Here is a 72,089-nt window from a genome sequence, read left to right as displayed (position 1 = left end):
TATATTCTGTGTGTCCATCAGTGTGTCAGAGCAACCAGCACAGCGATGGAGGGGAGCTGGCCAGAACTGGGAGGGCAAAAGAAAAGTGCTTATCCTTGAGCCATAGAACCTTTGATGTCAGTTACCCAGCTAGCTAGTAACTCACAGGGGCTCGCTAACTTGCCTCCAGAGGAGGGAAGTTGTTACAGTGAGATCAGGAAGGAAAGAAAAAGCCTTCAAAGCAGTTACTCTGTACACAAAGATGAAGTGATGGTCCAAGTTTTCCACCTTTTAATTGCTCTTCTTGGCACAGTATAGATCCCATCATAAAGAAATGGAATTTTTTTCTATGGATTGATCATATTAAAAATCACTTAAAAATGTATTCTCGGTGATTTTTATTGCAACTTCCTTAAAAGCAGGGAATTTCAGCAAGCATAACATTGAGAATATTTTCAGGTTTATATCTGTAAACTGTTGGAGGTAGGAATATTACCCATTATTTCATACAATAGAATCCCCTTTTTTGCAGGTTATATGTTCCAAGACCCCCAGTGGAAGCCTGAAACCACACTTAGAACCAAACCCTATATATACTGTTTTTTTCTTAAGTATATGTATACTTAAAATAAAGCTTAATTCGTAAATTGGGCACAGTAAGCAACTACCAACAATAACTAATAACAAAATAGAACAATTCTAACAATATGCTGTAATAAAAATTCTGTGAATGTGGTTGCCCTCACAAAATACCTTACTGGGCTGTATTCACCCTTCTTGTGATGAAGTCAGATGATAAAATGCCTACGTGATGACATGAAGTGAGGTGAATGACAAAAATATGAGGATGTAGAATTGGCTTACTATTGGCCTTCACACAACTGATCAGGAAGAGGCTCATCTTCCAAACGAGGGCTGAGCACAGTCAACCATGGGTAACTGAAATCATGAAAAGTAAAGCCATGGATAAGATTTATATATATATATACATATATATATATATAATTTTTTTTTTTTTAGTAAAAGTTGTATAACACAGATAGTAATACATAGGGCTCAGCAAGACTTTTTCTAAAGGTGGAGGGGATAGTAAATATTTTCTGCCTTTCCGCCCATAGGATCTTGGTAGCAATGACTCAACTCTGCCCTTGTAGCCCCAAAGCAGCTGGAGACAATATGTAAGAAATGGGAGAGGCTGTGTTTCAGCAAAACTCTATTTACCAAACAGGCAGCAAGTTGGATTGTTTGCTGACCCCTGATCTAAATGGAATTCCATACTTTGTTTTTCTCTCGTCACAATATATCTGAGAGTGAATTCTGTATCAGGACATTAAAGAGATCTCATTTTTAATAGAATATATTACAAGCTACTCTATGGATGTATCATCATTTATTTGGCCTATCTCATACTGATAGACATGTTGCTTGTTTTTTGCTGCTTATAGATCATTGCCATAGTGAATTATATATTACATACTTCTTTGCATGCATGCAAATATATATATGTTGGATAAATTCCTAGAGAAGGAAGCACGCAGTTTAAATGGAGATGGCCAAATTGCCCTCCAATTTTGCACTCCACCAAGAGCATATGAGACAGAATGTCTTAGTTTCACATGGCATTATATTGATACAGAAATAAATTGGAATCCAGCTTTATTATTTTCCAACTCTACGGACGTGTGCCCAGTTGGCCCAAGATGATTTATGAACTACATCATTTTTACCCACTAATTTGAAACGTTATCTTATTAAAGGCTTCTTCCATTAATAGCAACCAAGAAAAATGCTTCCTACCAATATATGAAACAAAGATTTTAAAATCTGAATGTCATTTTTATGAAAGCTGCCTTCTCTTTCACCCCATAAATCTAAAAGTAAGCAATTTTATCTTGATGCTGTGATGCATCATGCTATAAAAGGAACATGAAGATCAATTTTGATAATCATGTTATCCATGATCAAATTCTGAAAACATCCCAACTAGCTGTTAATACCAGAAGCATGAGAAGTAAGTGTTTCTGTGTATGTTGTTGTTGTTGTTTTAAGATTTTATTTATTTACTTGACAGAGAGAGAGAGAGAGAGAGATCACAAGGAGGCAGAGAGGTAGGCAGAGAGAGAGGGAGAAGCAGGCTCCCTGCCAAGCAGAGAGCCCAATGCGGGGCTTGATTCCAGGCCCGAGATCATGACCTGAGCCGAAGGCAGAGGCTTAACCCACTGAGCCACCCAGGCACCCCTGTGTGTATGTTTTTATTAAAGTACTACTATATCATCTTGTCCCTCTCCAAATTTCTACAGTTCTTTGAATGAATTACGTAAGAATCTGCACTCACAACCCTGAGATTATGTCAAAGTCCAGTCTGGTGGGAGAAGAAACCCTTCTTTGGGACATTTGTCCTTTGGCAGCTGGGTTTAAGTAATGCAAAACATAAAGACAGGTTACCAAGGGTCATTCTAGATCTGTACTGTCCAGCACACCCACTGTATTGAGAGTATTGGGCCAAATGGTAACCCCTAGCTATATGTCGCTTTTGAGCACTTTTCTGCATCAAGATCTATGATTCTGATCAAGGTCTGTAACTAGATATAAGAAAAACTTATCTCATAAATTTATAAACCACATTTTTGCACATAATTTACTATGAGCATTTTCTCTCAACATTTAAAATATTTCCCTAGTGTCTAAAACATCCAATTCTATAATCAATGGTGAACTAAAGAGAGAGATAAAATCATGTATTTATGTACTCTGTTTTGACAGTTTTATTTTGAGGTACATAGATTTTTTTTCATTTATTTATTTAATACTTATGAGTATAAGACAAGATGCTATAAAGGAAACAAAAATCCATAAGCATAGTCCCTGTTCCCAAGTAACTTATCTCTGTGAAGCTTTCCCAACCTCCCTAGCCAGAGTTAATCCTAAAGTAGATTTAATTATTCCACTATCACAGCACACTGTCCTTTTTCTGTTTACATTTATGTTTCCCTCCTAGACTGTACTATTCTTTTTTTTTTAAGATTTTATTTATTCATTTGACAGACAGAGATCACAAGTAGGCAGAGAGGCAAGCAGAGAGAGAGAGGAGGAAGCAGGCTCCCCGCCGAGCAGACACGCCTATGCGGGGCTCGATCCCAGGATCCTGGGATCATGACCAGAGCTGAAGGCAGAGGCTTTAACCCACTGAGCCACCCAGGCGCCCCTAGACTGTACTATTCTTGACAGAAGAATTATCTTATTCATCTTTGAACCCAATACTTAACCTATAAGAGATGCACTCTGAAGACTTGGAAGATGACCATTATCATAACCAATAAGGAAGAGATGAACATGGGCCCCTGATGTAATACTCTGAGAAGAACACACCATCTACAATGTTGTAGATTTGCCAACAATGCATAACCTTAATCTTTTATGAGGAAACATCGGACAAGCACAAAATAATGAACATTCCACTAAGAATGTGGGATATGGGGGGATTACACTCTCACAAAATGTCAATGTCATAAAAGACAAAGAAAGGCTGTGGAAATGTTCCACATTAAAGAAGGTTAAAGAGACATGTCAATTAAATGCAATATCTTACCCTAGACTAGATCTTTTATTGGAGTGGAAAAATAATGCTATCAAGGACATTATTAGGTCAATGAACAAAATTGGAATATGATTGATAAAGTGTTATATCAATATTAATTTATGAAGTTGATAACTTCATGTGGTTCCATAAAAAGAGTATCCTTATTCTTAGGAAATATATGTGGAAATATTTAAGAATAAAGGACTCTCATATATGTAACTTCAAAAATTATGCATACACACACATGCAAACCTACACAAAGAAAGCAGATAACAAAGAAATGGAATCAAATGTTAGCAACAGATGAATCTGGGTAAAGAGTATCATATGTTCCTTGGACTGTTTCTGTATTTCCAGCTTTAAAACTATTTCTAAATGAAAGATTTTTTTAATAGATGAAAAATATGTATTTAAAAAGATGCTCAACTTCACTACTATTGAAAGGAATGCAAATTAAAACAATGTGAAAGCATTATTCACTATTGTCAAAAATTTTAAGACAAGAGTGTGTAAAGAAACTAATACTGTCTCTCACTTTTTTTTAAAGATTTTATTTATTTATTTGACAGAGAGTTAGAAAGGACAAGTAAGCAGAGCAGAAGGAGAAAGAGAAGCAGGCTCTCCACTAAGCAAGGAGCCTGACACAGGGCTCGATCCCAGGACCCTGGAATCATGACCTGAGCTGAAGGCAGCCACTTAACCAAATGAAACAACCAGGCGCCCCTGTCTCTCACATTTTTAACTAAAACATTAATTTATGTCACTGTATATTTTCCTACTAATAAGAAATCTATGGGTATTTCTTTTCTGTTGGCTAGAGTTTTAGATGGTGTAAATACCATCATATATATATATACACACATATATACATACATACATACATACATACATACATACATGGATATGGATATGGATATGGATATGGATATATGGGACTTTTAAAAAGCTCCTTAAAAGGGGAATAAACCTTTAGGGAAAGATTTTTGCCCTTCAGCCTTTCCAAAAGTTGTTGAAAGCCAGAAATCTGTATATAATGACTTACTACAAAGAAAGAAGTCTATGTTCCAGATAACTTAATTTATCTTCCAGACAAGCCATGGGCTGCCTACCATGATACTTCTTTTATGTGAGAGAAAAATTAATTTCTATCTTGCACAAGTCACCCTCACCCCTGTTGCCTGCTGCTTAATGCAATTTCCAAAGCAAATTGCTAACATGTATATATTTTTTAATTGAAACTGTTTTCACAGGGCAGACTTGGCAACACAGAGCTAGCTGAGAGTTCAAACGTGGGCTCAAAGCTCAATGATTGTCCCCACTGTTCTGGGCAAATTCAACATTTCTGGAGCAAAATGTGCAAACACAAAGAGCAGGGACAGGGTCAAGAATACTTTTGTGTGATTTAGAATTCTCCTTCCATGCCTAGACACATATTTTAGAGAAGCTTCGTTGAGACCAAAAAGAGGAAAAGAAATACATGGAGCCCCAAATTATCAGAGAAGTCAGGTATTATTAAATCAACAATACTGGGGAAAATGGCCATTAGATATATCAAACATGCTGGTCATTTAACACTGTTTCCTCAAAACTTAGAATTAAATAAATTCTTAAAGGATTCAAAGTTAAATACATAAGGTGAAACCTTTTAAAAGCTATGAAGAAGAAAAGGTGAATATTTAATTGATCTCAAATTGGGAAAGGGCTTTCAAAATATAAAAGCAAAGTACAATGATAAGTACTAATAAAATGGACCACATAGATGTACATATCCATTTGTTTTAAACCACAAACTTAAGTTATGAATTAGTGAAAAATATCTTTAGCAAATATAATTTGTTCAACAAAAATTTATTGACTATTACATGTAAGACACTATTCTAGTTCCTGGGCACTCACTGGTGAATGATGTAGCAGGTGTCTGAACACATGTAGTCTAAATGCTAGCAGGACAGACAGACACAAATTGGACTCATTATCCAAGCAAGGCCATACTTAATAATTGTGATCAGTGCTACAGAGGAGAAGTATGGGTTATCAAATAGAGAAGTGATTAATGGTGGTTCTGCATCTTGCAGGCTATCTAAAAAGAAAAAAAAAGTATTGTAACTTTTATAATAACAAAGCAATAAATATGTAAGAACTTTTAAAGAAAATAAAAATTTGAGGTACCCTCTTTTTTAATAATCAAATATATATTTTTCTGTAATGTTATCTAAATAAAAAGGAAATGTTTCTGAAAGTTATTTCAATGCTTCAGTTACTTTTGGAATACAGATCTGGACATAATCTAATAAATGACTGAACTTTTCACTCCATGGTATTTGTCATAGAAACACTGTATTCATTAGATCCTGCTCACCATCAGAATGAAAAGTATTTCCAAAAATTGGTGATCTGAAGACACATTACTCTTTCTTCCCATTAGGCTGAGCCTTTGAGTATGTTAAACTACACAAAATTTTCTTTGATGCAAATACAGTCTCAAACAGACTATTTTTAAAATTTGCTTCTGTGGGTTGAAAGTATAAAAGCACAATGAGCTATGATATAACACAGATTTTGACTGTGACATTCTTTGTTAAAAAGATAAACATATTGTTTCAGTGACCATTACAGCTAATAGTCAAAAGAGATGCTCCCAACTCTTTGCTCAGCAGGCTAACTATTCCCAAAACAATCTCAAGAAAATGCTTCAATGAGAAATTTGGAGTTTTCAGTTTCAAGTGGTCTAGCTAGCTGTTCCCTGGAGAACAGGCTGATTCCAAGTCTTGAGAAGAGTAGGCACAAGGTGAGTCTGGGACATCTTGTGCCAAAACCTAAGACACATTTAAGAGTGAGAGCACGTCAAACGCAGCAGCCAGCTGGAAGGGCTCCCACTGGCCAACTCCTGGGTAACTGGAACATCAAAAAGAATAATGGCTGCAATCACTTGTAATACCTTGACTAAGCAAAATCCAACTGCTCACTAAAAATATCTGTGAAGACTCAGAGAAGCCAGTATCAACAATGAAAACAAAGAAAAAAATTCATATGGATAGAACTATGATGCTAATATGTGAAATACAACTGGTTGCTAACACATGCTTTTAAAGTTCAGAAAGATAATCTTTCAGTCCAAAGGACGAAAAAGAAAAGTTATAAAGTATGCCCAAAATATAGTAGTTTGAAAATTTTAAAATTTCTGTCAGAAAAAAAAAAATGGTCATTTATATTTAGTTTGATCCTTTTAAAAAGTTACTAGGACCAAGACATGAAATTAATGGGCCATGAATAGAATATAACTATTGTCTTCATATTCATAGGTGATATTTATTTAATCATTTTAAAGATCTTATTTATTTATTTGTCAGAAAGAGAGACTGAGAGAGAGAGAGAGCACAAGCAGGAGGACTGGCATGCAGAGGGAGAAGCAGGCTTCCTGCTGAGCAAGGAGCCCAATGTGGTCCTCGATCCCAGAGCAGAAGGCAGACCACTTAACCAACTGAGCCACCAGGCATTCCTCATGGGTGATATTTAATGTAGAGCAATTATTATTAGTTAGCAGTCATTGAATACTTGTGGTTTTCTAGGCATTGTACAAATGTCTCACGTTTTCATTTAATCTCCACAGCAACATATGAGGTGGACACCAATATTGTCACCTTTGTGCAGATGAGAAGCTTAAGAATCTGTAAAATGAGGACACCTATAACTACAGTTCTAATAGTAGTAGTAGTTGTTGCAGCATCTACTTTACGATAATTTCTATCATGCGTCCAGAGTTGAGCACCACTACATTGTGAAGACTGGAGAAAGTAGTATAATACAATAAAAAATGTAAGGACTTCCATGTAAAGATAATAGAATAAAGCTGGATCACAGAATCCTTTCCCTCGGATATCTGACAAAATAAGCAAATAAATAAAGATCACAACAAACTAGCAAAAAAATTACAAGCAAAAGTAAAACACAGTAAAAGATACTAAATCATGTCATAAACCTTGAAAAGTTTCAGCCATGACTGGATCATAATTCCATATCTTCTTCCAATGGATAGTTATAAGGTTTAACTTATAAAAGTATAAGGGGAAATAGTGACTTGAACTAAGTCCTGGGAATTCTCCCTTTTATCCCCAAATTTTTAGAGAAGTGAGAAAAGAGAGCAAATAGGCAGCTCAGAGAAGCATCAAGGAAAATCAATGACAGTAGAAATTTTTACTTTTCATTCAAGATTTCCCCAGGGCCTGCAACCTAATTCACATTAGAATCACCTGGGAAGCTTTTTAAAATTACCAATTCCAGGCTGCATTCCAGATAAATTATTATTTTTATTGTTAGGACACAGGCATTGGTATATCTTAAAGCCCTTCAGGTATTTCTATTGTGCATCCAGAGTTGAGCACCACTACACTAGAAGAATCTCTTGAAGTAACTGCATCCCATGGGCACATGCTTAATTGGAGCTAGCAGATATCCCCCACCATAAGCATAGGATCTACTGCAATTACATGGAGAAAGCCCTGACAAAGGATATTAACAAAGACATCAAAATATAATAGGACCCAGGTCTTCCAACAGAGGAAATATAAAACATATCAAAAAACCAACTAGCAAATGGTTGATTTTAATATTACTATATAAATTACTACATTAAATGTAAATGGTTTAAACAAATCAATTAAAGACAGAGGCTATTCAGTGGATTAATAAAAATCTAACTATATAAGAAACCCATTTTAAATATAAAGACATAGATAAGTTAAAAGTAAAAGTAAGGGAAGGGTTATACCATGCTAACACTAACGAAAAGTATATTAATATCAAACAAAATAGTCTTCACATTAAGGAATAGTACCAGAGATAAAGAACAGTATTATACAATCATCAAATTGTATACACTTATGCAATCAATTCATCAAGAAAATGTATCAATATATTAGATAACATATATATATATATATATATATATATATATATATATATATATAACTAACAACACAGATTCAAAATGAATGAACAAAACCTGATGGAACTGAAAGGAGAAAAAGAAAAATCTATATAATTACACCTGGAGATTTCAACATTCTTATTTCAATAAACTGCAGAGCAAGTAAAAAGAAATTCAGTAAGGTTATAGAAAATCTGTAATGCAATTCTACCAATAACTTGACCAAATTAGCATTTATATAACATTCAACTCAACAGCAGAGTACAAATTCTTTTCAAAAGCATATGAAACATTCACCAAAATAATATTCTTTTTTTAATTTTAATTTTGTTTTTAAAATTTATTTTTAATTTAAATTCAATTAATTAACATATAATGTATAATTTGTTTCAGGGGAACAGGTCTGTGATCCAAAAGTCTTACATAATACCCAGTGCTCATTACAGCATATACCCTCCCCAATGTCCACCACCAGTTACTCCATCCCCTGTCACCCCTCCAGCAACCCTCAGTTCATTCCTAAGATTAAGAGTCTCTTATGGTTTGTCTCCCTCTCTGGTTTCATCTTGTTTCAGTTCTCTCTCCTCCCCTACGATCCTCTGCTTTGTTTCTTAAATTCCGCATATCAGTGAGATCATATGATAATTGTCTTTCTCTGATTGACTTATTTCATTTAGCATAATATCCTCTAGTTCCATACATGTTGCAGAAAGCAAGATTTCGTCTTTTGATGGCTGCATGATATCTCTCTCTCTCTCTCTCTCCCTCTCTCTCTCTCTCTCTATATATATATGCCACATCTTTATCCATTCATCTGTTGATGGACATCTAGGCTCTTGCCATAGTTTGGCTATTGTGGACATTGCTGCTATAAATATTGGGGTGCATGTGCCCCTTCAGATCACTACCTTTGTATCCTTGGGGTAAATACCCAGTAGTGCACTTGCTGGGTCATAGTGCAGCTCTATTTTCAACTTTTTGAGGAACCTCCATACTATTTTCCAGAGTGGCTGCATCAACTTGCATTTCCACTAACAATGTAGAAGTGCTCCCCTTTCTCTGCATCCTCAACAACATCTGTCATTTCCTGACTTGTTAATTTTAGCTATTCTGACTGGTGTGAGGTGGTAAAATATATAAATTTCTGAGCCATTAAAAAATCCTTCAGGTGTGCTTGGCTGGCTCAGTCAGTAAAGCATGTGGCTCTTAATCTTAGGGTCATGAGTTCAAGCCCCACGTTGGGCACAGAGACAGAGATTACTTTGAAAAAAAAAATCCTTCAACAAATTTGAAGGAATAAAAATCATAAGATGTATATTCTCTGATCATAACAGAATTAAACTAAAAAAATCAGTAACAAATAGATCTGTAAAATTTGAAAATTAAGCAGTATACCTCTAAATAACCCAGGAGTCAAAGAGGGATCCCCAGGGAAATTTAAAAATATTTTTAATTAAATGAAAAGAAAAACACAACATATTCAAATTTGTGAATGCAGCAAAGGGAGTACTTGAGGAAACTGCATAGCATTTATATATTATTAAATCATATATTAGGAAAGAACAAAGGTTTAAATACCATGATATAAGCCTCTATCTTAAACTAGGAAAAAGGGGTGCCCGGGTAACTCAGTTGTTAATCAACCACCTTCGACTCAGGTCATAATCCCAGGGTCCTGGGATCCAGCCCTGCATTGGGCTCCCTGCTTAACTGGCAGTTTGCTTCTCCCTCTCCCACTCCCCCTGCTTGTGTTCCCTCTCTTGCTGTGTCTCTCTCTGTCAAATAAATAAATAAAATCTGAGAGAAAAAGAAAGGAAGAAACAAACAAACAAACAAACTAGGGGAAAAAAGAAGAACAAATTAATCCTATAACAAGCAGGAGGTAGAAAAGTAAAAGAAAGGGAGAGGGAAAGGTAGAACGAGAAAAGAAACCAAATTGGACCAAAAGCTTGTTCTTTGAAAAGATCATTAGAATTGATAAACCTCTAGCCAGACTAATATAGAAAAAAAAAAGAGATAGAGAGAGAGAAGACATAAATTACAAATCTCATAAGTGAAAGAAGGACCATCATTACTTGTCCCACAGACATTAAAATACTAATGATGGAATATGACATATAATTGTGAACTTATAAAGTCAATAACTAGGTGAAATGGACTGATAGGGAGCATTGAGTCAATGTAAAAGTACAACTGAGACTAAACCACTGTATGGCTTTCAGTTTCAAATATATTGTTAGTAAAGTTGATAATATAAAAAATAGTATTATTAATAAAAACAAAATGTGGGCGCCTGGGTGGCTCAGTGGTTAAGCCGCTGCCTTCAGCTCAGGTCATGATCTCAGGGTCCTGGGATCGAGTCCCGAATCGGGCTCTCTGCTCAGTGGGGAGCCTGCTTCCTCCTCTCTCTGTCTGCCTCTCTGCCTACTTGTGATCTCTCTCTGTCAAATAAATAAATAAAATCTTTAAAAAAAAATGTGAGGAAAGGGAAGTGATAGAAAGTATAAAGATGCTAATTTCTTTATTCTTCATAGCAGAGTTCATCATAGAACCTGAAACTGAACTACATGCTTATAAAATACAAAACCTTCACGGGCACCTGGGTGGCTCAGTGGGTTAAAGCCTTTGCCTTTGGCTTAGGTCATGATCCCAGGGTCCTGGGATCAAGCCCCGCATTGGGCTCTCTGCTCAGCAGGGAGCCTGCTTCCTCCTCTCTTTCTGCTTGCCTCTCTGCCTACCTGTGATCTCTGTCACTCAAATAAATAAATAAAATCTTAAAAAAAAAAAAACTTCAATTCTTAATGACTTCTGTAATATCTCCTTTTTTAAACCTTAGATCTTCTAAAAGCTAACATCTTGTGGGATGACAAATTTATTTTCTGAATTTTAAAATATCCTTATGCTCTATTTTTTCCTCTCTCATTAAATTCAATAAAATTTGTTATTTTAATTAGAAACCATTTCTAAAAAGTATCCTATTTTCCCCCAATTTCTAAACCTACAACCACAAAACTTACTACAAAATTATAGTAATCAAGACAGCCTAGTACTGGCATAGAGATTAGGGTATAAATCATATAAATCAACATAAAAATAAATGGAAAAGAGCTAAGATCCAGAAATAAACCCTTATACTAATAATGGCCAGTTGATTTTCAACACTGAAATGTCAAAATATTTCAGTGAGAGAAAAAAATAGTCTCTTCTACGATGTTCTCAGATGACTAGATATTCACATGCAAAACAGCAATTTTTTAATTTGAAAAATTAAAATTTAAAATTTGAAAAATTGAAAAAATTTCAACTCCTTCCCCATACATAAAAAGTAACTCAAAATTGACCATAGACAGAAATGAGGTATCAAAACTAGAAAACTCTTAGAAGAAAATAAAGGAGTGATTCTTTATGACCTCAGGTTAAACAAAGCCATCTATGTCTAAAAAACAAAGGTAACAAAAGAAAAATCAGATAAATTGGATTTCGTCAATATTAAAGAATTTTGTCCTTCAAAAGATGCCTCCAAGAAAGTGAAAACACAATTCATATAATGGGAGAAAATATTTGCAAATCATGTATCTGATAAGGAACTTGTATCTAGAGTATATAAAGAACTTTCATGCCCAGCATGAAATTTTTCAATTTATTTCATAACCCAGAAATAAAAAGACTAATAGCCAATTTTTAAAATAGGCAAAGGATCTACATAGACATTTCTTCAAAGAAAATATACAAATGGCCTATTGGGGTTAATATCCAAAATATATGAAGGACTTATACAACTCAATGCCCAAACAAACAAACAAAACAACAGAAAAAAAAAATAATCCAATTAAAAATGGGCAGAAGACCTGAAAAAATTTTTCCAAAGAAGATACACAAATGGCCAAGAGATCCATGAAAAATGCTCAATAGCGCTAATCATCAGGGAAATGTAAATCAAAACCACAATGAGATATTACCTCACATCTGTCGGAATGGCTAGTAACAAAAAGACAAGAAATAACAAGTGTTGGTGAGGATGTAGAGAAAAAGGCACGCTTGTGCACTCTTGGTAGGAATGCAAATTGGGGCAACCACTGTGGAAAACAGTATGGAGATTCTCCTAAATATTAAAAATAGAATTACCATAGGATCCAGTAACTCCACTACTGGGTATCTAACCCCCCAAAATGAAAACGCTTATTCAAAAAGATATACACACCCTTGTGTTTATTGCAATATATTTATAACAACCAAGCTATGGAAGCAGCCCACTTATCCATTCATAAGTAAATGGATAAAGATGTGATAAAAAAGAATTGTGATATAGCCATTTCTAACAACATGGATGAACCCAGAGGGTATTAACACTAAGTGAAATAAGTCAGACAGACAAAGACAAATACCATATGATTTCACTCATATGTGGAATTTAAGAGACAAAACAAATGAACAAAGGAAAAAAAGACAAGCAAACAAACAAACAAAAAACCAGATTTAAATACAGAGAACAAACTGGTGGTTGCCAGGAGGAAGTGGATGGAGAAATGAGTGAAACAGATAAGGGGAATTGAGAGTACAGTTCTTGTGATGAGCATTGAGTAATATATGGAATTTTTGAATCATTACATTGTACACCTGAAACTAATATAACACTATATGTTAATTATACTTCAATTTTTAAAAATAAAGAAAAAAAGACAAATAGCCACTAAGAACATGAAAAAATGCTTATTATTAGCCATCAGGCAAATGGAAATCAAAACCACTATGAGCTATAATTTTTTCCCCACTAGGCTAGCTATAATCAATAAAGTCAGAAAATAACAAATGTTGTGGAGCACCTGGGTGGCTCAGCTGGTTAAGCAGCTGCCTTTGGCTCACGTCATAAACCCAAGGTCCTGGGACCAACTGAGGGAGCAGGGAGCTTGCTTTTTCCCCTGCCCCTACGTCTCTCAAATAAATGAATAAAAATCTTAAAATGAAAATAACAAATGTTGCAAAGGATGTGGAGATACTGGAGCCCTAATACACTGTTAGTGGGAATGTAAAATGGTGCAGCCACTTTGCAAAATAGTCCAGAAGTTCATCAAAAGGTTAAACAAACTGTTACCATATGATCCAGCAATTCAACTCCTAGGTATATACTCAAGAAAAATACAAACATATGTCTACACAAAAACTTGTACAGAAATGTTTATAGCAGTAATATTCATAATAACCAAAAAGTAGAAATAACCCAAATGTCTATCAATCGATGAATGAGTAAATCCAATTGGCAGATCCATACAATGGACTGTTACTCAGCAATAAAAAGAATAAACAACTAATACAGGTTACAACATGAATGAAACTTGAAAACATTATCCTGGGGGGTGGAAGGGTAGGGAGAGGGTGGTTGGGTTATGGACACTGGGGAGGGTATGTGATATGGTGAGTGCTGTGAAATGTGTAAGCCTGATGATTCACAGACCTGTACCCCTGGGGCAAATAATACATTATATGTTAATAAAAAAAGAAAAGAAAACATTATCCTAAGTGAAAGGTCAATCACAAAAGACCACAGGTTATATTCTATTTACAGGGCATACTGAGAAGAGGCAAGTCTATAGAGACAGAAAGTAGATTACCGATTGCCTAGGGCTGCGGGAATTGAGAAGAAAGGGATAGTGACTGCTAATGTGTATGTTTCTTTTTGGGGTAATAAAAATGCCCTAGATTGATTGTGGTAACGGTTGCACAAATCTGTGAATATTCTAAAAATGACTGACTTGCCCACTTTAAATAGGTGAATTATGTGGTATGTAAATTATATCTCAATAAAACTATCTTAAAAAGGAGGTTTAGGAAAATAAATTGTAGTCATATCCATTAAAAATGTTTTTTCACATTAATGCCAACTTGATTTGTCTTACATATCTATAGGCAAGTTTCTCTTGGTTTCAAGTAATTTGATCCACTCAAAATATCCCTAGTTAAAATGGTTTAGAATTGGCCCAGCTGTAACCAAATAGGCTCTCTGCTCTGCAGCGAGCCTGCTTCCCTTCCACTCTCTCTGCCTCTCTCTCTCTGCCTACTTGTGATCTCTGTCTGTCAAATAAATAATAAAATCTTTAAAAAAAAAAAAAAAAAAAAGAAAAGAATCTGTTTAAAGAAAGAAAGAAAGAAAGGCCAAACTATGTATGGGAACTTGACACGTGACACATAAAAATCAGCTGGGATGGGGGAGGGGATGAATAATTCAATAAATTAATCTGGTACAACTAGTTATCCATATGGAAGAAAACAAAATTAGACCCTTCCCTTCTAGTACATACAAAAAAAGATTCCAACTAGATTAAAGTCTAATATTAAAAACTTGTTCTGCAAAAGTTATTACAAACATGAAAAGATAAGCCATCTCTTATAGACACTCTAGAGAAAATAAAGTGCATATACATTGCAGCATACTTTATAACATAAAAAACTGGAAACAACCAATATTCATCAGAAGAATACAAACACTATTTATACAATAGAAATCTACACAGCACTAAATAAACCTCTAAAACATAATATGTTAAAAAGTAAATTTCAGGGATGTCTGGATGGCTCAGTGGGTTAAGCCTCTGCCTTCAGCTTGGGTCATGATCTCAGGGTCCTGGGATGGAGCTCTCTGCTCAGCAGGGAGCCTGCTTCCCCCCCCTCTCTCTGCTTGCCTCTCTGCCTACCTGTGATCTCTCTCTTTCTGTCAAATAAATAAACAAATAAATAATCTTTTTAAAAAAGTAAATTTCAAAAAGGTATGTAAGTATTATACCAATTATAAAAAGTTTAAAAACATAAAAAATTCCATATCATTGATGAAAACATACATATAAGAGAGAAGTGTATAAACAGACATGTAAAGAATATGTACCACTTTGAGGATAGTGATTATTTTAAGAAAAATGGAATGAGGGAACAAGATGAAGGGGTAGGTAGGGTTTTAACTTAGCTGGAACTCTTGTTTGTTAAAAAAAATTTGAAGCAAATATGGTAAATCTATCTTGTGATTATAAAGTGGTAAGTTAATTATTTTCTATATGTTTGACATATTTCATAATGTAAAAAACATTAAATAATGCCCAAAATAAAAATTTAAGACACACACAAAAATCCTATTTTTATAAGATTGCCTTCATGTTTCCCATATGTATGTAAGTGTATATGTGGATACATATAAATGCTCTACCTCTACCTAACAGATAGCTAGATATCTAACAGATATCTAACAGATAGCTAGATAAATCATTCTAGAAAAATAGATACATAGATAGACTAGAAGACATTCATCCAATATTAACATAAAATTTTATCACATAATGCTGGCAATTTTTCTTTATTAAACTTCTCGAGTTTTGATGGACCTTCTAATAATGAATACATAATCATTTTTTCTAAAAGTCAAAGAACTTTGCTTTATTTTTTCCCATATTTTATTCAGATTTCCTTAGTTTTTACTTTTTACCTAATGTCCATTTCCTATTCCAAGATCCAATCCAGGAAACCACATTACATTTAGTTGTCCTATTTCCTTAAGCTCCTCCTAACTGTGACAGTTTCTCAGACTCACCTATTTTTGATGACCTTGACAGTTTTGAGTACCAGTCAGATATTTTATAAATTGTCCCTGTATTTGGATTCATCTGATGTGCTTCTCACAATCACCCTGGGGTTAAGGATTTCGAGGAGGAGGCCCACAAGTATAAGTTACCATTATCATTACATCCCATAAAAGGTACATACTTGTAACTTATCACTGTTGATATCGACCTTAATCACCTTGTTGAGGGGGCGTTTGTCATGTTTCTTCACTGTAAAGTTATTCTTTTTCTCCCTTTCTTCAGAAAGAAGTCACTATGTGCTGCCTACATTTAAGAAGTGGTAGTTAACGCTTTTTGAGGCCAGAGAACCTGCATAAATTATTTGGTATTCTCTGCACGGGACATCTGTCCCCCTTCCCCTTCCTTATTTATTCTTTCCTTCATTCATTCAATCGTTGATCTCAACGCGGACTCAGGGACCTTTGTTTTTCACCTCAGGTTATAATCCATCACTATTGTATTTTATTGCTCATATTTTTCCAGCTTTGGCCACTGGAAGCTCTTTCAGTAGGTCATTGTGTTCATCTGACATACCGCCCTTCAGTGTGTGGTTTTTTTTTTTTTTGTTATCAAATTTTCAAAGCAGTATGCAAAAAGGTAAAGATATTAATAATGAGAGAGATGTTAATAGATCTACTACTAGTGCTTAGTACTGGGGCGCCTGAGCGGCTCCGTTAAGCATCTGCCTTCGGCTCAGGTCATGATCTCATGCAGATCCCTGCATCGGGCTCTGATCTGCAGAAGAACCCCATCTCCCTTTGCCTGCCTCTCCCCCTGCTTGTGCACTTGCTCTCTTACTCTCTCAAATAAATAAATAAATAAAATCTAAAAAAAAAAAAGGCGCTTAGTACCATATGAGCACAAAGACCTTAATCAAAAGAAAAATTACTGATACAACTTAACAATATTAGCTCAACAATTTTATTTAAAAAATCCTATCTTATTTTTTGAATTTTCCAAATTAGAAACCACTGGCTGGTCTATGATATTAATGGGAGCTAACCTTTGTGGACTCACCATGTCAAATATCCTGCTAAGCACTTCGCATCTACTGCCTCATTAACCCTCACAACAACCCCGTGGCTAACCCTTGAGGAACGTAAGGCTGAGTTTCATCGCTCTAGGAGTTAAGGATCGCGCTTCTCAAAGTATGATTTTGAAAGAGGACTTTACTTTCATTTTTTCCTTATGATTTAAGTTCCAACTGATTTAAGTTTCCAACTGATTTAAGTTCCTCCCGACTTAACTTTGAACTGAGGCAGAAGACCCAGCTGGCAAAGCATCCCTTGATGGGAATCAAACTCTCCCCTGCCCCCGAGCAACAAGGACTGCCCAGATGCCACCAAGACTCCCCATGATCAACTCCAAGACAATGACTGACCTGACCAGTTTTGCCCACCTACATGGACTCACCAACCTTTGTCACCCATTTTCCTTACATAAACCTACCAGTATTTTCAGCACTTTGGAGACAGTCTTTGTGATATTAGTCTGCTGTCTTCTCAGTGTCCATCTCAGGGATAAATCCCTTTCTTGTTTCACCACCTTGTCTCTCTGCCTCTGGATGTTGATAGAGGTGAGTGGCTGAACCTGGTCTGCTTGGGACCCCTGGAGCCAGCTGCTCCTGCCTCCTCAGGCCCTGGCTACAGTCCCTGGACAGCGGCATCAGTATCTCCTGAGAATTTGTTTATGAATGTATATTCTTGGTTCTCACTGCAGACTTCCAAATAAGAAACGCAGGCTGGGGCCTAGAAGGTTGTGTCTTCACAGGCCCTCTAGATGACTCATGCACATCAACCCTCTAGAAAGTGATTAAGCTGGGCTTTAAATTTAGGGATGAGACCTTACAGCCCATCAAAGCCCATGTGCTTAATCACTTAATGATACTCCCACCTTAATATACTAAGAAAGACAGTTGTAGGTGAGTTCTCAAAAACTCAAAAACTGATCATAAAAAAATGGGAGTCTGGGGTGGCACAGTTTCATCCTTTGCCCTTGGCTTGCTGCGCTTGACCAAATAATGTCAAGTACTACATTTACCACTAGAGGGAGTCCTTATATCCCCTCAAATAGTGAATCATCAAAGTAAAAATAAACAAAATCAAACAAATAAACAAAACCATTCGCTAGAGAGGTTTTGTTTGTTTGTTTTTGTTTGTTTGTTTAACCTGTGTATCAGCATTAAAACAATTTGCTAAAACTATCTGCAACTGCCCCTCGGAACAATGTATTACTTAAACTATAACCCCTACATGATTTTACGAGTTACCAAGCACATTTAGATACCGCCTTAAGAAAAACATACACTGGCAACAGGTCTTTGGGGGAAAGGACAATATACGACCTTGAAGCTGAGCAGCTGGGGATGCCGGGCTAGCTCAGGCCCGAATGCCGCCTGCTTCCCTTTTCCGTTGTCTCTCCTTTCTCCTCCCAAAAGCGCCTGTTGTTAGTCAGATGTGTCCTTTGAATGTGCTTGTTTTACTATAAACTTTACCCCACTTCTTGTTTGTCCACAAGACCTGTGACTAATGTTTGAGCTTCATCGACTCTTGCTCTTGCGTTGGTTATGGTTTCTATCTAATAAAAGTGAGACTGAGGAGTTGCTTGGTGCAGCAGTCGTTTCGATTGTTGTCTCCTGCTCCCTTTCTCTTGCAGCTGACTTGTTTGTGCCTAATTCTTCCCCTGTTCGCTGATTGGAAGCAGCAAGTGGCGCCCTAAAAGGGACCAGAAACAAAACAGGAGAAGCAGCCCCAACGTGATGAGTTTTTGCACGGTCGTGCCTTTTTCCCTGCTGGTGAGTTGTGGGTACTTATCGCAGGGTATGGGTCATCTAGAGAGCACAAATGATTATCACCCTCACGTTTGCTTACTGAGATGGCTCCTAAAGGCGGGAGGAGCAAAAGTCAGCGAGGGCCAACTTATGGAGCTTTTAAAGGTAATTAAAGAACATTGCTCCTCGTTCTCTATATTAGGGACTTTAGATTGACAAATACGCGAAAAAGTAGGTCATGAATTAGAGTTAAAACTTTCGTATACTAAAGGAAAACCAATCCCAATGACTATATGGCCTACTTGGACCCTCATTCGCTTCATTTTTGAGCCTTTACAAACCCCTAATTCGGAGAGTGATAATGAATGTTCAGGAGAAACTAAAAAAGAGGAACCTGAACATGCCATTCAAGAGGAGAAAGAAAATACTAAGGTTATCAGAAAGGAAATAAAGGAGGAATCTCCTCCTCCTCCAATAACAGAACAAAAGTTGCAAATGGCACTTCGGCCATTGGCTCCACCCTTTTATAAGAAGGCACCATTTAATGAAAAAGATGAAAAATACATGCTATTGGCCATTGAAAAAGGCCTCCTTGAAGCACAGTGAGCGGGAGACCTAGATCCCTTACATTTTAATTTCCCAGTTATTATTACAGAACATGCCCTTCCAGGACATGATCCTAATAACCCTAATGGTATCTATGAGGCCAAACACGAGCCATTTCCCTTCAAATTATTGAAGGAACTAAAACAAGCAGTACAAAACTATGGAGCTAATTCTCCATTTACAACGGGAATCATTGAAGGCATCACAGAAAGCAATTGACCTACTCCGATTGATTGGTCATTGCTAGCAAAAACAGTTCTATCTCCAAGTGAGTTATTACAATTTAAAACATGGTGGCAAGATCACGTAGAAACAGCAGCTGCCCATAACAGAGTTCGTAATGTTCCTATTTCCATGGAACAGCTCATGGGCATTGGGCCATGGACTCAGGTGCAAGATCAGGTACTAATGAATGAACAAGCTATTGAGCAGCTCTGGCATTGCTGTTTAAGAGCCTGGTAATACTGGATTAGATATCCCCATTCCCAAAGATTATCTTTTTTTTTTTTTTTAAGATTTTATTTATTTGACAGACAGAGATCACAAGTAGGCAGAAAGGCAGGCAGAGAGAGAGGAGGAAGCAGGCTCCCCACTGAGGAGAGCCCGATGCGGGGCTCGATCCCAGGACCCCAGGACCACGACCCGAACGGAAGGCAGAGGCTTTAACCCACTGAGCCATCCAGGCGGCCCCCAAAGATTATCTTTTAATGCCTACCAAGCTTCCCATTAAAATTCCAACTAATATTTATGGCCCTTTACCAAAGGGAACCACTGGGTTACTTTTGGGGAGATCTAGCCTTACTTCAAAGGGAGTACTAGTTCACACTGGCATTATTGATTCAGATTATACTGGTGAAATTTCAGTGGCTCCACACCATTTTCCAAAAAGGAGACTGCATTGCCCAGATGTTAACTTTTACCCTATCTCCAGGGTCAATCTAAAACAAAGAAACTCCAATGGGTTTGGAAGTACTGGAAAAACTGGAGCATAATTTAACTGAGAGAATTTATCAAGATAGACTGATTTGTCATCTTAAAATACAAGGAAAGGAATTTTCAGATCTAATTGATACTGGAGCTGATGTCTCTATCATAAGCTCATTACATTGGCCTAAAAAGTGGCCATATGATTCTTCTTCTGTTACTGTTACTGGATTAGAAAAGGCTGGCAATGTGTGTCAAAGCTCCAATATTCTTTTCTGTGAAGGACCTGAGGGTCAAAAGGGTTATTTACAGCCATATATTGTAGACTTACCCATTAACCTTTGGGGTTGAGATTTACTAAGTCAATGGGAAGCCTCTCTGGTCATACCTTCCCCTAAGGAGGATTCCCAGATTTTTCACTGAGGGCCACTGCTCCTGAACCCATTAAGTTAAATTGGAAGAATGACAAACCCATTTGGGTGGAGCAGTGGCCCTTAACACAAGAGAAATTACTTATTTTGCAGCCTTAGTAGAGGAACAGATTAAAAAAGGACATATTGAAGAATCTCACAGTCCTTGGAATTGGCCAGTTTTTGTTATTAAGAAAAAATCAGGAAAATGGAGACTTTTAACAGACCTGTGTGCGGTTAATTCTGCTATCCAACCCATGGGGTGTCTCCAACCTGCATTGCCTTCGCCTAATCTAGTCCCACATGGATGGCCAATAATTATCATAGATTTACAAGATTGCTTTTATACTATACCACTTGTCCCCATTTTGTTTTCACTATTCCCAGTGTAAATTTAAAAGAACCAGCCAAACGATATCAATGGAAAGTTCTTCTACAAGGAATGTTGAATAGCCCCACTATCTGTCAGGAGTGTGGGGCAAAAGTTAACACAGCCAGTTAGAAATCAATTCCCACAAATTTATCTTACCCATTATATGGAGGATATATTAATGTGCAGCCTCTGACAACATGCAATTGCAGGATACATTCAGAATGCTCCAATTGCAATTTGAAAAATACAAACTAATTATAGCTCCAGAAAAAATTCAAGTCACCACACCTTTCTCATATTTGGGGTTATTATGGACAGGGCCTCAGTTAAACCACAAAAAGTTCAAATCCGTAGAGATAAAATTACAACCTGGAACGATTTGCAAAAATGATTGGGAGACATTAATTGGATAAGACCTAAAATTGGAATTCCCACTTAGGCTTTACAGCACCTATTTGCCTCTTTAAAGGGAGATCCTAATTTAAACAGCCCTAGGACCCTATCAAAAGAGGCCTTAAAAGAATTACAATTTGTTGAAAGCCAGATTCATTCAATGCAAACGGATAGAGTCCAACCTGAAATACCGTTAGATCTTCTCATTTTTCATACCCCACATACACCCACTGGGTTATTCAGAAAAAATTAATTATAGAATGGATTTTTCTCCCAAATAATACTGTTAAAACACTCTCTACTTATATAGACCATCTTGGCAGTATTATTCAATTAGGAAGAAAAAGAATTCGGAAAATACAGCGGTATGATCCGCAGGTTATTGTTCTGCCTTTAAATAAGACACAAATTGAAATGGCATTCCAAAATAGTTTAAATTGGCAAATTGCCCTTAGTGGCTTTACTGGAAACACTTCTCATTATCCTTCTTTACCTGTTGTTTCCTTTTTAAAACATACTCCTTTTGTCCTTCCTAAAATTTCTTCTAAAAATCCATTAACAGATGCCCTACTTACTTTTCTGATGGCTCTGTCAAAGGTAAAGCTTGTTATTATGGTCCTACTTCGAAGGTCCTATCTACTACCGGTCTCTCAGCACAAAAATCAGAATTAATGGTGGTTATCGCATTGTTTCAAGATGTACGTTCTGCATTTGATCTGTTATCTGATTCTTTGTATACAGTATATGTTTTACAGCATATTGAAACTGTTACTATTTCTACTTCTGATGTCTCCCTCCATTCATTATTTCATCATTTACAATCCCTCATTCATCAGTGTTCTGTTCCTTTCTATGCTATTCATATCCGAAGTCACACTGGCCTTCCTGGGCCATTAACTAGAGGTAACAGAATAGCTAATTCTCTTATTTTCTCAGCTTTTCAGGAAGCCTCCGATTTTCACTCTCTTGCACATTTTAACCAAAAAGGACTTCAGCACAAATTTTTCTATTACTAAGGAGCAAGCAAATTCTGTTGTTCACTCCTGCCCTTCATGTGCATCTGCCTACACAGCCAGCAGGTATCAACCCACGAGGCATAACAGCCAATGAGATATGACAGGTGGATGTTACTTACTCACATCCCTTCATTTGGGAAACAACCTTTTGTTCATGTCACTATAGACACACATTCTTGCTTCATTTGGGCTACAGCTCAAACAGGAGAAACTGCTGCGCATGTTACCAGACATCTCCACTCTGCTTGTAACAGTTATGAGAATGCCTAAAGCCATAAAATCTGATAATGCACCTGCTTATGTTTCCAGTAAGTTACAATCCTTTTTTAATTTATGGAATATTAAACATTTCACTGGCATCCCATATAATCTTCAAGGTCCAAGAATTGTAGAATGGGCTAATCAAATATTAAAATTACAGCTTCATAAAAAAAATACAAGGTCCTCCTCAAGAGGTATTAGCACAACTTTTATTTACTCTTGATTTTTTGAATCGTGATGATAAGAACACTGCAGCGACAGACATTTTAGTAAACAAAAACCAGACAAAATGTATCCTCCAATCTGGTGGAGAAATATTACTTCTAATCAATGGCCCCCTGGTAACTTAATTACCTGGGGAAAGGGATATGCGTGTGTACTACCCAACGAGGCCATCGAGTCAGTATGGGTGCCCTCTAATTTCGTAAAGGTTCATCATGAGTGAGAGGAAAAAATTTGCATTCAAACAGGTCCCACCACCAATCATCAGCTTCAAGGATCTCACCTTAAAGAACACTCGAGTCCTGATACCTGGGATAGACAGAGCAAAGATCCCAACTTGGGGCCAGATAAAGAAGCTGACCAAGAAAGCAGAGGAAGTTCTGGAGAATGAGCAGGGTCCTTTCACGCCTAACAACATGGCAGTAACTATGATGGCTCTCATAATGGTAGCTGTAAGTCTTCCTGGATGTGATGCACAAATACATAACTTTACTTACTGGCTTACATACCCAATCCTCCTCTGCCCCATCCAGTAGAGTGGGGAGAAGATATAATACCAATTTATTTAAATGCCTCAAAATGGGTACCTGGAATTCTGGATCCTAGATTGCCTCTATTGCCCTTAGAGGAGGGTACAAATAATTAATCTTACCTTAGGATATCAAAATAGACCAAGATGTATCAGCAATCATTCCAGTTGTCTTATCCCTGATGATCAGAGATGGTTGGTTGGTGGACTTTCCTACTGATACTTATCTGACTAAAGTTCAGTTACATTTACTCTCTACTAAAGGATTCCTAGCCAATGAATATCGGGGTCCTAGCTATAACACAGCAGCACCCTCTATTCCCAAATGCAAACTAACACAAATATGGTCTGATGATGGAATTTGTCCTTTATGGGAGGATTGTCGAGCTTCTCACTCCAGTATTGTTATTAATGATTCCTATGGAATTGTATGGGACTGTTCCCCTAAGGGAATGGCAGTCACCAATTGCACTGGGAGACTCTGCTCCTCTCATTGAAATTTAAAATGGCAAGTTTTTGATGATCTCCTCTTACCACAAACCTTAACCTCAGGAGATACACCTCTGTTCTGGCTTGGGCAAGGACTTTCTATGCCTTCCCCTTTTGTTAATTAAAAAGACAAAAGAATTTATGGAAGGTCACCACTGCTTTAAATCCCATAAGAGTTTGGAACTGCTCTTATGATCATCATCTAATGGCTATGCATTTTCTCTTTTCCTAATGGATAAAGAATGAGTAAAAGCTTGTGTTAGAGATTCCTATGGTTTTGTTATTGGAAAAATGACTTTTTATCATCGCAATAGAGAAATAAACTCTCTCAAATGTAAAATGTTCACCTGTGTAGATGTGAATGTTTATACAGACAATTCTATCATTCTCATAGCTAGAAGAATAGGCATTTGGTTACTGGTGAAAGAAACACCAACGTGTTTGGGGAAAGCTCTCCAGATATACATACACTTTTAACAGTTTTGAAGGACTGGGTCCATAGAATGAAAAGATTTCTTGGGTTGCTTGTAACAGCTACTTTAGGAATCATAGGCATTACTGCTACAGCTACCACTGCGGGAATAGCCTTGCATCAAACTGTACAGACTACACAATTTGTACAGAAGTGGCACAAGAATGCTAGCAAGGCTTGGAATCAACAAATGGTCATAGATCAAAAATTAGATGAAAGTATCTCTGATTTAGGAACAGCCATGATCTATATGAGATTATCTTAAAAATATAAAGCTTAGACTTCATATGTTATGTGACTGGAATGTTGTTTCTTTCTGTGTTACTCCCCATGCCTATAATGAATCAAATATCTTGGAGCAAAATTCGCCGGCATATTACTAACCATTATGGTGATAATCTAACTTTAGATATTAGACAACTTCAAGATACTATTCTAAGTATTACTCACTCATAATTACAATCAGTTCCAAGAGTGAGTTTTACTCAAAGGATTAACGATACTCTGTCTGATTTAAACCCTTTCACTGGGATCGAACAAACTGGTCTCGCATTACAGGTGGAATGATGATTCTTACCGTGATAATCTTTTTATGCTTAGTCCTTAGATGCATGCGAAAATCCCTCCGATAACTGAAGAATCAAGAAGCTGCAAAACTAACTTTTCTACTTCTTCACAAACAGAAAGGGGGAGATGTAACTGCCCCTCAGAACAATGTATTACTTAAACTATAACCCCTGGATGATTTTACTAGTCACCAAGCACATTTAGATACGGCCTTAAGAAAAACATACACTGGCAACAGGTCTTTGGGGGAAAGGACGATATATGACCTTGAAGCTGCGCAGCTGGGGATGCCCGGCTAGCTCAGCGCAGAATGTCGCCTGCTTCCCTTTTCCATTGTCTCTCCTTTCTCCTCCCCAAAGCACCTGTTAGTTAGATGTGTCCTTTGAAAATATGCTTGTTTAACTATAAACTTTACCCCCACTTCTTGTTTGTCCACAAGACATGTGACTAATGTTTGAGCTTCATCGACTCTTCTGTTGGTTATGGTTTCTATCTAATAAAAGCGAGACTGAGGAGTTGCTTGGTGCAGCAGTCGTTTCGATTGTTGTCTCCTGCTCCCTTTCTCTTGCAGCTGACTTCTTTGTGCCTAATTCTTCTCCCGTTCAGTGACTGGAAGCGGCACTATCTAATACAGAACAACTATATCTGAAGTTACATTGTTTTTGGCATAAACAATGGCCTATAAATGCACTACATTATGGTTATTCACTTAATATTTCTAAAATGCAACAAAGCGGAAAGAGCTAAGATTAAGAAAAGAATAAGATGCCTACCTAGGTGGCTCAGTCGGTTAAGTGTCTGTCTTTGGTTTGGGCCATGATCCCAGGGTCCTGGGATGTCCTGCATCAGGTTCCTTGTCAGCGGGGAGCTTACCTCCTCCTGCTGCTCCCCCTGCTTGTGCGCTCTCTCTCACTCCCTGACAAATATATTTTATTAAAAGTGAATGCTCACATTAAAAAATGACATATAAAATAATCTAATTCAAACTGTATTATCACCTCAATAACAGATCCAGTTACGTGTCTAGCTGTCTCCTTCCACCTTACACAGGGCACTTGGGTTGAAGAATGGTAAATCCTGGTACATGACAAGTTCTCAGCAAACAGTGCTGAATAAATGAAGTTAATGTAACTCTTTGCCTCCACTGGACCTTTCTTTAACCCACTGAGCCACCCAGGGGCCCCTCCACTGGACCTTTCTTAGAGCAACCTCAATAAACTGGCATTCATTCAATGTTATGCAAACTAAGATTGTGCTATTTTCACTATGAAGATACATATATGTAATAGTCTAAGAAAAGTCAGTGAAAAGGCAGGTTATACTTCTTGTAGCTTGAAACAGTAATTCCAGAGATTTTGGAATGTTATACCTCTGACGTACTAATCACTGACATACACCCTCCTTATTCCATATATGGAATGTCGTTCATTGGCTACTTAAACTAATTGATGTAATGTTTCCATTTAAGAACTTTGAAAAAAAAAAAAAAAAGAACTTTGAAAAAAAAGTGTGTGTGTGAAAGATCGATTTCTAGAGAGACCAATCTTGGCACAGTGGAAAGAATGCTGGAAAGAGAAGACAAAGGACTTAATTCCAGCTTCTCTACGATTTTATTTTTTTCTTTACAATTTTATTATGTAACTATGGCCAAAGCCCTTGGTCTTCTCAGGCCCCCAGCTTCTCTTCTATAGCATGATGTGTACCAGGAGAAAGTATAGCCTATTCAAAAGTGCCTCCAAGTAGTGAAAAGATTTAAAAACAATTATGTTGATACATGTTTTGAAATGTCTGTTAACAAGAAAGTGAGACCAAAGGGCCTGGAGCTCAGGAGAAGGGTTCCTAGAACATAGTTATTCCATATGCTGGGTGGAGGCTGAACATATACATATTTGTTAAAAAATTTTACATGAGGCATTTGCTAAATGATTTAAAAGTTACCTAATGAATAAACAGTGGTTGCTATAACATATAAATACCTTTACATCAATGCTAAGATAAGGACTGTGATCCTTAATTTGCCTCAACTTGACTGGGCCACAGGATGCCCAGACTTTTGGCCAAACATTATGCTGGGCATGTTTTTGAGGACAGTTCAGAATGAGATTAACATTTGAATTGATAGACTGAGTAAAACAGATTGTCCTCCTGAATGTAGATAAGCCTCATCCAATCAATCAAAGACCTGACTAGGAACAAACAAGCTGAGAAGGAGTATTTCCCACTTGGCTGCTTAAACTGGTATATGGCTTTTTTTCCAGCCTTTTGACTCAGCTAGAAATATACCAGCTCTTCTTGGAGTTTCCTGTCTAACAGCTTTTGGATTGGAATTCATACCATCAGCCCTCTGGGGTCTCCAGCTTGCTGACTGCATATCTTGGGACTTAGCCTCCATTATCACATGCGCCATTTCCTTACAGTAAACCATACAGATAGATAATAAAAACACATATTTAGGGGCGCCTGGGTGGCTCAGTGGGTTAAGCCGCTGCCTTCGGCTCAGGTCATGATCTCAGGGTCCTGGGATCGAGTCCGGCATCGGGCTCTCTGCTCAGCAGGGAGCCTGCTTCCTCCTCTCTCTCTCTCTGCCTGCCTCTCTGCCTGCTTGTGATTTCTCTGTCAAATAAATAAATAAAATCTTAAAAAAAAAACCACATATTTATACACACACTATATTTAGAATATATATACCTATACACTATTGGTTCTGTTTCTCTGAAGCAAGGATGAAATCCTTAGCATGGCTAAAAATGCCTTACGTGAGCTGACCTCTCCCTACCTCTCCAACAACATCACATATCTTGATCCCACCACCTCCACTCCAGCTTCATTGATTTTATTCCATTTCCTCAAACACACCATGCTCTTGCTGTTGGGGGGTTTCACTCATTTTTTTCATCGGTAAATTCAACGAATTACTGAGCTCCTACTGTGAATAAAGGACTTTGGTACTGTGGAGAATACAATGTGAACAAGATAGCAAAGTGCCTATTTTCATGCAGAATATATTCTAGTCACGGAGACAAAAATAGCCTATAAACAAACAGGTTAACTTCAGGGAGTGACATGTGCTTCAAAGGAAACAAAACAGAGTGATATGCTATAACAGAGTGACCAGAGAAAACCTCACTCCATGCCTACAGAATCCATGTGGTAAGAAGGGGACAGCCATGTGAAGATCGGAGGGAAGAGTGTTCTCGGCAGAGAAAATAACAAACACAAAACTGGTTCTAAAATGAGCTTAAGGGTGCCTGGGTGGCTCAGTGGGTTGAGCATCTGCCTTCAGCTCAGGTCATGATCCCATGGCCCGATCGAGTCCCGCACAGGGCTCCGTGCTTAGCAGGGAGCCTGCTTCCTTCTCTTCACCGGACTCGTTGCTATCTCTGTCACTATCTCTGTGTCTCTCAAATAAATAAATAAAATCCAAAAAGAAAGAAAGAAAGAAAGAAAGAAAGAAAGAGCTGGATATGCTAGGAACAGAAAGATATTGTACCTCTAACAGTGGGGCAGTGAAAGATGATGTGTAGGCAAGAGTGAGATAAAGGCTTTATAGCCAGAGTAAAGATTTAAAATTTGATTTTAAGCATAGTGGGAGTCTGTCTTAATCTATTTAAGCTGCTATAGCAAAGAAAACAAAACAAAAAAACACAAAACACTATTGTAAACTGGGTAGCTTATAAAAACAAACCAATCCATAACTTTTTACTTCTCACAGTTTTGAAGGCGCTAGCTGATTCGGTGTCCGGTGAGAGCCTGTTCCCTCCTGATAGCCTTTGTCTCAGTTAACAAGGCAAAAAGAGCTATGGAGCTCTCTGGAGTCTCTTTTGTAAAGAGCACTAATAAAGTACCCCTAAGGCCCCAACTCGTAATATTGTCACATTAGCGGCTAGGCTTTCAACATATGAATTTTGGGGAGACGTAAACATTCAGGTGATTCAGCAGAGGCTTTGAAAGGTTGACAGGATCTGATCTACATTTTTTATTTTGCATTGCCAGGTGTAACTGTGGCTGTGGAGAGACCAACAAGAGGGCTGCAGTAAAAGGGAATGGTGATAGTAGCTTGGATTACCGTGATGCCGAAGAAAAGAAAAAGGATGATTCAGGATATGTTTGGGAGGTGGAATAGATGGAAATTGTCAGTGTGCCTGGGGAAAGGAAAGGGTGATTCCTAGGTTTTTGACTTGAATAATCAGTGGGACGGTAGTTCTGTTTTCCAAGACACGGAAATTAGGGTAGATGGGTATGGGTTGGGGGTGGGAGGGAAGGAATCTGCCTATACTGTCCCTCTCTCTGGACTGGGTTTCCAACCTTCTTCACCTAGTTAACCCCTCCCCAATCTTTGGATCTCAGTTCCAATGTCACTTTCTCCATGAAGTACTTTCCCAACTAGCTCAAACCAGACTTCTCTATTAAGTATATGCTATCTTGGCACCATGCACTTCTCCTTACTGTGTTGTACTGCAAAAGTAGTCACTGACATGTTGCCTCTGTTGCCCTTCCTGATGGCCTTCTCACCCCTTCTCATCTCTAGTGAAACCATCCTTGCTCATCCAGTCACCGGCTGACCCACAGATGACCAGAAAGATATAAAAGAGCCCACTTGAGCCAACCAAAATACAAGAACCACCCAGCCCACTCACAGAAGGCTGATGAGTTAGCTAAAGAACTGCTGTAAGCCACTAGGTTTTGCCATGGTTTGTTACATAGCAAAAGTAGGTACAGGAGCACATACCTCAATTGTAATTTTACATCTATGTGTTTGATTAGTGTCCGTCCCTCTGAGGAGACCGTGAGCTCTAAAAGAGCAAACAAACACTGTTTTGAGTTTACCACTCCACGATCAGAGCCCAGCATAGTATCTGGAATATAACAGGCATTCAGCAGGCACCTTGCTGAATGAATGCAAGGGCGAGAAGAGAGGAATACATTGTAACTTAAGAGAATAAGGGGAGTTTCCTGAGCGGAAACAAAGGTCGGGAGACATCCATTTGTCCAAAGCAAAACTTTTTATCAGCAAAAGGCACTGGGGAATGTAAGACCAAAATTACATTTCCTCTGCTTCCAAGAGCTCTGTCTAGACTAGAGGAGGCAGTACAAAATCAAGAAAATATACTACCAAGGAGGAGACCCCTAACCCTGTCAGGAAGACAGAAATGTCATGGTTGTCAGGAGAGGGTTCTTGAGAGACAGAAAGTTCGAATGCAGTACTAACAGTATTTTCTTGGAAGAACAGCCCAAGGAAAGGCCAAAAGAGCCCAAAGAACACGGGTGTTCAAAGGCAAAAGAAAGTCTCCAGCTCGTTATATATCTCAGGGTGTGTTGTTCAACCATTTAAGCGGCTGTCACCTCATCGAACTCTAAGGTCCTTCAGAATGAGGGTCTCTTCTCATCTGTTAGTCCAGTGTCTAACGCGATCTTTTCCAGAAAACAGGAACTCAACAGATACCTGCTGAAAAAAAAAAGAAAGAAAGAAAAGTTAAAGATGAGACGTAAGCATTGCTCCTACCAAAGGCAGCTTTCCAAAGAGCCCACATTTTCAGATTCAACACAGGGAAGCGGACACTCCGAGCAGATGTTCTCAGGCTAAATGGCGCAGAAGCAGTAACTGGGCCCCATTGGCGTTTAGTTTTACGTCTCCGTCCTAGTTACTGGTTATTGGCTTTTTCCCTCCGTGGCTCACAATCCAGGCTGGAAGGACTGCCCGGAGGCGGTGTCTGGTAAGCGGCTCTCCGCCAGGATCAAAGGCCTGGCAGCAGGCACCGGCCTCCGCGGCGCACCCAGACACACGCGGCGGGAGGGAGCGCGCCAGGCGAACGCGCCGGCGGGTCTCGGGGTGGGCGCCGCGGCCCCCGGCCCTCCCTCGCCGCGCTCCCGCCGACTCCGGCCCTGAGCGCGGGGACGCGCCGCGTTGCCGTAGGAACGCCGGGGCCGGCGCGGCGGCGCGCGGGGCGGGCTCTTAGGCTCCGGGAGGTGGCGGCTCGCGCCCCGGCGCACGTTTGGGCGCCTCCGAGCCCAGGTCGTTGGGCCCAGCCGGGTTCCCCGGCGGTGCGCAAGCCAAGATGTTGAGGCGCAGCTTGGAAAACCGGTAACAGTCCCGGGGCCTCCGCTGGCCAGGGCCCCCCCACACGCGAGGGCTCGGGTGGGGGAAGTGGCGCCTCTCTCCGGGGGGCCTCCGCGCCGAATTCGACCCCCGGGCGGGGTCTAGACCGAGACCTTTGCGCTCTGGGGCCTACCTCCCCGGGCCGCAGCGAGCCCCGCAGGCCAAGGGTGGGATGGGCGATCGGGGCGTCACGCTCCCGGGGCCCCGCACTGCCGCGGGCTGTGCAGACGGCTGGGAGGCAGTCGGGCGTCCAGGCCTCGCGGAGCAGCCGGAGCCGCCGCCACCCCGGCGCGGCTGGCCAGAGCCAGGCCTCTTGGTGCGCCTGTACTGTCCGGATATTAAAGCCAGGCCCCGAAGGGAGACCTAGAGGATCAGAATCCAATCCCCAGAGATGGTCTGTGCCTTCGAAGCTGAAAAATGCCCCGGGAATGTTTGCATATCAAATTAACGGATATGAAGCCGTCTCATCTCGAATGAGAATGATTGGCGTTTTGTGTCCTCTTTTCCCTAGGGACTCTCAAACCAGACAACTGCAAGATGCTGTCACAAATGTGGAGAAGCATTTCGGAGAGCTGTGCCAAATCTTTGCTGCTTATGTAAGGAAAACTGCCAGACTGCGAGACAAAGCAGACCTACTGGTGAATGAAATAAACGTGTATGCCTCTACAGAGACCCCAAATTTAAAGCAGGGCCTGAAAAACTTTGCCGATGAGTTTGCCAAACTTCAGGATTATCGACAAGCAGAGGTATGGAGGTCTCAGCGTCATTGTTAGAATGAGCCCTGAAGTAGTGGATGAAGGACCGGTGAAGACTTTCACTTGTAATCCACCTAACTGCAGTAGCGAACGCACCCTTGATGACAAACGTACATTTTCATGTAACGTTGTGTGAGTCTATTAAAGGGAAGATTCCTGTGATTTGTGATTTTACCGTTTTCAAACCAAACTTCAGGGTATCCTGAAGTCCTCAATTTCCCCACTTCATTTGCCAGCTTTTGGCCAAGGGGTGGCTATTAACAGGGGGTAGTAAACATAGTACCCATGGGGAAGAAAAGGAGCATGACTTGTGTCTTGTATGCACGTAAGTATATTTTCAGGTATGTCTGGAGATGGTTGAGTGGTAATGTGAGTGGATAAGTAATAAATGGACAAGAGATCTTTGTTGCTTCAGTGCTCTGGAAAGTTGACCAATATGGCATTGACAAAAAGAATATCAGCACTGATGTACTGATTTATATCGCAGATACTAGTGAGACTTTGTGGGGTGCTTTTGTTTTGTTTTGCTATGGAAAGGAGGGAAGAAGGTGGTGTAATTGCTTTCTTCCTAAAACCTCATTTTTTTTTTAATACCTCAGAAACACCTTCACTTATATTTATTTTAGGTTTCAAGATACAGATTAAATATTAGAAGTTTCCCAGTTAGAAGCTGCATTACTTCTCTTGTGCTCCTCTCATGAGTGCTTTTGGTACCTTTAAAAAGCCGAATACAGAAATTTCAGGCATCAAAAAACTCACAAAAACAAAGTGGAGATAATGATCTTTGAACCTATACTTGCTATTCATACAGAAATTTGAGTAGTAATTACATTTGGAGGTACTTTTTGAGAAAAGTTGAGTTCTTGTCATAAGATATTCTGTAATAAGAAACTCAGTAACACATTCACTGGAGACTTCAAAAAAAATTTATTCTCACTGATAACCCTAAAATCCCATGTCACGACAATAATTTCAGTGCCCCCTTTTAGAAAACCTTTATGCTATTTATCAAATAGCAAAGTGAATTGATTTACATTTGTTCTCCTTTTTTATTTCCCTTGCTTACCAAATGGTGGAGGTGCTAATGAACAATGGGCAAAAAGGTAGGCGACAAAAAGGAGAACAGAAAAAAAGACTTGAATAATCCTTACACTGAATAATCGGTGTGTGGATTATTTGAAATGGTATAGGCTAAACTATCCTGAGTATTCATGGTTTTGATTTTAGGATTCCTAATATTTATAAATGCTCAATGAGAACTTGATTTTTTTCATTTTCCTAATAAGTGAAACAATCATATACATCTTGTTTATAGAAAAAATCAGTATGAAATGAAATGTACTATATAAACATGTATCATCCCAAAAAAAGCCTTCTTCCTGCTGCAAAAATAATACATGTTCATTTTAAACAATTAAATAATGTCATTCGGTATTACTTGTCCTGATGAAGAAAATATTAATGTCCAGGAGTTATTTTTCTTTTGTTATATTTGCCTTTAAAAAACTCATTTCTTCATTGCCTTCCACTAGTGCTGTTAATTAAAGGAAATAATTACTCAAAATGTGATAAAAATTGTAATGTATAAGAAAAACAGTTTAATTGTAAATAAAAAGATCAACCATGCAGTTTGACAGCTCAGCAATACTGAGACCATTTATCTTTTTCTCCGAACTTTGGTCATATACAGTGGCTTCCCAGAAAAGAATTGCAGCTAATACAATTCTTTTTTGCTTTTGAGGATTGTGTTGCTTAAAATTTTTCCAATATGCTGTATCTTTCAGCTTCAATTTTCTTATCTGGAAAGTTAGACTGTTACATTTCGGGGATAATTTATGTAAAATATCTGACACCGTCCTAAATACACTGCAAGTGGTAGTAGCTGTACTAAAATTTGAGATGTCTTGAAACTTACGCAAAAGCTACTATAATGAAGAAAAATAATACAGAGATGATCGTGTGGCAGAGATGAATTTCTTAGAAACCGGAGATTGTTTTCTTTCCATATTCCATACTAGGTACTTTTCTGCTTGCTTTTTTTTTTTTTTAACTTTTCTGCTTTCACTGTTACTCTACATCTTAACAGCTTTTATTGTGTTTGACTTTAGATTCTGAGTTTTATTAATTTCTGGTAATTCTTTTATTTATTAACTGTGATATTTTAAACATTTTAAAACACTCTATGTAGTAATTAATTATGTTCAGGTTAAATAGCCCAGGTTTTATTTCAGAATTTAAATTTTGATATGTCTATGTTTCTTTACAGTTACATTTTATAATAATTTTCAATAGGTTGAAAGACTTGAAGCCAAAGTAGTTGAACCTTTGAAAGCTTATGGAACCATTGTAAAAATGAAACGAGTAAGTAAATTCATTTTTCCTGCTATTATTAACTCTTATGGCAAAGAATGTGAGGTTTCTAATCTGTCCTCTTGATAAAAAGTACAGCGTTGTTACCGTTTTATTTTTACACACTCTGTGATGCATCATTTCTTAGAACTTTGAGAATAATGGGGGCACCTGGGTGGTGCAATTGGTTAAGCTTCTACCTTCAGCTCAGGTCATGATCCCAGGGTCTTGGGATCAAGCCCCGTGTCCCCACAGCATCCCTCTAGCTCAAATAAATAAATAAAAAACTTAAAAAAAACTTTGAGAAAAATGAAATATTTTTAGTGAGCTTACTAAGTAAACAATAGCAACATGAAGCAGTACTTTATTACAGAAACTTTAAACTATTAATATTTATAAACATGAAGAACTTATTTTACTAAATGAATATGTTTATATTTTTCTTTTTAGAGCAGGCAATAAAATGTATACTAAAAGTGAGTGTGACAAAGTTCTGTGGGTTTTTTTTGAGGTATAACTGACATATTAGTTTTAAGTGTACAATATAATGATTCAATAGCTGTGTATATTGTGCAATGACCACCATAAGTCTAGTTAACATCCATCACCATACATTGTTAGAAATTTTATTTTCCTTTGATGAGGACTTCTAAGAGGTAATCCTAACAACTTTCAAATATGCAATCCAGTGTTAGTGACTATAGTCACCATATTGTATGATACAACCCCAGATTCTATTTTTTCAACCAACTTGGACATATAATTTACAGGCAATAAAATTCTCCTGTTTTAAGTGTTCATTGAGTGTATACACATACATATGTGTATACATATATACATACAACTACCACCACAGTCAAAATTTTATATATGTGTTTAGAGGTTTGCATTGAAATTATCTTGACTGTGTTATTATTTGAGAGGGTATTAAAGAAACACACATGCACACACTCACACAAAGACACAAACTAATTTTGCAGTAGTAATAATGCCTGGACCAAACAGTGTTCTCCCATTCTTAAAACAGAGTATGTGTATTTTATTTCTTAAATCAGAGATTTTCATTAATCAGAATGCTTATTTTCAGGATGACCTCAAAGCAACATTAACAGCAAGGAATCGAGAAGCTAAACAGTTAACTCAGTTAGAAAGAACACGTCAGCGAAACCCATCTGATCGACATGTCATTGTATCCTTTGACTTTTGATCTTTAAAAATATGCTTTGTAAGGTATGCCGTACAAAAGTAAATATTTATGGAAATTAGCATTTCTACTTTTAAATGTGCAGAAAATTTGAATATAACGGTTGAAAAACACATGCATTTACAAATTCTAATTATATAAAAATCAACTAATTTTAAAGAGAATAACACCATGTAATTCAATTCCCTCATACTATTTTCCATAATAGATATTTTAAAAAATAAAACAGTTAAAACCAATGATGTTTGTATAAAAAGTAAGTTCAAAATTCTGGGGTTTTTTTTCACATAGCTGAATATTAATTATAAAATTAACTTAAAGATCTGTTGTGAATCCTAATAAATAGATCAATGCCCTGTCTGCCCCACTTTTGAGAAAAAAGAGTCATTTTGCTGCAGTATAATTCCCTTTACCTTTAAAAACAACAACAACGTGAAACCGCAATTAACAACTAGCAGCCAAAGACCCTTAGGAGATTCTAGAGTAAAATTGAGGTTCATAGCTGGACACAAAAGGATCTAGATAGGACTGTCTACTGTAACAAGGTGTTAAGAATGACTGTTACCTAAGCTAGAATGTACCCTGTTCATGACTAAAGAAAAGAATAGAAAATAGTGCCTGGCTAATTGCCAGCAATTGGGGTAAGTGCAGTTGTATAGAAAGTACTTGTTTATCCGCTGCCTCTCTTTCCCATTCCTTCTTACATCTCCTTCCTACTTCCTGGAGGTTTTTACTGCCCAGCTCAGCCAGAAACCACATGAGGAGTGGCTCTGTGGGGGCATTTGAGGTTCCAGAACACCTCTGTTCCTGAGGGGAATCCCTTGAGCAGTGATTTCGGGCTGCATCAATTGCCTGGTCCTTCTTCCTTTGGACTAAAGGTACATATGCCCAACCTTGCAACAAACAAAAATGGGCAGCCATAGGTTTTGGAGTGCCCAATGGAGTTTGGGGCAGGAACATCTCATTGAGGCTTAAGATCTACAACTAGATTATGGAGTCTGGGTTTTAAGCAAGTCAGGCAAACCAGAGAAGGCTGGAAAATTTATGACTGACAACTAGGGACTAAGGGAGAAACCAGGTTGTCACCAGTTTTTAAGAAATCAGAGGTCAAAATGTTATTGTTTTGTTTGGAGGGAAATACATAAAGGCAGGAAAAAGGTCACATCTGGTATCCTGAGCAGGTTGGTAGGATTGAATCAGGGGTACTGGTCTGGAGACTCAACACAGAAATGAATATCCCTAAGACAAAAATGTTTCTGACTCAGATGGTCTGTTGTGAACACTGCCATGGAGGAGTCTTATACTGTAGATGAAACTAGATTTGGGATCATGTGGGGAAAAATAAATACAACAAAGGAACAGAGAACTGTAGGAGAACTGCTGTGCTCACTGGGGAAACGAGTGGATTTTGACAACCTAAGACTAGAAAATAAAGGACAGTCTAGATATAAACATACTCAATATAAATATAAAAATGTTCAGTCATTGCATTACAGAATATTTACCAGGATGGACCCTTAAAATTCATGTGACAATTCAAAAGAAGCATGTTAAAGTTCAGTATGTAAAATAACATGGAGTAGCACTGCTAGAAGAAGATGGGGTAAAGAAGAATCTCAGGGCTCTGGCTCAAAAGCCCTTTTGCCGGGGCGCCTGGGTGGCTCAGTGGGTTAAAGCCTCTGCCTTCGGCTCGGGTCGTGATCACAGGGTCCTGGGATCAAGCCCCACATCGGGCCCACTGCTCAGCAGGGAGCCTGCTTCCCTTCCTCTCTCTCTGCCTGCTTGTGATCTCTGTCTGTCAAATACATAAATAAAATCTTTAAAAAAAAAAAAAAAAGCCCTTTTGCATTCAGGACTAATTTCATTAAATACACTGACACCTCTACTCATAGAGTTGTAGCATAGTATCATAATCAAAAGCATTTCCTACTCAACTTGATCCATTATAGGATTTTGAAGAATTTTCAGAAAAAAAGAAGAAATAGAAACCCATATCCTCTTTGCTAAAAATAGCTGTGTAATTTTGGGTGAGTTGCTATCCCTAAGTAAAAGGATTTGAGACTTTCAGAAATGAGTAGTAGTTGCTGGAGGGTCGTGGAAGATTAAGATGGCCCAACTGTAGCTTCTGCTTCCCCACTCTCCCCTGGTTTAGCTAATTCTACCTACCTGTCTAAATTTTAAAACTTTTTTTTTTTTAAATGTGAAACTTCCGATAAAATGGGGAGGGTAAAGACATAAGTCAAAAGGAAGTAGTCACAAGTAAAGAACTGTATGGGTCCCATGTAATATTAGTAAGAAATTAGTCTGCTAGAATATTCTCATTAGTAAGGTAATGAGTATCAAATAACTTAGAAATTTTTCATGCAGATCTATAAAGGAGCTCTATTTTACTTTAGAATTTGCTGTGATAGTTACATTTTTAAAAACCTCAAGCCCAGTAATAATAGAAAATTATTATTATATTTTTTAAAGGTTTTATTTATTTGAAAGAGAGAGACACAGCAAGAGAGGGAGCACAACTAGGGGGAGTGGGAGAGAGAGAAGGCAGGCTCCCCGCGGAGCAGGAAGCCCGATACAGGACTCGATCCCATGACCCTAGGATCATGACATGAGCAGAAGGCAGACGTTTAATGACTGAGCCACCCAGGCACCCCTAGAAGATTATTTTTGATTACTGGGTATGATTAAAAGTTTATATGATTTTAAAAAACTTTACACCCTATATGGCAAATGTACACATACAAACGTGTATTAAAATGTTTTTTTACACCTAGTATCTTAAAATCGTTCATTTGAGTTAATCTAAATGTAAGAATAATCACCATGAAGCTATAATTAATGTATAATCTAATTACAAGATTATATAATTCAGTGAGCATATGATTTTATTTTAAAAAATTGTTCTCCTTGAAATGTATTTTTTCCTTTATGAAAAATTTCAGTCACAGGTGGGTAATAAAGTGGTGTGTCAAGAAATGGATCCTTAGAGTAAACCCTTTTACTTATTTCAATTTATATCTTTTCTTGAAAGCAAGGGCTAGATATTAGAATAATATGTCACTACACTTTGATGAGAAATGCATATTTTCCCCATGGATTAATTATTAAATGATGATATTTGATACTTTTGAGTAAATATACTACATAAGTATAGGAAACAAAACTATTAGAATTTAATCAGATAATTAGGCTATGTTTTTTAAAACCTCTACTGTTTAACAAAATATTTTGGGGCAACAACTGTTTTAAAGTAAGAGATAATTTTTAGGAGAAATACATGGGTAGATTGGAAGTGTTCTGCCCTTTATTATAGCCACTAGCAACATATGGCTATTGAGCTCTTGAAATGCAATTAGGATAAATGAGGACAGAGTTTTAAAATTTTCATTTAATCTTCATGTAAACAGCCACATGTGGCTACTGGCCACCATAATGATTATACAACACAGATCTAGGTAGTATGAGTGCTTGTGGTTACAATATATGAAGCAAAGCATTAGACTTGCCATCTAATTTGTTGCTGGTCTGTATATTTTTTGTACTAAGCACTAACTAAATGGTAATAGTGTAATACTATGAGCTTCTAAGAATATAAAATATACCCTGTGCTGAAATAAATATTTGTAGTGTATATTCTACTATATCTGATTAGGATATTACAAGATTAGAAACATAATGCATTTGGAGAACCAGAAAATTGAAAATAGTTAAGTCACAGGTCCTTTTTTGGAGAGAAGAGATTAAAGGGGAAAGAATGAGAAGAAAGAGAACAAATGATAAATGGCATAGAAAGTGAAATAGGTGAGAACAGTAGAAAATTGTTTTACAGTAAATAATCCAAAGGTGAGAACAGTAGAAAATTGTTTTACAGTAAATAATCCAATAATGATACAGGAGAAAAAAATCGTTTTGTAGGAAGAAAGAGGAGTTTTATTTTCTTTGGTTTGAAGTCAGGAATCGTGTCACTTAACAGATTTAAAGTTTCTTTATTCTGCACATGCTTATTACATAGATCATCTTATTTTATATGGTGAAATATATTACTGAACAGTTTACAGTTGTTGTGCCAAAAAGCCAGTAGTGCGTTGATAACATTTACGAATAGACTCAGTTGAATGGATTCTAACTTGAATTTTTTTATATCTTTGGCTGGGGAATTCTTTTGCAGGCAGAAACTGAATTGCAGAGAGCTACAATGGATGCTACCCGCACAACTCGTCATCTGGAGGAAACTATTGACAATTTTGAAAAGCAGAAAATAAAGGATATAAAGGTAAATAAAGTAACTGTTAAAGTTCAAAACATGTTTTCTAACCTTTTTTTTTGTTTTATTTAAATGTATGAAAAATTTAAACTACTGATTTTTTTAGCCCATAGTCTATATGAAAAAGATACTATAAATAAAAAATAACAAATGTTATTTTCCCATTTCCTCAGATATTCAGCTTATTACCACAAGTATTATTTAATCAAAGGAAACTAACATTTATTATATTTTTGTACATCCAGTGCTGTTACAGGTACTATATATGTATTATCTTTTAATCTTTATAGTAACCTCATAAGAATTAGGTACTATTATCCATATCTTATGTGAAATCTAAGCAGAGATATAATTTACCCAAAGTATCATGGCCAAAAATCTGAACTAAAAACCAATAATGTATTTTAAAAATCTGTGCTTTCCATTATAACACACTCTCATTAAGTGCTCTCTTGTAACTACATGTTACCAAGTAAATGAACAGGTAAGAGTAGCCAGTCACATAAAGTTGCATCTGCCAAGCTGCATCCACCATGATATGGTATCACAAGAATTGCCTTGTTTTATTGTAAAAAGCCAGTAGATTTGACACCTTTGGGATCATGGACTTCAGAAGGTCTTCAGTGACTTTGTCATAGGTGCCTGGACAGATTGGAGGATTGCTTGTGACCAAATTAAATTAAGTCCTTTAAAGCAAGTCATCTAGGATGTGTTTTGGCTCACTGCAGATTTTCCAGGATCAAGCTTTAAAGAAAAGTATTTTATCATTTTATAACTATTAACAAAGAACACATCCTTCAAAAGTTATGTTCTCATCAATAAAATAAGCATCTGCCACTTAATAATCATCATTCCTTTTTATACTCCGTTAGTCAACATTCATTTGCACTTTTTCTCCCCCCATCATAGTTTCAAACAATTTCAGAACTTTGATATTTCTGATAGCCATGTTCAGAGGTCTCTGGTTTGGTCCTGAAGACGCAAACCCTCTTTCCTAAAGCCTCTCGATTCACTTGGTACTCTGCTGTACACTGCATGAAGAGCATCTCAGAAAGCTGCCCTGCGACAGACTCCCATTTACTGAGGTGGGAGAGTGTGGGCAAGGTAGTATGTTTTACACTTGCTGACATCATATCTTAACCTGAAGGAGAAAGGAAGGAAGGTTATTAAAATAATTAGCTTTAACCTAAACGATGAGAATGGAGACCTGTGAAGTATGCTTGATTCCACTGCCACCCAAGGGCTTTGTTCGTGATGGCAGTCCGATTCCCCTCTCCTACTGCCCCGCATGCCTGCAAGATTGTCTTTCACACATGGCAGTCTGTGTCTCTGATCTTTGGGCTCACCTCAGGCTCGGACCACCTCTACAGATGTTTTTAATTCCCTGTGCAATCACCAGTTACAAAATGGGCAGAGAGAAAGTGAGTGCAGAATTCCCAACTGCAGTTCTACTACCTGGGATTGGCTGAAGCATGAGGACATAGAGGGACTGCACAGTGGAGGATGCACAAAGAAGAAAAGGGTTTTCAAGCTTTTCTTTTTGCCTACTGTATTATGCCCCTGGCAGGAAGTCTTTTAGTGGTCACCAAAAGTATAAGACTTTTTAATAAATTGAGATAGAATTCATACACCATATGGTTCACCCATTTAAAATGTACAACTCAGTGGTTTTAATGTGTTCCAGTATGTGCAGCCTTTACCACTCAATTTTAGAACACTGTTACCATCTCAAAGTAGGACCTAGTACTTTGCTGCTTCCCATACCCCTACCCTCCCACCACCACCCCCCCCTATGCAACTACCACTAATCTGAAGTCTCTATGGATTCAGCTACTCTGACCATTTTATGTGAACGGAATCATAACATGGTTTTTGTAACTGGCTTCTTAGCATAATGCTTTTATTATTAGCTATATATATATGTGTGTATGTGTTGTATATATATTAGCTATATATATGCTTTCATATCATAGTATGTATCCTGTGTCATGCATTCCTTTTCATGGCCAAATATTTCATTATATGGCTATTTATAAGACAAGAAGTCTTTGTTTGGATATATATTTTCATTTTTCTTACTCATGTATCTAATTAAATTGCTGGATTCTATGGTAACCCTATCTTTAATCATTTGAGAAACTTTTTGCACCATGTACATTCCAACAGATGGTATATGAGGGTTCAAATTCTTATGCATCCTCACCTGTTCATCAGTTTCACTATAGCCATCCTAGTGGGTGTGAAATGGTATCTCATTGTGGTTTTGAGCTGCATTTCGCTGCTAATGTTTATTGGCCATTGTATGTCTTCCTTGAAGAAATGTCCATTGAGATCATTTGCCCATATTTTAATTGGGTTCTTTTTTGAGTGGTAGTTGTTCTTTTTCTATCCTGGATACAAGTCCCTTTTCAGATCTATGACTGGAAATTATTTTCTCCTATTCTTAGGGTTCTTTTCAGTATCTTAATCGTATTCCTTGAAGCAGAAAATTTGTAATTTTGATGAAGACCAATATATGTCTCTTTTGTTGCTAATGTTTTTAGTGTCAAATATAACAGTCCACTGCCAAATCTTGAGATCTCCCTATTTTCTTCTAATAGTTGTATAGTTTTCATGGTTCGGTTAAGCCTTTAATCCATGAGTTAATTTTTATGTATGGTGTGAACTGAAGTTTAAACTTCACCTCTTTGCATGTGACTGTCCAGTTGCCCAAGCACCATTTGCTGAAGAAGCTATTCTTTACCATTGAATAGTCTTGGAACTCTTTTTGAAGACTGGTTGACATGATTTTGTTTCTGGTTTGTCTTCCATTGATCTATATATAGGTCTCTCTTTATGCTAGTACCACACTTATCTTTATTAGCATTGCTTTATATGAATTTTAAAATCAGAATGTATGAGTTTTCCTTTGTTCTTTTTAAGGTTGTTTTGCTGTTCTGGATCTGTTGTAATTCTGTATGAATTTTACAATCAGCTTGTCAGTTTCTATAAAGAAGTCAGGTGGGATGCTGGTACAGATGGCATCAACTCTGTACATCAGTTTGGGGAGTATTACCATCTTAAAATTTTTCCAATCCATGAACATGGAATATTTTTCCATTTATTTAAATAGTCCTTAATGTATTTTCAACCATGTTTGTAGTTTTCAGAGTGTAAGTTGTGCTTCTTAAACTTTTTCTTAAGTATTTTAGAATTCTCGATGCTATTGTAAATGGTGTTTATTTAATTTCATTTCTGGAAATGTTCATTGCAAATGTACCCAGAAAGAATTTATTTTTGCACACTGACCTTATATCCTGCAACCTTCCAGAACTCACTTATGAGCATTGATAAATTTTTAGTGGATTCCTTAGGATTTTCTACATATAAGATGTCATCTGTCACAACCTACACTTTATTTTTTTTTTAAGATTTTATTTATTTATCTGACAGATCAGAAGTAGGCAGAGAGGCAGGCAGAGAGAGGAGGAAGCAGGCTCGCCGCTGAGCAGAGCCCGATGTGGGGCTCGATCCCAGGACCCCCGGGATCATGACCCGAGCCGAAAGCAGAGGCCCTAACCCACTGAGCCACCCAGGCACCCCACAACCTACACTTTAAATGCAGACTCCTGTGATCTAGCAAACTTCCAGAAATGGTTTCCAGAAGTCAACATTAAACTCTGTTACGGTTCTAAATCTCCATTCTATACATCTTTCCTCCTTAGTATCAAATTGTTTCTTTTCCAAGTCAGGCCTCATTTGAGATCTTTTATGATGAAGAGGGATGCACAAATCCCATACCAGAAGCTTCAAAGACAAGTCAAAAAGAGTTAAATTACTGCCTGCCTTTGTTGTTGTTAGTATGTGTCACATTTCTATTTACAAGAAAAATTCTTAGAAAAGTAAAAATCATGAATGCCACTCATAATTTTGAGAGAAACATAGAACATTCTTATTCTTACCTGTAATCAGGCTACTGCTTCAGATGGGAACAGACCTTCTGGCTCCTTCCTTAACCTCTCTGGGGGTAGAAATGAGTGAGTATGTTCAGGGTGGGTTTAATTTATAACTCCCATCTTTCATAGGAACCTTGCAAAATATTTGTCTGAGAAAAGTTATGGAACTTACTACACACAATGTGAATGAAAAATCAGTCCCTGGGGTGCCCAAGTGGCTTCCTCAGTTAAGCAGTTAAAAATCCCCACTCTTGATTTTGGCTCAGGTCATGATCCCAAGGTCATGAGATGGAGCCCCACAGTGGGCTCCATGCTGGGCATACAGCCTCCTTAAAATTCTCTCTCCCTCTCTGCCCCTCCCCCTGCTCATTCCTCCTCCTGTCTTTCAAGGAAAAAAAAAAATCACAATCCTTTTGTTTCCCATGTAATTGGAAAATGAATCTCAAGGGAATTTCAGACCTATAGAAACGATCTTGACCAGGGTTCATGCCTGCAACAGAGAGGGACAGGAATGCAGTATGTGGCAAAGTAGCTGACATGAGTGAGAAACATCTAAATTTAATTTTTAAAAGCTTTATTTTTCTTACAACTGAATATAAAGTCACCATAAATTTTTTTATAGAAATATTGAGAAAAATGCAACAATCCTACCAGTCAGAAATTAATGCTAATCAGTTAGCATTCTGGTTTATAGCATTCCAACTTTTGTTTTCTATGCATATATACACAAGAGATAATAACCAGTTTTCTTAGATATTGACTATGTCACATATTCTACACATTTTATGTGGATAAACACTGATTCCTCAAACATCCTTTTAAAATTTAATATATATCATGGACATATTTGCTAAGAAACAGATGCATATCATTCTTTTTGGTATCTTCATAGTATTTTGTTATGGATATATTATTGTATCTAACCATTCCTTATTGGTGGATATCTAGGTTACTTTTGCAATTATAAATCTCATTGTATCATTAAACATTGGCCTTTTTTTGATCCAGTTATTCTCTTGAGATAATTATCAGAGTAACACTTCTGACTCAAAGAGCATACATCTTTTAAATTTTGATACTCTGTCCACAAAGCTTTAAATTTCTGTCCACAAAATTTTAACTAGCATTTCTATAAAACCTTGAATGAGCAGCTTAGTATACCAATGAAATGTAGCAGTATTTTTAATAATAACTAATCCGACAGGTGAAAGAATCAGTGTCATCTTAATTTATAGTTACTTACTATTAAGACAAAATTATTTTCATATAATGACACATTTATTTCTTCTTTAGTAAATTGCCCACACTTGCCCTTAGCTTGTACTAATATTGGTAGTTTTCTTATGAATTTATAAAAAGTCTTTATATTGAGAAAATTAAACTCTTAAAGAGAAGCTATGTTGGAAAAGTATTTTCTCATTTTGTTGTTTATGATGTTTTTTTGCTTTAAAGTTTCATTTTTGTAGCCAGATCTGTTGGTCTTCTCCCTTTTGATTTCTGGCTTAGTGTCATGCTTACAAAGGTTGTTTTTATCCTTAAGATTATATAAATGCTTGTGTTTTCTTCAAGTATTTGTGATATCTAATAATTTTTAAATATTTAAGCATTTTATCTGGTAGCTGTGTTTTGCATATGGTTACGAAGTATATATCTAATTTCATTCTTTTCAAGTAGATAAAACTAACTCTTGACATCATTTATTGAATAGCCTCTAATCTGGAGAATCGTTACTTCCCCTTTATTTGCCAAAATGTTAGTAAAACCTTTTATGACTTTTTTGCTAAAAGTCTTGCTTGCTAATTAAATCAGTTGGAGGCTTTAGTATTAGGAAAAAACGTTTTCTAACCTAGCAAGTGTACTTCTTGAGTAATAAAAATAGCTACTTGCTTTGAGCACCCAGTTAGTTACATACTAGATTAGGTTATCTCATTTAGTCTTTAACCCCAAAATCTATGAGGTTGGTACTGTTGTTATCCCCATTGTACAGATGAAAAAGACTAAAGAAAAGAATAGATAAATTGCTTAATATTATATAGCCCTTATGTTTGCATGATTGGAACCCAGATTTATCTTAATCCAGAGCCCATAGGCTTTACTCCTATACTCTCCTGTTTTACAGAACATTTGTCAACAGGTAAGAATTTCACATCAGCTCTCCCCCTACCCCCACCAATGAAAATTGAGTATGTGCCCAAATTGCCTACAAGTCACACAAAATAAAATTGAAGGGACGCCTGGGTGGCTCAGTCGCTTAAGCAGCTGCCTTCGACTCCCGTCATGACCCTAGGGTCCTGGGATGGAGTCCCACGTCGGGCTCCTTGCTCAACAGGGAGCCTGCTTCTCCCTCTGCCTCTGCCTGCTTGTACTCTCTCTGACAAATAAATAAAATCTAAAAAATAAATAAATAGGGCACCTGGGTGGCTCAGTGGGTTAAGCCGCTGCCTTCGGCTCAGGTCATGATCTCAGGGTCCTGGGATGGAGTCCTGCATCGGGCTCTCTGCTCAGCAAGGAGCCTGCCTCCTCCTCTCTCTCTGCCTGCCTCTCTGCCCACTTGTGATCTCTGCCTGTCAAATAAATAAATAAAATCTTTAAAATAAATAAATAAAATTGAAAAGGGGAAAAAATGATTAATGCTTCTGTCCCTGATCATACTGACCCATTCCAAGTAAGATTACATGAGATCACTGAAAGTTAGCTATATTTATTTGAGGAAAATTATTTCTAAATATAATGGTTCTTAGGAAGTTCCACCACCCTTCTGGTCATTCACTGAAAATATTTTATTTCAAAAACATGCTTTTTCTATTCTTTCTTACTACATTAGTTGTCATCTAACTTTTACTGTTCCTTGCTGTTACTCTCCTTCTGCCTATTTTCAGATATTTTGTGAAATTCTAACTAGAAAGAGTATGATTGGCAGTACTCTCTTCTGATTATACTTGAGGATTTAACTTTCCTCTGTGATAATCTTTAGGCTTCATGACTCCTGAGTCAAAAGTTCCAAGTCTGGATACCAGATTACCGTACTATTGATTTCCCATTACTGTTTCTGACAAAAATAAACAGTATAAACAATCAGTAGGGCCATTCTCCTCTTATTTAGGTGTTATAATACAGGTTTTGTCAAATAAAAGTTTGGGTGCCTGGGTGACTCAGTTGTTAAGCATCTGCCTTTGGCTAAGATCACGATCCCAGGGTCCTGGTATCCAGGCCCACATCAGGCTCTCTGCTCAGCAGGAAGCCTACTTCTCCCTCTCGCACTCCCCCTGCTTGTGTTCCCTCTCTCGCTGTGTCTCTCTCTATAATAAATACATAAATAAATAAATCTTAAAGAACAAAAAGTTCAAACCATAGAGGATTAAACCAAAATATCACAAAACTGGAGAAAGATTCCTCCCACCTTCCACATAATAAATAATACCCATTTATAAAGATAATTTGTAAAGTAATTATTGTTAATTGAAACTAAATTTTGAGATTGGAAAATGGTAACAGACTAAAAGCTGATCAGTGTCTTAAAATGAGAATGTAGTAGTTTCTCTTATCAGGGATAATGAATAAAGAAAAATAATGTATTGCCAGACATACCTACATATTTTTCAGGGCTTATGAACTAAGGAGACTATAAATCCTATAAAATGCAGTATTAAATAATTGTTAGTTCAGAGATGACACATTCAGAAATTCTGGCCATCAGGAATTTAATAACTATGTTCACATATTTGAAAAATATTTTAATATGCTGGCGTATTCTACAAAGTTACCACAGTGGAATAGATTTGAATTAGACCTAAATCTGCAGATTTAAGTGTAATAAGGTTGTAAATGTTTGGATTTCATTAGTTACTAAGCAGTATGTCTGTTAAAGATTTAGAATATACATCTGTGAAAATATTTAAAAATAGGAGTAACACCTCACTTGATTAAGCTTAAATCCCTTATTTGAGGCTATTCTATTTCTCAGATACTTTTATAGCATAAGATAAATACCTTCTCTTTCTCTCTCCACATAAGTAAACAGATGGTCTGTAAATATCCAAGAAAAACTAAAACATAGTTGACTATGTAACATTATAAAATCTGCTTCTCCACCTCTCCGTACTTACCTGAAACAAGTTTAAGGGTTTATTGTATAATTCTAAGCGTAACTAAATGAAAAAGGTTTCTGTTCCAGTCTTGAATAAAAATAAAGTCCAACCGGGGCACCTGGGTGGTTTAGTGGGTTAAGGCCTCTGCCTTCCGCTCGGGTCATGATCCCAGGGTCCTGAGATTGACTGAGCCCCGCATCAGGCTCCCTGCTCAGCGGGGAGCCTGCTTCCTCCCCTCTCTCTACCTGCCTCTCTGCCTACTTGTGATCTCTATCAAATAAATAAATAAATAAAATGAAGTCTTAAAAAAATAGTCAAACTACGTATTTTTTATATAGTTCTTTATTGACTAAATGTAGAAAATCTCTAAATTTAAGATTCAGAAAGAAAGATGCAAGGTTGTGCTTGATTGTTCCATTACCTAAAATGAGCTACAGACCAAGAACCAAGTAGGAGTCTTCAGTGTTTTGGCTTATCATTGACTATTCCACCGTTTTCCCTCTAGGAGTTTCCACACTTCTAAAGGGCACTTGATCCCTTTCTAGCTAGGCAGCTTTCTTAGGAAGACAGACAACTAAGTAAGTCTCAGTCCTAATCAAAAGCCAGTTTACCTCGAAGGTATCTCCTGGGTATCTGGAGATTCTTAGGCATAATGCTGTTTATTAGTTGCCATTACAGTATACCACAATCCTCTGTGACCTATAGGAATTGACAGTAAAGGTCACTGTTGAGTCATAATTGTGTCTCACTTCTTGTCTTCCCAGAGCCCAATCTTTGTAGACCAGAAGGGACACTTTTCAACTGTTTATATTTACAATGTTTACATTGAGTAGCGATCAGAAGCCTATCAGTAGTACTCCCTAAAATAATTCTTTTAATCCTTAAGAAAGAATGGGGATAGGGGTGGGGGAAATTAAAGAACACTAAAGGATATCTGTGACACTGTCTTCCAAAGTGCAGGACCATTTCTATTATTTGACCCTTGTCTTCTATAACCCGTCTCTTCTCTCTTGCCCCTTTAAGGACAATGCTTGAGTACTCATTTTCTACCTCGTCCACTTCTTTAGGTGTTATAATACAGTTATTATTTTGATAAGGGACAAGTTAACAAAAAGGAAAAGATCCTATTTTATTGAAAACTTGTCTGGTTTGTATCCTTTCCTTACCTACCGATGATCTCACCCCTGCTTAGATCAACATGTACATCTTCATTCATTCTCCTGGTGCATCATCTTCCTTGTCAAAAGTTGTTATCAAGCTTAGAGGGTTTACATGCAGTTTATTTATGAAAGAAATGATTGATTCCAGCAAAAATAGCACAGTACAATAAGTACGAACTGTAACCACTGAAGAATCAGACCCAAGTTTCAACATTCTAGCTGTGAGCAACACTAGACAAGTCATGTTGTAAACTAGAAGGCTATGCAAATGCATGATACTATCATCAGTGGTAACAATAGATTTACCAAGTAATTCCTTTGCGGTTAGAGAGTACAAGAACACATAGAAATATGATGGGATAAAATTCCTGTCTAAAAAACATTCTATTGTTTAAACATCAGTTGGAATTAGAAAATACCAGGTTTAGAACTGACCTGCTTTATCTAATACTTATAGACAAATGATAACAGTACATAATGGTATATACATTTCAGTCAGATCTTTTTATCACAAATGTCAATTACAAGGTATACAAAAAAATAACTTAATAAGTGGGAAGTAAATAGTGAGATAGGAAGTATTTTGTATAATTTCAAGGCTGTGCTGTAAAAGGTCTTTGCAACTGTTTTTATTCCTGTTCTCTTTTGTACTTCATTCGCCCTGTGGAAAGAGATACCTCTGTATTTCATAAAATGCCAAGACTGCAGTAAGGAATAAATTGACTGATTTTACAAATTGATGATTGTTTAAACTCAAAATCTTTGGTTTTTTTTAGACTATATTTTCAGAATTTATCACTATTGAAATGTTATTTCATGGCAAAGCTTTAGAGGTCTACACTGCTGCCTACCAAAACATACAAAAGATTGATGAAGAAGAAGATCTGGAGGTAGGACTATGTCTATCCAAGTTCAGTTCTTCTATTAAGAGGGAATTATTTAAAAGAAAGCATTAGGTTGTGTGGATAAAAATACCTTAAATTTGAACTACAGTGGTTTATATTACTGTGTGCAGTCCCAAATAGCTAAACTTCTATGATTTTCTAAGTATGCTTTAACTTTTCAAATTAACCATGGTCAAGTTCCAAGAGTTGATTTATTAATAGCTAGTTAATAAGGCCATTATGTGAAACAGTGTATCATTTTTGACTGGTGATGTCACTTAAGTATACTAATCATGACACTGATTTGTGCTAACATTTGAGTGCTTATGCTATGCAGAATACCCAAAGCTTCACATGCATTTTCTCATTCACTCCTCACACAATCCTATAAGGTAGATGCTGTTATTATTCTCATTTTACAACTATCAGAACAGGTTTAGAGGTTTTAAGTAACTTAGCTTGACCATAGCTGCTTAGCTATAAATAGTAGAATCAGGATTCTGACCAGTTTTGTGTGATTTAATCAGTATGCTATGAAATAAATGTAGATTTATACTAAAACTTGCTTCATACTGAGAGTTCAGTACAAATCCAGCTGACCAGCTAATGTCAGAACAGCTAAATATCTAAACCTGGCTTCAGCAAGCACATCTGAAAAGTAAATATCTTACCCTCCCACATTCTAAAAGGGAAGAAAAAAGAAAAGTATTTTTGCTAAAACAGATAAAATATTGGAGACATACTTTATCCATATTTTATCTCTGTAGTAGAAGTGGAAAAGGCCAGGTAGTTTCAAGATAAAACCGGAATTCTATATTAATAAGTGACAGAATTTGGGAGTGTCTGCCATTTGACAATTGTGAAGATTCCCCAAGTTGTTTATTTATTAACTGTCCATTATAAAGCAATCACCTGGGCCTTCTCACTACTCCAGTGGTTCCAGGAAACTAAAACAGACTACAGCTTGACTAAAATGAAGAAAGGCACATTTTTTAATATGTGTATAAATGTTTTCCAGTGCCAACATCTCATCTCCCAGTTTCAGTTATGCATATATGATATTTCTGTTTATCAATAGATGGTTTCCTAAGTGTCCATTCTTTCCAAATACTAAAGCTAAGGTTTCTTAATTTTCACTCCTTTCATGTACTATGTTTTTGAAAAAAAATAGACCGAGCTTCTGTCATTTGTAAAATAATAAACTAGAAAATCTTTACACAGTGATTACCTGGACAGCTACTGATCTGTGCATTTTAATTATATTTTATTTCTCCCATCAACTTTGATAGAAGTACTTATTGTCCTCCTATCTATGGAAGAGAAAAGTGAAGCAGAACGAGGTTCAGAAACTTCCCAGATGGTCCCATAACTAATAAGTAATAGAGCTAGGACCACACCCGGAAGTCGGACTACTAACACTGTTTGTATTTCCCTTTCTGCCCTGTGCAGAGTGTGCTTCTTGGTGAGTGATGTGCACCATTCCCTACAAGAAACAACACTGCACTAAATGGCAGGTGCAGAACTGATCCCCCACTTTTCCTCTTCACAAGTATTTTAATTCTCCTTTTTCTAATGCCCTTGACGTACCACTTGTTAACGGTCACTAAAGTTCCTTCATTTCCTTTAGACCCCAAGATCTTCCTTCTCATTCCAGAGGTCCTAGCTAGGTTTTCTTGTCACACCATTTCTCTTACTAATATTAATAAGCTAGCGAGGGAGCTCGAGAGAGGAGATTCAAGAAAACCTAAGGATCTCAGGGCTGTATGGTAGATATATTTTCAACAAAGTATCAAAGTCCCCACTTCATAGTGAGGCAATATTGAGTAAGTTTTTCATACTTCAGCTTCCTTATCCCTAAAATGGAGATAAAGTATTTGCCTCATTAAATGTTCATTGAACAACTATTTATTGAGCACCTGCTATATGGCAGGCAGCATTCTAAGTTCTGAGGATTTAGCACAGTAAGTTAGAAATGATCTGATCTGTCAGAGCAAAAACTTAAAAATCTACCTTGGAGTTCACACATTAAAAAACATACAGGCATACCTCAAGAGAGATTGCAGCAGTCCAGACCTCTGCAACAAAAGGAGTATCACAACAAAGCAAGTCAGATGAATTTTCCAGTTTTCCAGTGCTTAAAAAAGTTGTATTTATACTATACTACAATATGTTTTTTAAGTTCTTAATTTTAATTCCAGTATAGTTAATATATGGTATTGTATACTATAGTCTCTTAAGTATCCAACAGCATTAGATCTTTCAAAAAGTATACAAACCATTAAATGTTTTATGGCTAAAAAATGCTAATCATCATCTAAGCTTTCGGTGAGTCATAATCACTGTTCACAGGTCACCGTAACATACATAGTTGTAGTGAAAAAGGTTAAACTATTACAATAATTATCAAAATGTGATACAGAGATACGAGGTGAGCAAATGCTGCTGGGAAAATGGCACTGACAGACTTGATTGAAGCAGGGTTGCCACAAACCTTCAGTTTGTAAAAAACAGAGTACCTGAACTACAGTAAAGTGAAATGCAATAAAACAAGGTATGCCTGTGCTGTGCAACTATTTAAGTTTTATAATATGACCAGTCTCATAAAAAATATAGTATATTTTAAGCATATATGATAGAGGATTCTAAATAGTGTAGAGAAATCAAAGAATGATTTCTCAATGAGAAGTTTGAGGGATGTGTTAAGAGAACCCCTGGCAACACCGTTCAGGCAAAGGATACAGAGAGCTACACAAAGATCCTGAGGCATAACAGACTATAAGCAGAAAATGTATTGTGGCTATCGAGACTGGCATGGAGAAGAGAGGAGTTAAGACTAGGGACAGCTGTGGGACCAGGGGAAGTAAAATGATACCAAACAAGTACCAAGGAGAAAAGTATCCTTTAAATAAACGTTTCTTGGAAATAAGTAGAGAAAATATCTGAAGAAGAACAGAGAAAGAACTTGCTATTTTTCTTAGGTAGTCCAGGCTTTACAAGAACTGCTGAGACTTATTCTGGTAGCAGCTAATTTTTTGCAGTTGGGCATCTAGTTATATTACAAACCATCTTACCTTATTTGTTCTTCACATAAAAAAGCATTGTTGGGCTCATTTCCCCTTCAAAAGATCAGCTCTGTGCAATCACTTCAGAACATCTTGAGACTTACTCCTAGAAGAGATCTTGGACCATATTGGGAAATGCATTATTGCCAATAAATATTCCTGTAAATCCATTGTTTTGCACTGAGATTAATTTTCATTATTTACCTGGTTTGAACTTTAGTCTCGTGAATGTATACTGTCTTCCATTTCCCACTTTGAACCTCATCTTTGCTAGGGCAGTTAAAAAAGGAATGTTTTTCTAACAAAAATATATCCTTTCCAAATACTAGTTGATTAATGAGTCACCTAGTTTTTATATCATACTTGGGTGCCAGTGTTCATATCTGGCACCAAAACGTTATTCAGTCCTCAGTAACATGTAAATAATCTAACTAGCATGGCTGAAGTGCCCTAAAACACAAGTCTCACCTGTGGAGCTAGGTTTCATCCAATTTCTTTGGTGTCTTGCACTGCTCTAAGGTTTAAAGAAATGTGCAGAGACATCCGTTAGTTTGAGGTTTTCCCCCCCAAAACATGAGGATTAAGGTCATGTTAACATCATTGACTTATCATGTTACTGTTTTAAGCTGGGAGGAGTTGAAAAATCAAATAAGGCTCCTTGCTCTAGGGTTACTTAAAACTAGTAGGAGAGATAGATATGTAATTACAGAACAATGAAATGAAAGCGGTGTTGAAAGTATGAACAACAGGAGCTAGAGAATAGGAGAAATAGACTGGCTAGAGGAGAGGAGAAACTGGAAGATGGTGTTTGACTTGGCTCTTGAATGGTGAGTTTCTGGGCTGAGAAGTTCTGGGCTGAGAAATCAGCATTGCAAAGGCAGAGTAGAATATGTTCTACATGTAGGTTCATAGGCTAGAAGTGAAGAGTAATAAGTACGTTAAGTGGTCTTAAGCCTTGGATATCACATAAAGAATTTGGATCCTGGGTAGTCAGGAGCCCAGAAGGTTTTTTAATAATAGATTTTGGTCCTCAGTAAGATAATTCTAAGTAAGCTACAAAGAAAGATGTGTAAAGTCAATAAATTAAAATAGAAGTACCTCAGATGAGAAATTGAGGGACAATGTCCAGGGTTTAGTTTGCTTTACTAAATGTATGGTAACATCTTTCATTGTAAAGGTTAATGTAGAACTACACTGTCCAGCACAGTAGCCACGCCTTGGATATCACATAAAGAATTTGGATCCTGGGTAGTCAGGAGCCCAGAAGGTTTTTTAATAATAGATTTTGGTCCTCAGTAAGATAATTCTAAGTAAGCTACAAAGAAAGATGTGTAAAGTCAATAAATTAAAATAGAAGTACCTCAGATGAGAAATTGAGGGACAATGTCCAGGGTTTAGTTTGCTTTACTAAATGTATGGTAACATCTTTCATTGTAAAGGTTAATGTAGAACTACACTGTCCAGCACAGTAGCCACTAGGCATATGTGGCTAAAGTTAAACATTCAGTTCCTCATTCACATGAACTACATTTCAAGGGCTTAGTAATCCCATGTAGCCATTTTGGATGGCACAAAATAGTAAGCATTTCCATCACCTCCAAAAGTGCTACTAGACGGTATTGGTCTGTGAGAACAGAAGGTAGTTGGGCACAGAAGTATGGCTACCAGGAGAAAGCCTATAGAGAATTCATTGAAAGGTGGGTATTAAACACTAAATAGATAAGATCTTTCAGAGAAAGGTGTAAAAAGAAAAAAAATTGCCTAATATTTAAGGTATAAGCAGTAGAAAAGGAGATGTGAAGAAATAGGGCAGCTACCACATGAAGAGTTTAGAGATGGCATGCATGGAAAAGAAGTTTCATAACCAGTAAAGATCAAGATGTCCTTGGTGATTTTTTCAAGAGCCATCTCAGTGGAAGGTGAAAGCCTACTTATATGTTTTTGACAAATAAAGATGAAGTAGAGTATTAAAAAAGACGATGTTGAGCTTGTTTGCTGGGGGAAAGAACTTGTGGAGAAAGCAAGTGTTTTTGGTTTCAAGTTTTGCATACAGGAACTATGCACTGTGAAAGAATCAGAATGACATTTGCTTAAAAGGGGCGGGAGGAGGGAAGGGTGAAGAGTTGAGGAAAAAGGGAGTGAAGTTGAAGAAATTCACATATGGTAACCGTACCTATTTGTATGTTAGAGAAATGGGAGAAGACAAAGGTATAGACAGGCTTAAGAGAGTGGTATTTGGAACTGCTGCGTTAAGGAAAAAAACTGACAAAAGTATTCCAGTTTCTAGTGAAATTGGAATGCATAAATTATACTGGCTCCAACTTAGGTGATGTACTAGCAGAATACTGCAGTGAAGTTAAATTGGTAAGAGTTGAGATAGGCAGAAGACAAAGAATCAAAGGTATGACTGAATTGAAGCCTCAGTACTGGCAAGAATCCTCTGAGGGTAGCAACTTACACATTACCTCAGCAAAAGCTCTCATGTGATGGTTTTAGGACCCATTGTCACTTTACTTGGCTCAAATAAACTTTTTAGCTTTCATCTTTACAACTGAAAATAGTTTGTTTTGGGGTATCTGGGTGACTCAGTCAAGTGTCTGACTCTTGATTTTGGCTCCGGTCATGATCTTGGGGTCATGAAATGGAGCCCTGAGAAACCAGCTTCTCGCTGGGCATGAAAGCTGCATGGGATCCTCTCTCTCCCTCTGCCCCTCCCTTGCTTGTGCATGTACTCTCTCTCAAGTAAATAAATGTTTTAAAATATACATTTTTTTGTATTTAATTTTTTAAATTAACAGTAATAGAAATTTTGTCCTGGGAGGTGGAAGTGGGTGGGTGGATGTGGTTGCTTAAAAAAAAAAATCTTAACTAAGAGGAACTTAATGTGGCTTTCTGGACTCCCAGTGTTTTGTATCTGTTATAATGTTGCTTTATCATCCCAACAGGTTTTCCGAAATTCTGTGTATCCACCAGATTATTCATCCCGTTTAGATATCGTAAGAGCAAATTCAAAGTCACCTCTTCAAAGATCACTCTCGGCTAAGTGTATATCTGGAACAGGACAGGTAAGCTAGAAACCATACATAATTTTAAAGGAATTTAAGCAGCTGCCTTTGTTGTTCAGTACTAAAAATGTTTCCCTTAAGTTCTGATTTAATATTTACCCTCCTACCTTCTTATATAAAATGATGGAAGATTATACTAGGTGCAGCTGTCTTCTTTTTTTGTATACTACAGCACATAATACTCTCCAAAACAGAATATTTGAGAGCAGAGGTGGAGAGGACAGGAGAATGCTAATCTAGATTTGTTCTGCAGTATAATATGAAGAGCCAGATTCTGAAATCAAACTGCTTAGGGTTTAAAAATTCCACTATCATGACTTACTAAAAATTATTCCTAAAAAAGATCTTTTTGCTGAACATTATCTTAGATACAGAAGCACATATCTTTAGGTAAGAGACAGTTTTCTCATTTCTTCCACATCAGGAAAGCCTGAGTTACCTGAGATCTAAAACGGGGAGGGCTGAACAACCTTGCTTTCTAAGAAGCTGTAGAAAAAATGGGCCATATGGTCTATGTCCCTAGTAAGGGCAGCCATAAACAATACGTTAACAAGTCAGCGGCTGTTATAGTAAGACTTCATTTACATAAACAGGAAGGAAACTGGGGTGTAACGCTTGTCAACTTCTGATCTAGAGATCTATACCCTTTTTCATATCCCGTATTCAGAATTAAAATAGAGCAAAATACTTTCAAAATTTAACTTTTTGGTAAACGGGACCCAGTACCTTCTATTTTCATTTGGTTCTCCTCTACGCATTTATTTACTGCTTTATATGTATGCCTCTCTCCCAGAACCAACTTACATTTTTATTATTCCAGCGTAAAGTTTCTTACATGTTGAGTTCCATATACCTAGTATCATAGTACATACAAAGTTTGTTTCTATTTCCAGGTACTAATGTTACCAAAATGAGCTAACATCTGTGTAGTACTTTAAAAGTACATCATTCTAGGGTTTCTTGACCTCCCACTATTGACTTTGAGCCAGATAGTTTGGCAGGGGAATGGGGAGTAATGTCCTGTGCATTCTAAACATGTTCAGCTGCATCACTAGCCTCTACCCACAAGATACCAGTAACATACACAAACACACCCCCCTAGATGTGACAGCAGTGACTCCAGACATTACCAGATGACCCTCAGAAAGGTCTGAAGCAAGACGACCCAAGTGGCAATGATCAGGATTTAAAGCCAAGTAGTGAATTCAGATTCTCAACTTATTCCATTTAAATCACAGTATTAAGTTTTTTCCTATACCTTTGATGATTCTCACTGAAATGCCGGTTTACAAAAACCTTGTGACCGAGGAATTACTTAACCTAAAATATATTTGACATAATATCCTGAATCTGTACCCTTTCTCTGAAGTATTTTATGTTATTGAAGTGCTGGTATCCAACTGAAATGGAATGGTTAATTTCCTGTTTTTGCTCAAACATAACATGAAAAATGAATGAAGAAACTCTGTGACTGTTTTCAGCTTTAGAATACAGTAATTTAGGGGCACCTGGGTGGCTCAGAGGGTTAAGCCTCTGCCTTTGTTTCAGGTTATGATCTCAGGGTCCTGGGATCGAGCCCCTGCATTAGGCTTTCTGCTAGGCACTCCCCATCCCCTGCCTGCCTCTCTGCCTACTTGTGATCTCTGTCAAATAAATAAAATCTTAAAAAAAAAAAAATAGAGTAATTCATAGGAAAGCTTCATTACTAAAAATTAACTTCCTGAAATATGTTCTATGTGCCCTTCTCTGTAGGGGCATATTAAAAATATAAGCATGTGAAAATATTTTAAGTTAATATATTTTTTAATGTGTTAACTTCTAACAGGTATCCACCTGTCGACTAAGAAAGGATCAACAGGCAGAAGATGATGATGAAGAGGATGAAGACTTAGATGTCACAGAAGAAGAAAATTAATTTTCTTAAGTAAACTCCACCTTTCAGTTTTCATCTTAAATGACTTGGAATCCAGAATTAATACAATGTAAAACTTTATACTGGCTTCATACATGATAAACCTCAAAATGAAATCCCACTGGAAATGAAAATTAAAGGAAATTTGTGCTGACAAAAACTGAAGGTTTTAAAAAATATTACACACCAGTCATTTCAACATCCTATCCAACAGTATGTGATTTTTATAGGTTCCATTTTTTAAAAAATTATGTATTTCAAAAGTATTTCATATTGATGCACTATACGTAGTTGACATTGCAATATAACTAGGTGACAAAAAAACAGATCTAACAATTTGACTTGTTTCTTTTGCTTTCATTGCCAGAAAAGGGTCTTTAGTCATTCTGATTAAATACAAATTCTATTCCATAAAGCCTTAATAAAAAAGACAAGGGTCTTTTTCCTTTCCTCTTTTTCACTTTTACTATAACCTTAAGTTTCATTGTTTGATAATTTACTTTTCAACAAGAGTGTTATTACTTCTGATTAAAGGTAATGGGCACTAGGATATCAGTGTCTTAAATTTTAGGTGAAAATTTAGCATAAATTTTAGATTGACAAAGAAAGCTACATTCAGCCTGATTCAGGTTTCAGAATGAAAATGCTATCATACTACAGAATTATACACAAAACTGCAACTTTTGGAAAGCTGTAATTTGGTAGAATGTTGCTAAGAAAACATCATGGAAAATCATTAAACCAAGCCACCATCTAATTAATGAAAGAGGATAGAGTTACTTTTATTCCTGAAAACAATTTAATCAGAGCCTTTCAGTATGCCCATTTGTTTCTTTGGACGGGGACTGCACTTTTGATATTTCATGGATATTAGGCATATAAAAATAATGAAATTTTTAAATCATTTGGGATAACACAAAAAACAATTATTCATAAGAGACAAATAAAGACTTTACAGAAAGCTTTTTGACTGTTATTCATGGTTCTGTTCTTAACAAAACATTGCTTCCTGAGAATAGTCCTAAGTGATAAAATTACTTTAGTACTTTTTAAACAAAATATTAAAAATGTTTTAAAACCTAAATGAATTAAGACACTCAAGCTATTGCATTTTTATTTTTTTGGTATGCAACTGTGGTGTTGTAGCTGGGAGGAATAAAAAAGTTACAGTATTTCTTGTTTGTAATAGCAACTCATGTCTCTTGAGCATTAGTTGCCCTATCTATAAAGTTAAAATAGTGCCTGATACATAAAGCAGTCAGCAAATAGTTCTGATATAATATGAATTCTCTGCCTACTTCAAAGAAATATTCTAGGGCACCTGGGTGGCTCAGTCAGTTAAGCGTCTGCCTGTGGCTCAGGTCACGATCCCAGAGTTCTGGGATCCAAGTCCTGCATCAGACTCCTTGCTTGGTGGGAAGTCTGCTTCTCCCTTTCCCTCTGCCCTTCCTCCCCGCTCGTGCTAATAAATAAAATCTCAAAAAAAAAAAAAAAAAAGACAAAAGGATTACTATACATAATACTTCCAGCAATGTAAAGTTAAGTTTCTTGTAGATCAGATTTAGGTTGGCAAACTTTTTCTTAAAGGGCTGAAGTATTTGTGTGCTGAGAAAACATAATCAACGCTATTACGTAGGTACTTACGTAATCATTTAAAATGTAACCACCTTTATACCCTAGGTGGATAGGGTGGATGTCTTTTATGATAATCACCTGTGACCAACAAAAAAAATAAGCCCCTAAAAAGGAAGTAAGCCATTGAAGGTGTTATCAATGAGATGTTAAAAAAAGATCCAAGTTCCCTGGTTATCTTTCTATAGAAGAGGCAACCCTGTTGGGACACCTCTCACTCTTGAGAGCTTTTTCTGTATCTTCACTTTAATAAACTTCTATTGCTTTACTCTCTCACACACACACACACACACACAAATGTAACCACCTTTAAAAACGTTAAAACCTCTTTCAGCTTCCTTGTTTAAAAAAAAAAAAACAGGTAACCTAACCAGTTACTTTTGGGGTAAATGGCCCATAAAGGCCTCCATTTCTTCTCTCCAAAATAATTATTAGGGTTATTGAGAATAAATAATAGTTAATTCATAACTATAGATCATAAATATGTAGTATCTAATGCAGCTCAGTAATAACTAACATTTAATACAAAGATGGAGGTAATGGGGTCACTAAATAGGTGATACCAAGAGCCACTCCTCTACAGTATTCTCAGTAAGTGATAAAAGTGTACTCCCAATGTAATGATTAACTACCTGTTTGTTTATGGGGTTATTTTTACTTTCTAGACATAAACTGTATTTTCCAGATACCTTCTGACAAAAACGTCTGGCTTTAAGATAATTAAAATGCTGCTGGATATTTAGCTGGAAAACCAGTATGGTCTTAGTGTACCTGATATATCTGGGAGTAGGAAAGAGGAGGCAAAACCGGCTGATATTTGAACTATGCCAGGGTCAGGGGTACTGACCCTGAAATCCACATAACTTTTGATTCCCCCCAAACTTAATAGCCTACTCTTGATCAAAGGCCTTACCACTAACAGTTAACCAATGTGTATTTTGTGTATTATATATTGTATTCTTACAATAAAGTCAGCTAGAGAAAACAAAGTATCATTAAAATCATAGGAAATACCTAGTGTTACACTGTATTTATCGAAAAAATTCTACGTTTAAGTGGTATTTGCAGTTCAAACCCAGGTTGTTCAAGTTAAACTGTAAAAATGGGTGTGTAAGAACTTAGCACAGTATTCTCTTCTATGTGTTTGAAATTGGTGGTGTGCTTGGTAAACTGGCTCTCCAACATGGAAAATGCCCTGATTTGTTGCATTTGCCAACTTCCGTGGCATCAGAACTCCTACCATGGCCAATTTAAGTCACTAATATACCACCACTGAAAGCAGAGTTGGGAAAAGATATGCAAAAATGGTTCCCAACCAGCAGAAGCCAGTTTTCTGTAATTAACTTTTAATTTTTAAAAGTTATGAACTAAATGATTATGGGGTAATGTTAACTGTTCCTATCAATTCATTTATTTTACAATCAAAATACAAAGCTTGTGTTTACTTCTGTTGACCTTTTATTTACTACCAGCCCATATTATGGGGTATTTCACTGTTAGGCTTCATCTTAGTTCTTACTGATATTTATTTGAGAAGTATTTTAAAGTCTTCCATACATTCCCCAAGAAGACTGACTGATTCATCTATATAATCTGAGCATTCAAAAATATAATTTCTTCCTATTTTGATGTTTAGTTTATTTATCATTCTAGCTATTTATAAATTTACTAAAGACCCATACTGATGTAATTTTACCAGTTTATTCATTCTACTAGAAGTTACATTCACTAGAATTAAACACACAGAAACTTGAGTTGGTTTCTCTTAGACTTCTTAAATCACTGAAGATTCATCCAAAATGGTAGTAAATAGCTAAGTGCTGACAAAGTATTCTACTTCTGCTATATCCTATTATTAAGTGACTAAACTACCATATGTAAATTCAAATTTTATTCTTACTTGCTCAGGAAATAAGAATAAATAGGAAACCTCTGGATCACAGAACTGAGAAAAATTAACCTGATTTTATGTAAACTAAAAGGCCAAAGCCAAATCATATTTGATAAACAATTTTTAATTAGAAGTCAGTATCTAATGTTACTATCCAAGAGAAGCCCTGGATACATAAAAACTTTTAAAGTTAGTTTGTCTTTTATGAACAATGAGCATACTAATTTTGCTTTTAATGCTATTTTTAAAGCAGCAATGTATAAAGAAAATACTGATTTACTCTTCAAAATATCTTCAGCATGATCTTACTAAAATTAGAAGTACCACTTAAAGTTAGTAGGCAAAAGTGTTAAGAGCATGAACTGGAGTCAGTGGTCTGGGTTGAAATTAGTTCCATGATTTACTAGCTATGACTTTAGGCAAGTTACTTAACCTCTAAACTTCATTATCTCACTTGTTGAAATAGATATAATTGTCCATACTTCCTAGGGAATATTTAAACTGAGATTATGCATGTAAAGCACTTTAACTGCCTAGCATACAGTAAATACCTAATAAATGTTAGCCATTAATATTATTATGGGCTATTAAAAAAAGCCAAATCCAGTGTTTATAATATAAACGCCCACACTAAATATCGAAGAAGTCAAAATTCAGTCTCATAAATGTCTGATTATATTTAGTTATTGAGTCTTTGGATTCAAAGTCTTGAAATTTAAAAATGAGAACCTAATAAAAACTACCAAAAAAAAAAAACCTACTAAAGGACTAAATTCTAAATTCTTCCTAAAAACAAACTATATCCATTTATCAGATTCTTCCCCGCAGAAGCCTGAATGTCCTTTATAGCTACAGTTACTTTTTGTCTTCTAAGTATTTTGAGTAAAACTTAGCAGTTTGGTTGATGAAATGTAGAGGAAACCACAGATATACAGATAGCTCTCTATGCTATTATTATAGGATGTTTGGTCCATTCTATTATAAATACTAAGGTAGCTGTTGAGAACTTCACAGAAGCAGCTGTAATTTTTTTTATATGAATACAAGTAAAGTTAATTAGTGGTCTATACATTTGCAATTTTTTATTTTTATAAAACTTTGCAAAGTTATGAACATGAAAACTTCAAGAATCTCCTAAACTTTTTACATAAGTAAACTTCAAATTCACAGTCTGTCTATTTTCAACTATTTATAATTAACAGGAGGCTAACACAGTAATATCTTGGACAAAGAAGAGGGCATTAATTCTGCAGGCAAATTAGCAATAAAAATGCTAAACCTGAACAATCAGTCACTGACCATTTCCTTATACAGTATAAGATGTAGACTACAGACGGGAAACGAAAAGTGAATATAAAATGTATCTTCCCCAAATACAGCTCTACTATACAAGTTCTGAGGTTTACCCATGACATCAACAAAAATTAATGCACTTGTAATTTTCTCCTCCACTGTCCAAAAAAAAAAAAAAAGCCATATATAATTGTAAATGAGAAAGAGTGGCAGTTTGCAAGCAAAAGAAAACCAGATTCACATTGTAATATTTACATTTGTTCTACTCACAAGTCAAACTAAAATGTTCCTTTTCATTAGATCATTAAAAATAAACACTTAAAAAAAAACAAATGCATTTTACTGCATCAATACTGTGGGGAAGTAACTCTGAATTTAGAAATGCTCTCTAGAGCAAAATTAACTTAACTTTGCGAGGGCCAACTGGCCTATCATTTAGATCTTTAATAGCAGCCATAGCTTCATTATAGTTTATCATAGCAACAATGGCTTCCCCTGTAGGTAATCCTTGCTCATTATACTGTATTGAAACTGAATCAGGTATGATTCTATAACCATGGAAAAAGTCTAGAATTTCATTAACATTAGCTTTAAATGGAAGATTCATTATCTTGATAGGTGTTACTCTACCTGAACTACAATTTAATTTTGGATCAGGCATAAATCTCCCCTCAGGAAAACTTCCCATACTGCGCTTTCCAAAATCAAACTTGCCACCTTCTGGGCGACCAAAATTCACTAAAGGGCGATGACTTCTAAAGTCATCAGGTGGGTTCCTAAACTCCTCACCAGGAGGTCTAAAACTGTCAGGAAGTCTAGGGTCCTCCTCTGGAGGTTCCCTGAGGTCTTCCTCCGGGAGCCGCCTGAAGTCCTCATCAGAAGGGCATCTAAAATCTTCCTCCTGGGGGCTCCTGAAGTCTTCCTCAGGAGGATGCCTAAAGTCTTCATCAGGAGGGCCTCCAAAATCTTCATCCGGTGGGTGCCTGAAATCTTCCTCTCGGGGGCGCCTGAAATGTTCCTGGGGTGGCCTGCGGAAATGCTCCTGGGGCGGCCGGCGGAAGTGCTCCTGGGGCGGCCGGCGGAAGTGCTCCTGGGGCGGCCGGCGGAAGTGCTCCGGCGGCGGCCGCCTGAAATGCTCCGGGGGCGGCCGCCTTAGGTGCTCCGGGGGCGGCCGTCTGAAGTGTTCAGGGGGTGGTCGCCTGAAATCCTCCTCGGGAGAACGCCTGAAATCCTCCTCCGGAGAACGCCTGAAATCCTCCTCGGGAGGTCGCCTGAAGTCTTCCCCTGGAAGTCGCCTGAAATCCTCCTCAGGGGGCTGCCTGAAGTCCTCCTCAAGAGGTCGTCTGAAGTCCTCTTCAGGTGGTCGTCTGAAGTCCTCCTCAGGTGGTCGTCTCCATTCCCCTTGAGGAAGCCGCCTGAAGTCCTCCTCAGGAGGCCGCCTCCAATCCTCTTCAGGTGGCCGCCTAAAGTCTCCCTCCGGGGGCCTCCTCCAGTCCTCCTCCGCGGGCCGTCTCCAGTCCTCCTCAGGGGGTCGCCTGAAGTCCTCCTTGGGAGGCCGTCTGAAATCCTCCTCAGGTGGCCGCCTCCAGTCCTCCTCTCTAGGGTACCTGAAGTCCTCCTCCCGAGGGTACCTAAAATCCTCCTCCCAGGGGTGCCTGAAATCCTCAAGAGGCCGCCTGAAGTGTTCCTCCCGAGGGCGCCTAAAGTCTTCTGGGGAGTGCCTGAAGTCCTCTGGGGAATGCCTAAAGTCTTCTGGAAGGCTCCTATCAAGCTGTCGGAAATCCGCCTGGGTTTGCCTGAAATTGTCCAGTTGCCTCAAGTCCTCTTGCTGATGCCTAAAGTTTTCAGATGGGCCAACTGAGTATATTGGTAGATCACTTGAGTCAAATGAATGGGAATGGTCATCTCTATCACATGACTGTGAATGGTCTTGCATTCTCTCAGTGGGCATCAAGGAAAAATTTACACCAAACTCCTGCATTTGTGCCTCAGATATAAGTCTTAACAATACCTCTGTCCCCAAGAATCTCCGCCGGTTTAAACGTTCAGCTTTCATGGCCTGTTCTTCTGTTTTGAATTTCACCAGTGCTTCTCCCAGACCAACTCCTTTGTCGTCATAAAGTAAGTAAATGTCCTCTTCTCCAAGAGAAAAGTCTGCAAAGAACTTTTGCACTTCCACTTTTGTAACATCAAAAGGAAAATTTCTTATATATATACACAGTTTCTGGCCAGGGTAGCCTTCTTGAGGGTATTTTTGTGAAATATGTCCAAGCCTTTCTTTCTCTATTGACACTGGTCTTTTCTTTTCATAACATTCGATGAATTTCAGCATTTGTTTTCTAGAAACAGGATCAATATGAACAGGACGATACTGTAAGACAGTCTTATGTAAACCCAGAGCAGTGTTATAGTCTTTCAGAGTTTTGAACATCACAAAGGCGTATCTTGTTCTTCTTTCATCTTTATATAAAAACCTAATTTGTTCATTAGTCAGATCAGTATCTCTAAAGAAATTTCTTAAATCTCTCTTGTTAATACTTAGGGACAGATTTTTTAAGTGAACATAAAATCCAAGAGGAGAACGAGAACGTGTTCTTCTGGGAGATTTTGAATGAGATCGTTTTCGAAAATGTCGATCATTAATTCCTCTTGGTGGAGAATGTTCTTCAGTTCTCACAGGAATGTCAACCTCCTTAATTACATTACCACCAAACTCAATCCACTGTTGTTCTGAGCCTTGCATTACTTCTATGAATCTTGAACCCATAAAACTTCTATGACATTTAAGACCGCCTGAAGCATCAATACATGAAGCAAATTTTACTATGGCATCACCATTATTTCGGCCATCATGATGTTTCAAGAAAATCACGCCATCCACACACAAACCAGAGAAAAAGACCCGTACATCATCTTCATTTACTAAGTAAGGCAAACCTCGCAGAAACAAGTAAGGATTCTCTGCCTTCAATGGCCGTGTCTTTCTTGGCCTTAAATCACCATGTCCTGTACCATTAGTATGAAACCCAGCATCTTGATTAATTGGAGAGCCATATCCAGAATTACTTGCTTCTTCTTTAATAGCCTCAACAAAGTTAGACAAGCTGCCAGCCCCCGACGCCCCAGATCCTGGTCGCTCTCTTCCTATGCGATCAGTTCTTTTCATTTCTATAGTCTTCTGCATTTCTGCCTTACTACTAAGAAAGAGCTCTACAGATGAATCCTTGATAAACCCTCCTGAACGACTTATGGCACGTCTTGCATCTTCATCTGTTGCAAAAATAATAAAAGCCTCCCCAATTTCCCCTCCAATTATATGCACTCCTCCATCAGGAATAGTCAATCCCGTGAAGAAGTGACGAATATCCACAGGCCCCGCAATAAAAGGAAGCCCCAGTAAACGGATGACTACAGCCATGCTGAGCTCAAACCACAGCAATAATGACCTGCAGACAGAAAGGTACACATAATAGCAAGTCTTATTTTTGAAGTACCTTATCCCAGACTAAACTTAATAATTATTTGGTTCCTACCTTCTTCAGCATTTATAAATGAAAACAAGGTACGAGTTCACAAAAAATTAACTATATCTAATTTCTTAAAGAATAAACCTTCTCCCATCTAAACATACAAATAAACCAACTATTTCAAAGATCTTTCATATCACCTATCCTATACAATATGAGCATCAAAAATATCAACTCTTCTTTGTAAGTCTGCCAAGCACTGCTTCACAACAAGACCAAACTATTTTTCACTTAGAAGCGTATCTTCTACTGAAGCATGAGAGAGAGCTTCGCGGGTTAAAGAATTTTACCAACCAAAATGAGTTTTACATATTTGAAAAGCCATCTATGGTCAGTATATAATTTTTGCTTATGATTATAAACGGTCTACCACTAGTGCATTACTGGCCAGAGGTAAAGTACAGAAACCACGTGTACCTACATGTCCTACTCTACTTTACTTTTTTTTGTCAAGCTTCTGTGAAAAGCCTTAAGCTCTGAATATCTTACCTTTTTAAAATTTCTTGGAGACCTGTTAATTCTGTAAAAGCAACTTAACTGTGGAAAGAAAATGAAATATAATTAATCCTCGGACTCTGTAATTGATCTTAAACAACGCCAGATTAGGATATTCACTTCAGAATTACCTATTAAAAGTGAAGCAATAATAGGAACCACAACTATGGGCATTACAAAATGGTCTTCTTTGTTCCAGAGGAAATTAATCATCCTTCAGCAAAAACGAAGTACAAATTCCAAGTAGACATCTGCAAATTATTTTAAAACAAAAAAAAATTCTGGAAATTAAACAGCTCCTTGATTGGAAGTAGCAAAAGGAAAAGGGTGATAGAAATGTTATACATTTTGATTAGAGTGTTGGTTATATGGGTAAAAACTTATCAAAACTAAAGGAGCACTATTCTTAAGGTTTGTGCATTTCATGGTATATAAATTTTACATCCACTTTAAAAAAAAGGGCAGCTGTTCTACATGTAAGATGACAATTTAAAGTTACCAAAAATTCCCCAAAAGCCTATCACTTCCACTCAGGAAAAGAAAGACCAAACACCTAGCTCATTAAGTCCTACTCTCTTGCAATTTTCCTCCCTTTTAAAATGTAAGACCAAATCAAACTAGTAAGGCAACGATTCAAAATGATACAATAAATGAACAAGACACTAATGTTTTGAATTCAAAAACCAATTATTTTAAGCAATATATCCAAACCAATGACTACCCCTTTGGATACAATTTTAAGTTCTACACATACAGCTCACACTTTCAAACATGGAACCAAGTCTCCGGATTCTAATATAATTAAGGCAAATACTAAAATACCCCTAAAATTGGGGCACCTGGGTAGCTCAGTAGGTTAAGCATTCGACTCTTGGTTTCAGCCCAGGTCATGATCTCAGGGTCATAAGATCAAGCCCCTCATTGAGCTCTATGCTCAGCATGCAGTCAGCTTGCATTTTCTCTCCCTCTGCCTCTCCCCATTGATCTCTCTCTAATAAATAAAATCCTTAAAAAGAAAATAAAATACCTCTAAAACAAACAAACAAAAAAATCTCAGCTACTACTTCTTATCTTAAACTCCTAAAACAATTACTATTAAAATTCACTTTAAGCCAAATAGAGTGTTCCAATATAGAATCTTACTATGCTAACAAGTATTCCATTTCAAACAGTCCTGCATTGAGAAAATCCAAATGACATATAGAAAATAGAATAAAAGCACATTTATTTAGAATGTTTAGGTATTATCAGTATTAACTGCTGAAAAATTTTAACTTAGTATTTCCTTAAGGAAATTTATATCTAATATTTTCAGAGATATCCAAAGTAACAATATGCAATACAGTCTTAGTAAGTCTTTAAGAGGTGCTAAATAATTATAAATGTTTTTGATGTGCCAATAAATGTTGCTTTAATTCAGTATTTACACTTAAGTATCAGTCTTCCACAAAGTGTGGTCCAAAGACATATTCTTTGAAGTCTGCAAGGTTTATTTTCCTTTGAAAATGGCCCAATGATTCAACTTTTTAAACTACAAGCTAAACTAACAAAGATATCAAGAAAATGCTTGCATATTCTACATCTGAATTACCAATGCCAAATTGGTACTGAAATATTAATGACATTTATTATTAAAATATTTACATGAGGGGCGCCTGGTTGGCTCAATCTTTAAGCATCTGCCTTTGGCTCAGGTCATGATCCCAGGGTCCTGGGATCGAGCCTCGCATTGCCCCACGTCTGGCTCCCTGCTCTGCAGGAAGCATGCCTGTCCCTCTCCCACTCCCCCTGCTTGTGTTCCTTCTCTCCCTGTGTATCTCTCTGTTAAATAAATCTTTTAAAAATATATATTTACATAATACACGTGTGGGGGCAGGGGTACATGGGAAATTTATGTATCTTCTGCTCCATACTGCTGTTAACCTAAAAAATTGCTCTAAAAAAATGGTCTCTTTAAAAAAATATGTGCACAGTACCAAAAATAAAAAATGAGTACAAGCCTGTTTCCTTCAATAAACCAATATCCACACCAACATTTTAAAAACTATAAATGGCTTCTATAATAGTCCCCACTAAAGTTTCAAGATTCCTTCCTATGCAAACTGACTTAGCTCCTTTACTTTTATATTTTAGAAAATAAGATACACACCATTTTCTCTCTCCTAAACTTTTTCAAAGATTTAAAAGGGATTTGCCCTGAGAACATATATATATCTACAAGATACTTAGGGATGTTTGAAGGAATATGTCAAATTCAAAAAATTTCAAAATTTCTTCTTCTCCCTTGCTTACAAACAGTATTTTAAATAGTTCCATGAGTACAAATCTCATGATTCCTATTCAAACAGACAATATAAAGTATTTTTTTCTAACTTGTCACGTATAACTAACACCTAACTTTTCTGCCCTTTGGATGGGAGACACACCTGAGAGACCACCTTTAAGAGACCAGTTCTCAAAATGAGCACTTTTCCTGTGGTTCCATGTTATTTCCTTAAGCAAACTCCTCAGCAATTCCACCCTAAGAACATTACACAAAAATCGAAATACACAAAATACCCAAAGGTCACTGCACTTAAAATTTTTTCTACTTATGAAGGCAACACACGTATTCTTTTGACTGTGTTGATTTAAAGACCATGATGTTAGAACTACTAACCTATGAAAAGATAGAAGTGAGTCCTTAAAAGCTCCTTTAAGGGCAAGTCACTGAAATTTTTAAGTTCATTTTAAATAATCTTGCTGATTTTATCCAGGATTCATCCCACTTGATCACCATTATCCACTAAACAATACAAAATGTGCATCTTCTAATCAAGTCTGAAGGGCACAAGAGACTAAATTTAATAGGTATTATTATCTCAGACCTATCTGATTTTAACTAGTGAATAACAAGTCATTTTCCAGATATGGTGGGGGAAAGAAAATGACTGTTCTTTAAAACCCAAAGTTATGATGAAATCCTAAACACAGGAGTTTCCCCTGCCGAAAATAATCTGGCCCAGTCCGCAATTATTCTTTATGAAGATCTGCCTTTTATCATTTTATAATGTAGATGGTTAAAATAAAAACCAAAGGTATGACGACACAGAACCATAGTCCTTAACGGGAACTGGAAATGAAGACGAATCCACACGGCACAGGATTTCCCATAATATCCATCATCCTCAAATGGGGATCATCCGAAGGCATTGCTTCTATAGCCCAAAGCCTTTGTCCATACTCCCAGGGGTCAGAGCTTCCTTCTTTCGCGCCAGGCCAAAGTTGCTACGTGGGATCCGATGCTGTCGCCAGACCTTCAGCCACAATCAGCCTTCAAATTAACCTGGACCGCCCAACCTCCGTGCCTTTCCGTTACGCCGTCCCAAGGGCAAACACTCCACCCTAACTCGCCACACGGTGTACTGCCCCATACCTAACTCAAACACTTTGGGCCACTCTCATGCCTAACAAGCTGGGCCTTCAGCGCTTTTCTGCCACCACTGACTACGATGACATAGCAAAGAAAAAAAAATACCTATGAAATCCTTCGATATCTTCACTCTTAAGAAAACTGGGCAGCGCGCACACAACACCACATGGGGACTGACGGGAGAGTCGGTGTTTAGCAAGGAATGAGGGTGCCCTAACGGCAGAAGCTACGCTAGCTCCTGGCGCGGCTGCGGGCCCCGCCTTTCCCTGTTCTTCCGTCCCCATCGCCAAACCCCTCCCCACCCCCGACGCCCGAAGGGTAACTGCTTCGCACTTGGTAATAAACACACACCACTGCTGCCGAGTCGGACACACAAGGCCGGAGTCGGGGGACACTCTTCGTCGCAGCAGCCTGCCCAGGTGGAGCCCTCAGTGAGCCTAGAAGAAGATGGCGCCCACTCTCCCCTCCGCTCCGGACAAACGGACGTACAGTTTGTCTGCCCATGCGCTCTCCAGGCGTAACCCACCGCCCCGGCGCCCCGGCCACGTTTGCGCAGGCGTCTTGACGCTCACCCGCTTCCCGTTGTCAGGGGAAGGGAGGCGGAGCCCGCGAGCGCGCCGTCCCGCCCTGGGTTTGGTGAGCTTCTGCGCCTGCTCAGATTCCATCCAATCCGGGAGTCTCCACCAAAGAGAGGCGATATTCCTAGACAAAGTTCGGAGTCGATTCATTGTGGTAATGAGAAGCCTCAACAAATAACCCTTGAGGTACGTTGCACAAACGTTCGTGATTTCCAGCAGTTAAGGAAGGAGATACAAAAGCAGAGAAAAGTTGACGATTTCTTTCCGTCTTCAGCTCTGCAGTAATCGTGTGGCGCAAGCATCTTCTGAAAGGCTCTTTATAAAATCTGAAAGGGGATTAAAAATGTTTTATTGCCTTAGATGTTTGGCAGATACGATGCCAACACCCAGGGAGCTTAATAAATGCATGCCTATTTATATTATAGTAAATTGTGCCGAATTTATAGACACTAAGAACTTTACGAAGCAATTTTTTTTGTTTGTTGTTCCTACTTCCCAGTTTTTTGAAACATGAGACAGACCAATCTTGAAAAAATGGTAAGTGAAAAGCACAATTACAGAAATGTTCTGTGATGCCGGCTACGTAATGGGTGGTGAACAACCTTATGTTTGATTTCATTTTTTTGCAAATAAGGCAGCCTACCAGTTTTCATTTTTTTGCAAATAAAGCAGACCATCAGTTTTATAACTACATGATGTATTTATGGGTGGAGTCAAAGCTCCCTAAGAAAGCAGAAACGATATCTTTAGAACACTTTGGAGATGAAAAAAATGAATTTTCCATCTCTCTGGTAGGATTGTGAGAAGAGATCATCTAACAAGTGAATAAAAGGTGGTTCCTGGAATGAGAGCCACCATTTACTCACTTGGGTAAATTTTTTAGCCTCTACATGCCTCAGTTTCCTCATCTGTAAAATGGGGATAATAGTAGCATCTACACCATGGGCTTGCCATAAATATTAAATGAGTTAATATGCGTAAAACCTGAGACTAGGTAAGTATTAGTGGTTTCATATGTCAGGGTGATCCATATACAAGCAAAGGATAGCACTTGGGGAAGCTAGTTTCATTGAGTAGATAGCATTTGCCTTGATTATTCCCCACAGTCCAGGGTTTGGTCCTAGGGGAACCTGACCTCAAAAGCTAAAGTTTATGGAGGGCTTACTATGTGGCAAGCCCTGTGCATTATCCCATTGTATTCTTACAACTACTTTCAGAAGTAGTTACTATTATTTTTCCTATTTTACAGATAGGGAAATGGACATAAAGGATCACATAGCTTGTTCAAAGCTACAGGGATAGTGCAAGGTAAAGCCAGGAATTGAACCCTGGTCATTTGCTCCCAGAGGCCACAGGGGAGGATT

General features: G+C 37.4%; 2 protein-coding genes across 11 annotated transcripts; one reads left to right on the top strand and one right to left on the bottom strand.

Moving 5' to 3' along the window:
* Positions 1-30,991: 30,991 nt before the first annotated feature.
* On the top strand, positions 30,992-60,266 carry CIBAR1 (CBY1 interacting BAR domain containing 1). 3 transcript variants are annotated; one of them, XM_004768579.3, is made up of 9 exons: positions 30,992-31,204; positions 31,731-31,965; positions 34,267-34,335; positions 35,411-35,512; positions 38,470-38,475; positions 39,696-39,800; positions 49,751-49,864; positions 55,866-55,985; positions 57,811-60,266. In XM_004768579.3, exons 1-9 carry the CDS (start codon positions 31,179-31,181, stop codon positions 57,898-57,900), a joined length of 867 nt encoding a protein of 288 aa, XP_004768636.2. In that variant the 5' UTR covers positions 30,992-31,178; the 3' UTR covers positions 57,901-60,266. The 3 variants fall into 3 exon arrangements, with proteins under 3 accessions (XP_004768636.2, XP_012919997.1, XP_012919996.1); XM_013064543.2 differs by lacking the exon at positions 49,751-49,864; XM_013064542.2 differs by lacking the exons at positions 35,411-35,512; positions 38,470-38,475.
* Positions 49,862-70,719, bottom strand: RBM12B (RNA binding motif protein 12B). 8 transcript variants are annotated; one of them, XM_013064540.2, is made up of 5 exons: positions 70,499-70,712; positions 69,395-69,555; positions 66,867-66,986; positions 66,730-66,777; positions 62,477-66,159 (listed from the first exon to the last, which is right to left on the bottom strand). In XM_013064540.2, the coding sequence occupies exon 5, from the start codon at positions 66,129-66,131 to the stop codon at positions 63,102-63,104; it is 3,030 nt and encodes a 1,009-aa protein (XP_012919994.2). In that variant the 5' UTR covers positions 66,132-66,159; positions 66,730-66,777; positions 66,867-66,986; positions 69,395-69,555; positions 70,499-70,712; the 3' UTR covers positions 62,477-63,101. The 8 variants fall into 8 exon arrangements, 6 of the variants coding, with proteins under 6 accessions (XP_012919994.2, XP_012919995.2, XP_012919991.2 ...); XR_006605516.1 differs by lacking the exons at positions 62,477-66,159; positions 69,395-69,555 and adding an exon at positions 49,862-53,037 and having other exon boundaries at positions 70,499-70,719; XM_013064541.2 differs by lacking the exon at positions 66,867-66,986.
* Between the last annotated feature and the right edge of the window lie 1,370 nt (positions 70,720-72,089).

Source organism: Mustela putorius, unplaced genomic scaffold, assembly GCF_011764305.1.
Source record: "Mustela putorius furo isolate JIRA1106 unplaced genomic scaffold, ASM1176430v1.1 tig00000163_pilon_pilon_pilon, whole genome shotgun sequence".
NCBI classification, from domain to species: domain Eukaryota; kingdom Metazoa; phylum Chordata; class Mammalia; order Carnivora; family Mustelidae; genus Mustela; species Mustela putorius.
Note: the sequence above shows the minus strand (reverse complement) of the source record. Positions and strands in the feature narration are given on the sequence as shown.

What these genes read in the sequence shown, in the direction of transcription:
- CIBAR1 (XM_004768579.3), top strand. Translation starts at nt 31,179, where the DNA reads ATGTTGAGGCGCAGCTTGGAAAACCG. An exon ending in AGAAAATAAAGGATATAAAG is followed by an intron (nt 39,801 to 49,750) that starts GTAAATAAAGTA and finishes GGTTTTTTTTAG; the next exon opens with ACTATATTTTCAGAATTTAT. An exon ending in ATGAAGAAGAAGATCTGGAG is followed by an intron (nt 49,865 to 55,865) that starts GTAGGACTATGT and finishes TCATCCCAACAG; the next exon opens with GTTTTCCGAAATTCTGTGTA.
- RBM12B (XM_004768587.3), bottom strand. Translation starts at nt 66,131, where the DNA reads ATGGCTGTAGTCATCCGTTTACTGGGGCTTCCTTTTATTGCGGGGCCT.